At 28.6% G+C, this 72,089-nt stretch overlaps 3 protein-coding genes and 3 long non-coding RNA genes across 7 annotated transcripts; 4 read left to right on the forward strand and 2 right to left on the reverse strand.

Moving 5' to 3' along the window:
* The first annotated feature begins 3,051 nt into the window (after nt 1-3,051).
* Nucleotides 3,052-3,583, forward strand: LOC135145569 (uncharacterized). The gene is made up of 3 exons (XR_010283491.1): nt 3,052-3,142; nt 3,256-3,416; nt 3,482-3,583. It is a non-coding gene; the product is annotated as an uncharacterized LOC135145569 (long non-coding RNA).
* Nucleotides 3,584-6,046: 2,463 nt separating this feature from the next.
* LOC135145571 (uncharacterized) lies at nt 6,047-9,813 on the forward strand. Its single transcript, XM_064077684.1, has 16 exons — nt 6,047-6,164; nt 6,223-6,390; nt 6,446-6,858; nt 6,909-7,068; nt 7,130-7,276; nt 7,328-7,411; nt 7,623-7,743; nt 7,796-7,854; nt 7,913-8,099; nt 8,153-8,220; nt 8,273-8,479; nt 8,537-8,742; nt 8,801-9,027; nt 9,079-9,164; nt 9,216-9,280; nt 9,326-9,813. Exons 2-16 carry the CDS (start codon nt 6,279-6,281, stop codon nt 9,785-9,787), a joined length of 2,604 nt encoding a protein of 867 aa, XP_063933754.1. The 5' UTR covers nt 6,047-6,164; nt 6,223-6,278; the 3' UTR covers nt 9,788-9,813.
* A 6,894-nt stretch (nt 9,814-16,707) lies between these two features.
* Nucleotides 16,708-25,830, reverse strand: LOC135145577 (V-type proton ATPase catalytic subunit A-like). Its single transcript, XM_064077697.1, has 17 exons — nt 25,589-25,830; nt 25,403-25,510; nt 25,246-25,349; nt 25,093-25,186; nt 22,911-23,002; nt 21,409-21,512; nt 20,345-20,507; nt 20,176-20,219; nt 19,970-20,067; nt 19,821-19,914; nt 19,635-19,758; nt 18,417-18,491; nt 18,195-18,267; nt 18,015-18,121; nt 17,668-17,849; nt 17,021-17,126; nt 16,708-16,773 (listed from the first exon to the last, which is right to left on the reverse strand). Exons 1-17 carry the CDS (start codon nt 25,770-25,772, stop codon nt 16,708-16,710), a joined length of 1,818 nt encoding a protein of 605 aa, XP_063933767.1. The 5' UTR covers nt 25,773-25,830.
* A 746-nt stretch (nt 25,831-26,576) lies between these two features.
* On the forward strand, nt 26,577-35,578 carry LOC135145578 (uncharacterized). The gene is made up of 13 exons (XM_064077698.1): nt 26,577-26,615; nt 26,671-26,783; nt 26,858-26,967; nt 27,024-27,173; nt 28,707-28,811; nt 29,985-30,135; nt 30,258-30,393; nt 31,324-31,440; nt 31,542-31,678; nt 31,730-31,852; nt 33,043-33,165; nt 34,271-34,369; nt 35,438-35,578. The coding sequence occupies exons 1-13, from the start codon at nt 26,597-26,599 to the stop codon at nt 35,576-35,578; spliced, it is 1,524 nt and encodes a 507-aa protein (XP_063933768.1). The 5' UTR covers nt 26,577-26,596.
* Nucleotides 35,579-44,103: 8,525 nt separating this feature from the next.
* On the forward strand, nt 44,104-44,709 carry LOC135145567 (uncharacterized). The gene is made up of 5 exons (XR_010283488.1): nt 44,104-44,184; nt 44,238-44,355; nt 44,411-44,466; nt 44,520-44,602; nt 44,655-44,709. It is a non-coding gene; the product is annotated as an uncharacterized LOC135145567 (long non-coding RNA).
* Nucleotides 44,710-51,018: 6,309 nt separating this feature from the next.
* Nucleotides 51,019-51,943, reverse strand: LOC135145568 (uncharacterized). 2 transcript variants are annotated; one of them, XR_010283489.1, is made up of 6 exons: nt 51,871-51,943; nt 51,709-51,780; nt 51,545-51,616; nt 51,367-51,438; nt 51,231-51,302; nt 51,019-51,168 (listed from the first exon to the last, which is right to left on the reverse strand). It is a non-coding gene; the product is annotated as an uncharacterized LOC135145568 (long non-coding RNA). The 2 variants fall into 2 exon arrangements; XR_010283490.1 differs by having other exon boundaries at nt 51,839-51,898.
* Between the last annotated feature and the right edge of the window lie 20,146 nt (nt 51,944-72,089).

The raw sequence follows: 72,089 nt of genomic DNA on the forward strand, positions 1-72,089 counted from the left end.
CGAAGTTACAACTATTTTTAATGAAAAGTTATTGTTGTGTTCATAAAAATAAAAATAGTATGAAGTTATTAATATTTTCTACATAAAGTCATTATTTTAAATAGTATAAAGTTATCACATATATTTATCATATTAAAAAATTATTTATATATATAAAGGAATTATTGGAAACTCACCGTAATCGCTGCCCCGATTGTTCAGAACAGTTTGGCTTCAACGATTTTCATTCCTTTTATTTTTAATAAAAAATAAATAAAAAATGTTTATATTCCATAAAATTACTATAAATTGTATGAAAGCTACTTTAGAAATTTTGTAAAACGTACACAAAAAACTTTTGGATTATTAAAAGTTAATTAGAAAAAAGTTACTGCCTATAACTAAGTTTAATTATAAAACGTTAAAAAAATTCGTAAAAAATGTATTTATTAGAAAAGGTTTCAACTATTTGCAATCTGTAAAAAACTAATTTGTAAGCATACGAAAAAAGCAATTTTTAATCGTGGAAGGATTGAAGGATAATATTATTCTTTGATAACTTTCAAAGCTCACATACTTCGAACTAAACTTGTAGATCTTTTAGAAAAAACTTGTTAAAACAAAAATGCGAGAGTACAATTTTATTTATTCGGTATCAAGTAGTTTATCAAAGAAGTTTCGAATTTGACTCTTAAGAATTGCTCTTATTCGTAGATCCCCTATCGTGACTTGTATCACTATGCGCCCATCATGATGGAGTTTTATATATATATGCCTCCCTTGGAGCGAGGAAGCCCTCATGAATTACTAAAAAAGAGACGGTGGCGAAGTGTTTTAATTAACATGGAAATTTGAAGGCCTTAGCTAAAGTTAATCACAGTAAACTTTTATAATTGGTGCACATATATATCTAACGTGCTCCATCGATGTTAAAGTGTAAGTTCATAGTAGCTTGATTATAGTTTTCTTTTCTCCATCAAAGCTTTGAGTCTGCAAGACTAATAAACACTTTGAAAGTGCAGCGTTTATTTCTTCCATGTGACCTTCGCTACTACGTAGCCCACGGACGGATGCATGTCAGTTCAACGGGATGGCTTCGAAACACTGGGGTACTATGGAGGCATGTAGTGTTCTTATTTAATAAAAACTTTCATACTCTCTGCTGTGTTAATAAACAAAAGATGGAGGATTTCGAGGATAAGGATTTTGCTGTATCAGTTGCTTATGGGTTAAGCGTTTGTTGAAATTGGCCAGCACTGCTAAGAACGATGATTAGAGAGGAGACTTTGCAAAGGTCTCGCAGCGCGCGCATACAGAAAAGTTTGTGCCGGTCGAACTTGTATACTTTTGTAAGGGATTAATTAAGCCCAACTCTCGGGCATCCTTTTTCGGCGTTGCGGTATTCAACGATGCCCCCCTGCCAAATTCTCTCAAGTGTTTACTTATGTAAAAAAAGACGGTTTAAAGATGCTAATTATGCACTTTGTCAAATGAAGGGGTTGCTGTGTCCTTGAAATTGTAATTCTGGCAGGAAAACATGAGCGTCGACGACTTCGAACAAATGCTCGACTGCTGAGCAAGAGGCTGATTAACAATACGGCAGACAGACTGAGGGTACCATCTTCGTTTAACTTGTCAACAGTTATTAGCTAAATCTTGTAGCTTGTCTTATTTAAAGGACTCAAAAACAATAACAACTCCTAAGGGTACTCAATGACTCGCATACTCAAGGTCATGGGTTCGATTCTCACCGCCGCGAGTCTCTTTTTCGGAGTTAGGTAACTGCATCTTGAAATCTGTTATATTAGTCAAGTAATTGTGATTTATAACCTTTGATATACGCGTAACCGTATAATTAAAGCATTTTATTAACAGTAAAAAGCAAAACAACTCTTAAATTGAACTGCTTCGACATATGCTATTCGCACGTTAGCGTTAACATCTAATAATGTTCATAGCTTCCAACCTATGCTCCTTATGTCTTTCTTGGTTATTATAATCCCAGTATTTCTAATGGCTTCTTGTTAAATCGACTGGAAGAGAAGTGTAGATATTTCTTCCCTGTATATCACTTAAATCTGCCAGTAAACCTTACTAAACTATTCTAAAAGCTTATCAGTCCACTTATCACCCTCAGAATCCCGGATAATAGTAAGTTTGCTATTAATGACATGAAAAAGTACTTATCCTACTAACTTATATACTTAATTGATAGCTTTAATAGTTTACAACTGCGTTTGAATAATAAACTATCAGAAATGAAGTGAACAAAACACTAACAACGTTGGTAATTTTTAAGAAAGGTTAAGGATGTCACAACTTTCTCCATGAATTAAATTAAACCGAGTTATACTTTGCAAAACGCTCTCAACAGCACCTTCAAAGATTTCGACTATGGCGATATTGATAGGTAGTACGGAGCTGCAATTACTTATTATCTGTATTCTTGTGGGTAGGAAAATAAAACTTGCAAAATTAAGTGGTATAACCATCTATCTGAGGTAATTAACTCTCTTACTACTCAGCTACCTTTTCTATAGAAAATCTGAAAGCTTCTATGTGTATTTAAAGCTTTGTGTAATGTTTGTAAGCTACTTTTAAAAATTCAAAAATTTAAAATATCAAAACCTTATGAGGCGCCTAAATAAATAAAAAATCTTGTTTTCTATCACTCCGCGGTAAAAAGGAAAATACCGCATTCTACGCTCAGTCCTTATAGGTTGTTTAGCACATAATTTGGTATTTTCCGTCCTCTAAGGGTCGGAGTACAAATGCCCTGAAAACTGCTAAAACCATCACCAGAGGAGGTAAGCCCCAAGACCTGGAACTACCGGCTTGACCTCGTTGGCTATCATCTTTCAGCTTTAGTGCAGGGCTAGTCACTTTTAGGTCTTAGAGGCCTATGTATATATCTTACATCTAAGGCTGTTTTTAATGCCAGGTTTATTTTAATTTTGTTGTAGTTACTACTGCCTATTTCCTCATTCAGCTCTTCTTAGTTTACTTCTCTATAGTACCCTGCGTTTTTCATCTATAAATTGATTGTGACTAGTTTTCACTTAAGCCTTAGAGGCCTATAAACGTTTATAATGCTTTAGTAGGTCCCTCGCTTGAGTATTTCAATGACAATGGTGATACTAGACCGCTAATTCGTCCTTTTAAGGTTGAGAACTAAGTTATATTAATGCTAACTCTTTGTTATTTTTTATTGTTCCACACAGAACTCAAATTTTTCTAAATGGATTTTCACGTTAAATACTTCTTTTTTATAATAAGGGATAAAAAGGTCCATTTAGCTCTTCCGTCAATAAAGGAAAAAGGCATACATGTACGGTTTTTATGTATTTCCTTTAGTGTTAATATCTGTCAGGTGCAGTTCCCTGAGATTAAACTATAGCGCTCGCAAGCGAAATAAAAGTTGAAGTTTGCTCTTTTCGGTAGGGATAATTCTTAAACTTTTTACTTAGACGAATCTTAGCTTTGTAACTATAAATGCAAATAGTTTAAACTCCTAAACCAAGGGGAACTACAAATGTATGTATGCCTTCTACCATCCTTAAAGTTTATAAAGCGCCCCGAACATTCTAAACCCTAGTACATCAAGAATGTTCTCGAATAATAGGAAAAATGTTAATACAATAAATCTCAACCAAAATACTTCTTTTTAGTATATTTTGTCTTCTTCTCTCAGTCGCTTCGTAGTTGGAAACAATTAATTCAAGTTCCTTCATTCGAAAATACTTCGCGTGCATCTTCATAATTAGTTAAAACCCTTTTCAATAAAAGAACTACCTAGGATGGCGCCTTCTACGTAAGTCATGAAAACATTCACGGAGCAAACTTAATTCTTCAATAAGTTCCTTTTTTTCTTCTACTTTCCAATTATTTTATTTTCTCTTTTAAGCTCTTGGTTATAAGTTCTTTTCTCGACTGTGCACATAGTTTTTTATTGTGCAATAACTCCACCTATGTTCTCTAAGCTCTAATAGTTTCCTCTACGCTATTTATCCTCTTAGTTTTTGGAGTTTATGTGTGGGCTTACTATCTTCAAAGAACTCCGCAGGCTTAGGATTTTTACTCTAGACATATTTGACAACTTTTCAAATAAAAAAATTGATAGTTTATTTGGTTCCGCTTGTTTTGCTTTATTTATAGTGTTAATAGAATGTTAATTTCATAAACGAAATACGGGTAAAAAACAAAAGAGTACCAATAGGGAGGGAAATATATCCATTTATTTAGTTGTTTACTTACATACTATGCACACACGTGTAGAAGTATTCTGCTTTTAATACTTTTTTCTTCGCTCAACATGAAATTATAATGTAACTGCTTGTAAACGCTTTATTTAGTTTAGATCAAGGATAATTAAAATGTTTTTTATGCCCCCGCTTCCTTTGTCGTCGAGGCGTTGTTAAGTATGTACGATAGACGTAACTCTAAATTTTTACTGTAAGATATAAAAATGGCGTCACTAGGGAATTAAGGAAACAAAACGAAATGACTTTATTATATCTGCATAAGCTTGCACCAGAATAATGAAATTATTCTTTTGATAGGGAGTAGCTCCTGTTACCAGCAAAATCGCAAGGTTCTTTAAGATAGTAATTACCCATAATTAATTTCTTTCCCAGCAAGAGTGGAGTTAAGACACAATTTAAAAATCAAAGTTGTGCACAAAGAAAAAAACTTAGAAAAGATTTTAGCAAGACGCCCTATTACGGAGGAGACCGCGGTGTCTGACCCTTATTTTTAGGAAGTAAAGCCTTATTAAATAATTGAATATCTGTTCGAGTGCTAACAAATGCAATATTGTTGTTTCTACAATAGTTACCGGTTAAACAATGTCTCTTAGTTCTACTCTATTGGAGTTAATTTTCATATGCCCTTATATCGCTCGGTCTGGGCATAAGATTGGTTGTTATTACATACCCTTTTTTAAGCTTCAACTGCGTTGAATGCAAAGCTAGAGAAAGGTTTAACTTGCCGGGACCAAACATTTTCAAAGGATGGTTTCTGTCATAATACTAATAAAAGTTGTTTTGTTTTTCTCTGTATTTAGGCTGTCAAAGTTGCGAAAAGCAAAATATTAAAAACATCTACAATAACCGTACTTAAAATTTTTTTACTTAGAACCTATGTATGAGGCGTTAAAACGGTTAGTTTAATTGAAGTAAAAGTTATAAGAAATTTTAACGGTTTTATTATCCTTTAAATTAATATCTGGCCTAAAAAAATGACAATGTACTTATAAACTTGCATTGACAATAAGACTCTTACATCTAAAAGTACGTCTAAAGCTCACAAACACCTATATATTATAATAAAAAAAATAAATGTGGTATCATATTACGCGTTTTTATCTTTTTACAATTTTGTTATAAGGCGTGGAAAATCCAGAGCACTGCACCAGCTGAAAACATTATGACTGAGCTCGTCCCATTTTAGTTTCACGAGATTTTTTCTTTGTAGATAAAGTTAATTTTGATGCTCAAATTGGACATTGATTCGTTCCTTGTAATTTGTGTGTAATTGGTTTGAAAAAAAGTGTTTTAGCTTGCTAGGGTTTAAGCTTTCAGACAGCCAATTGCTAGACTAATTAAGGTTATGGTTTTCTGGAATTCGTACTGCCAATAACGTCCCAATTTTTAAAGAAGACTTTATCACTAAATGCTAATAGGAACCGGTAACCCTGCACAAAATTTACCTTAAATACAGAAGTAATCATAGAATTATTAATTCTAATATGATAGTCGTTTAATATCTTCCTGCTTAATCTACGCCTTTCACCTACATTAAATAATATGTACAAAATTTTAAAAATTTAAATAGAAATTATTAAAAAAAACTTTTGTTCTAGTGACTTTAGCTTTAAGGATAACATTATATCACCACATTACTTGCATTTACTACATTTATCAATAAAACTACTGGTCCTTAACGAGCAAGTCAGAAATAAGTATCAGGAGATTAATCTCATCTCCGGGCTGGTGTAAAACTTTTTCTGTCTTAAAGAAGTGCATTGTGTTCAGATTATACCGGCTGTATAATGCGGTTGATAGGAGTTTTTACTCTAACTATTATATATAATAGCTTTAGGGTTACCACTTCTTCTGCAAGCTTTAATGTTATTAACGAAGCGCTTCCCAAGTTTAATTATTCCTATTCTTTTGATAATGGGGAAGGTTAATGTCTTTTAGCTTTTTTTGCTGGTTATAAATCTTTCAGTTTTATTTTTTGTAGATGTAATTCATGACTCGTTCCCTAGGAAAAACAGACTTAGTTACATAGGACTGTCTATGTGGAATTCTAGAGGGATTTCTTTGGAAAGGGCAATACAAGCTATGCTCGGGGATGACAATGCTTTTTACGAGTCGCCCTTATTTACCAAGTTAAAGCATCTTTGCATGGGTAAGATTAATTTCGCTATAATTTTTATATAAATGATGCAATTTTTTAAAAAAAGGATCAATAAATCAGATAAAGGAAGTTATTTACTCCACTTCTGGACATTGGACTAAAGATGGCTTAGACAAGTTCTTTAGGCAATTTGAAACAGAGTTAAAAACCTCCAAATTTATTAGTCTTCAGAAAGAGTGTGTTAACTACTGCTTCTGCATTTCAGACACTGTTGAAAGTCAACAAGCCTGTGTTCAAAGAAAAAATTTCCTCACTTGCGCCTTAACTTTTGCTAAACATAAAATTGATAATTTGGTGTCCTTACACTTAAAAAAACATACCCAGTCTCCTGACGCTTTACTTACCTACTTGAAGAATTGGAGTGATGACGTGGAGTTAAATAGTACCATATATTCCACTATTGTTGACTCTTTGGCGATATATAGATATGGGCCAAATACTCTAACCTTGTCGTCCGAGGTTTAGCTCTTACCTTTACTTGATACCTTAAAGGATTATTTTTCAAAAAGGCGTTAGATCGAGCAGTAGATCTAAATATTCTTAAGGCGTACTCCAGCATACTCAAGAGAAAGCAAGGTGATTTTCAAAACATCTCTGAAGAAGTTATAGAGTTTCTTTCCAAAACTCATAATTGTAGTTATAGTGACCATGGAGAATTTATAACACCAGGTAGGCGATACTAAAACAGTTAAATCTTATATAAGATTGAGTTTATAGCCGTTTTTTCTAGGGTATATCTTGCCTGAACACATTATTAGTTACCAAATTCGAAGAAAAACAGCCCAACCTACTGCAGGAGACTATGGAAATTTGGAGTACAGCTTCGTTAAATTTAGTAATGAAGCGTTTAACAATTCCTTCATTCTTGTGTTTTCTGGTATTATATCGTCTTTAAGTCTGGGAAGGCCCATAACTTTATTTATTTGAGGGCTGGGCGATGAAAGTACAAGGATTTATAAGTTGACCGAACAGAACGAAAGCCAGTTTTATGGCCTTTTTCCCGCTGAGCAAGGTAATTGCAATAGAATCCAGAATCACTTGAAGGCTGCAATAGGAAAAAATAGTGGATGGGTAACACTTGCAAGTAGCGCAGTGGTGTTAACTGCTTTTTTGTTGGTTGGATTTTTGGTTTACAACATTTCACTAGCGAACTGTAAAAGTTCAAGAAAAGTTTTTTTAGGTGAACAAACTTCGCTGCTGCTTTATTTTTACACCACGTCTAGGTGTTCGTGGATGCTCTTCTACTTATAAAACTTTCTCTCCGCCAAAAACGATTGTGGACCACCGAAGTCTTCCTATAGTTGCTTTAATATTCCCGAACTACAAGGATGTTAGAATCGAGAAGTACACCATCTTTTCTTCACTTTTTAAACCATTTTGATTGCGGTCGTACCAGACGTGATTACTACTTGCAACTTCTCCGGAATCTCACTCGTAACCAGCCCAAGTTAATATGTGCGCAATTTTAAGTGGAACTTATGTTATTTGCTATAAAGCATTAATTTATCACTAGCTGAGTTCCATGATTTCGATAAACTTAAGTCTTATGGAATGATTTCTTCCGACGACGGAAGTTTTTATACAGAAATCTTAACGTTGAAAGATTTAAGTAACCCAGAAGGGCTTTTCATTTCTTACGCCACCGCCGCGGAAAGGGCTTACGTCTCTTCTATTAAACCACAAAAGTGGGCGCTCACTGGGTAGTTTCAGTGGGTTGTTTGGTTGGTTTACTCCTCCTTCCATACTTTTAAAGAGCAGCGTGGGCTCTTCTCATGGGCCTTCAGTTGGTTACAGTTTTAGGGGACTACTGCACTCGTAGAGGTCAGCCTACCTGTCTATACGCCCGTATTAAAGCTTCACAGCATGTATAAAGGTCTTTCTCATGACCAAACGGAAGTGCTTAACGGGGCCAGTGTGGTGACCACGGCCAACGCGCTCGTGTCCCTCATTACTACCGTCTTTCCTTTTGCCGTCTTCCAGTTTATAGCGCCTGTTTTCACGGCGTTGATGCCAACCACATGCTACTATGAGGCGGATATCCTCGGTCAAGTTGCTTATTGCATGTGGCCCTCTCATAAGTGTAATATGAATGTCTTTTGCTTTTGCTGGTTTCGTCAGCTGTTCTATTAATGTCCAGGCACGGAAATCAAATGCCCGTCGCAGGGCCCACTTTTTATGGGCTGGCAGATCTTTTTACACCCAATAATAATTCCGTATATGATTGGTCTGTCGGCGCTCTACTTCTTGTGTGACAGCGTGCTTGCCGGCAAGGAGAACTATGTTTATTTGAAAGCCGTATCGGCTGTTGTTATTTCTATAGTGCTCAATGCTCTTAGTAGAGGGGTATGTTTCTGACCTTAAGGGTTTTCCTTTTAACTTTAGGTCTTTTACGTATTTACAGAAAGGGTCGAGTGGGCAAACACATGTGGTGCCGTATCTTTCGGCTGGGTTATGCCTTATGGGGTGTGTGCTCCTTCTTTGGAAGAAAAACATCACCGCCTTCTTGTCTAAGAGTGCGCCGATGCACTCACCGGCTTCCCAAAAGGAGACTATTTTATATTTAATTTTGCTCATAATGGTCACCTACGTCTGGGTTGCCCTACAGAATTATTCAGCCATCTATTGGAGGTTACTTTTCACGAATAGCAAGTATTATTTGTATTATTAACAACAATGAAGAATGAATATGTTTGCATTTCTATCGATTGAAAATACCATGGCCCTGCCCAGCGTTTTCTCATTTTATCTATGCTACAAAAAGTTAGGTGAGTACATATTTATTTTTATAATTAGTATATAACAAAATTCTTAAAAAGTTCGTAGGATCTTTGTATATATTAAAGAAACATGGCCCAAGTTTTGGAAGCCTTTTAATAATGAAGTAATGTATAACAAACTGGCAGGTAGTGAGCTTAATAAATTGCAGGGCAAAAAGATTAGCGAAACGTGCCCTTTAAATGAAGATGGCATCTCCGCAGGAGGAATAGATATTGCGCACCGCCAAAAAATTGTTTCAGAAGATGGCTATTCCTATGAAGCGACTGATATTATGAAAGGAATAGGGTCGGGTGCGTTTGAAGTGCTTGTTTCCTCTATTAAGCTCAGCTTTTTTAATGGTTATGCAAGCCTCTGGTTGTTGCTTGGCAAACTTTTGGCTAACTTGCGTGCGCTGGCATTTTTCTATATGATAGTTAATTTTGAAATGGGGAAAGTTCTTTTATTGGCTACGGCCTTACGCCTACTGGTCAGCAAGTTGATTTTTATGGTCAGCAGCCTAAAGGCCTCATTTAAACACGATTATTTACAAAAAAAAATTTCTCTGGCGGTGGAAGTCACTTCTTTTATTTTATTGACAATTTCTATTTTAATGATCTATGTTACTAGTTAACTTGAAACCTGACAGTTTTTCCTTATTTAATAAAGGACTTTGTATTCATACCATAGTTTGAAATAGCAATTTGAATTATATATGTCTTATGGGTTAAGTTAGTAATGTATAATTTTGAGAGTTTCTCATGTTTATCGACTAGGGTCATTTTACAGCTTGTAAACAACTTCAGGTTTAGTCTACAAGTGGCGGCGAGATATTAAGTTTTTGATAAGTGGGTTTACGTAGGATTCGTTACAGACTTTAATTAAAGTTTATGGCAACATCGATAATAAATTAACACAAAACAATAAAAAAAAGAAGAAAGTAAAGAAAGTTGCTCAATTTAAAAACTTAACAACAAGGAATACTATTCGTCAAGAATCGTAATTGTATTTGTTAGATAATAAATCCCATAGAGCAATTAATTTTACCATCTAACTTTATAGTGATGATTAATCTTTGTTCTAAATTAAGCGCAATACTAATATGCATATCCTCAAACCCCTCATTAGGATTTAGTTTACTGTTTGCCACTTCTCCCAGCTCACGGGCTGTTATTATTGTGGGAACGTTTAGTTTATAATATTTTAACAATATTTAAATACGTTTCATATTGCAGTTAATATAATAGACAAGGAAACTGATGGGCCAAGAACTGATAGCATATTAGAAGTAATAAACTTTATCATGAAATATACGCAAACCACCTACCGATACACTAAACTACAGAAACTATACTTAAAAGATTAATTAAAAACATGAACTAATATTTCAAAAGAAAAACGGTTTTAAACATTTTGGCAAGGCCTATGTAAACCCAATATTTATTATATACAAATATGGTAATTACCGATTCGCACAACTTTAAACGGATCCGAATTAAATATGGTTTATTCAAATAATCATAAATCTAATCTAAACAAATATACATAAATGGTAATGCTCCTTTAACCTTTTATGAAGTATATGTTGCCCATAAGAAAAAAACTCCAGGTTTCCTTTTCTTTCAGTTGACGATGTCAATAAACTTCACTTAGTCCGTAGCTCTGGCGGTGGTTATGTATTTGTGCTCAGTTTGTGGGCTTCAGCCTTGAAAATTAAGTTGGTTTTTTTAATAAAATATATGTAAAGAATGAATAAACAGAATACAAGCCCCATGCCTCGAGTGCGAAGTAGTCAAGTCTGCACCTGACACGAAAGAGAAAGTAAGTTTAAATGAAAATTTGGGGCTTCTTAATATTAACGACATTCTGGAGACATTAAATTTTTGTTATAACTGCACGCATTATAATTGGTGCAATTCATCTGTTTAATGTAATAGATTCGAAAAAAACATTAGGTTAAGCAGCAAGTTAGACCACGATAATTTATACCTAGGTTATTGCTTAAGAGCGTTTTAAATAATGTACTGAATAAGTTTTGATCCTTAATAATTGATAGGTTTTTACCCTCTTTCGGGTATTGTCAACCGAATTTTAATACAAATTATATAGCCTAAACCGACTCCCCATAAGTTAAATGTAAGCCTCATTGTAAACCTCAATGATAATTTGGCACGACATGCGGCAAGAGCTTAAATTCACTTTAATTTGTATAAGTTTGCAAGGCGTCGCTCAGCCGGAAAGTTACAGGATTCTCTAGCCCCTATTGTTTGCAGGCCTTTCAATGATAGAGGATAACTCAAAATTGGAAAGTGTTTTAATGTCGAAATAAGGTGGCAATTTCCTTTTGCCTCTCTTATGGCAGTAAGTTTTAATAACTTTAGTACTATTTTGTTACGTTTAAAATAAAAATTGAGAAAGCTGGAGGTGTTTCTAGCCACTTAAAGTTTGTAATTATGTCTGAAGCTAAACGCTATAAAGAAGTTTCTCACACCTTTCGTATCCTGTAATTAACTACATTTAATAAAATCTTTCTTTTTTTTTTTTTTTTGCAGCTATTCTTTTGTAAAAACATCCGGCGCTCTAAGGTACCAAAAATATTTTTTGAAATTTTTGTGACCAATTTTTTTCCTGAAATACTCACCTCTTTGATTGAAGATTCGTAATACATGTGTTACCGCCTTCTAAGCACGCACAAATTTTGGCAAAGCCTGTAAAATTTTATAATATTTAAATTATAAGGCTATACACCCAGGATTAATTTTTGATTTAACTTAAGTTTCTAATAAATATAAGTTAGAGGAGTGTATTGATTTATTGTACTACGACTCCAGAAAAGAAGATTTTGAAGCTGATGACCTCTTCCAGTTACAAAGGCCTGCGCAAGAGCAACCGCGTGGGGCCTTACTGATACCGCTGTCAGCACTTTAGGCGCGCGCAGTTCTTCCTCTACTCCTGCTTTCTCACGTTGCTTTAAGTAAGGTGAGAGGCTATCTTACGAAACTCTATAAGTTCAGGACCTATTTACCACGTGTGAATGCTTAGAACACCCTTAAACTGCCCCTACCAACCCATCAAACTCCACTTCTAACTTGAATTCGAAGAGAGCTTAAGTCCTAATTTTGGCCAAAAAGATTTGAAAAGATTTGTAACAGTAGCAGCAAGCAATACTCGTCTAAAGGGTCCAGCAGCTGAAGGCCCCGGTGAAGAGCTTCTTTCGCACAAACCATGGCGAGCCAATTTTAATTTTTTCTGGCGCACTTGAACTGCCGGCTCTATAGCAGGGGTGTATAGGCCCCTGGCAGCAGAAGCGTATGTCATTATTGACTATATCGAAGTCCTACACAATTGCCGTTTGTTTCGCGGAGAAGACTTGCTCTTGCCATGTAGCAAAGGGGTAGAGCGCCTTCGCTGCGGTCTTGACCTTTGCCACTACTTAGTCCAAGCGTGCGGCTAACAGGAAAATTTCTTGTCATATGCTTGAGAACACTACGGAATTTTCCCGCCATCAAAGGTTAAGAACGCCCTCCAAGGGGACGCGTTTCTTAGTAATTAAAAGCGCTTTGCTCTTCATCGCACTTATAGAAACTTTCCAATTACGGCCCAGTCAACGAAGGCGTTAGAATAGAGCTGTAGGTGCTTGCATAGCAAGGTGAGAGACTTCGACGATGAGTAAACGGCCGTTTAATCGACGTAGAAAGCGATGCGTGTGTGGATTTGATGGTTAAGTGCACGCGTTGCTCATCATAAAATGCAAACTAAAGGGGCGAAAGAGGGGACCCCGGAGGCTACTGTCCAAGAACACAGAGGCGACTGTGCATATCCCAGGAGCGCACGCTGGCGACGAGGCCATTTAAATATAGGGCTTCAGAAAGTTGTAAGGGTCATGGGAGACGGATAACCTGCGCAGTTTGTGCAGCAGACCTTCAAGCCAAACATGATCAAATGCCTTTTTAACGTCCACGAACACAGCGCCTGTTATCTAATGGTTAAGATAGCTTGTAGTCCATTCAGTAAAGCGAAGGAGCTGCTAGGTCGTTGAGTTACCTTGCCGAAACCCAAACTGAAACTCCGGCAAGGCGCCCCTGGCGTCAACGACCTCTTTAAGACGGCGCAGTAAAACGGTCTCACCCACTTTGCCGGTCGCTGACAGGAGGCCCATGGGTCGGTACTTGCTAGACGCTGATTCCGGTTTAAGTGTCTTTGGCAGCAACACCCACGGTCGCCGTTTTCCATAGGAGTCGGAAAGACGCCAAGGAACCATCGCAGCTTTTACTAGGAGGTACAGATAATACATCCCTGTTAACGGCAATTTCTTTAACGTCTCATTAATGACGCCATCAAGGCCAGGCGCTTTTCGTTGGGGTAGCGCTTCGACAATCGCTTAAACCTCGCCAACATTAATTAGCTCAGGTGGACCGTCGTTAGTGAAGAGGGGTAAGCTCAGCTGAGGGGACGCAGCGTCATTAGCGGTAAAGTGAGCAGCTGGCACGTTTTAGATAGCAAGAATTCTGGCGAAAAGCATAATTTTGTCTCCGTCACTCTCGGCCGCCACCATACTTCCTCCACGAAGGGGTGGTAGTGGTGCCACGACCCCGATTTTTGATCTTTTTAACAAATTTCCAAAAGGAGGAGGGGCGGCTGCTGTTACCTGATTAGGGTGTACGATGCAGTTTGCTCTTCCCTTCATTGTTAAAGTGGGCCAGTAGCTTATTTCTTATGCGCCAGTGCAGTCGATTAAGCAAAGATTTGTCTTTGGCGTTCTGCGAAAACATGGACACTCGGCTAAGAGGTCGACGTGGCTAAGAGGTCGATGTTGGCAGCTAAGTGTAGTTAGTACGTCAGGCTGGCGATCGGGGCGGTACGTCTTTCACTAGTGGTTCGTGGCAGTAGTGTGAGCTATGTTCAGTGCGATTTGGGAAAGGGTAACAGGATCAACTAGCAGGGCGGGCGTAGGCGGTAATCATGGACACGGAGGCAGCGTGGTTTCTAATAACTCAGCATATTTGCCCCAGTCGGTAAAAGTACGGGTGATAGTCTATGTCCTTCCCCTCCCCTAAGTCGAGAATAACTAGGAGGTGATCGGAGTACAGATCGTGGAGTGCTTCAATTGCCGTTGGGAGACGTATTTTTAGTATGGCAATGTCCAGTACGTCCATTGTGTCTGTAGTGGCCAAGTGTGTTGGTTGCTGGGGGTCTAGCACGCCCAGTCCGCGCTCATCAGCACAGGCCTTAAAGCCCTCTTTATTACTATTAATCTTTCTATAAAAACAAAAAATACCAATGTAAAATTTCAAGTTTAACCAATCCCTAAGTCATTCTTATGATTGTTTTAATTATCTCGTATGAGTAAGTTCTAAACATTAAAAGAATAATTGGTTAAAATAATGTAATTATTAAATTTTACTATGATGCAATTATTTGTTCAGTAATTGGAATAGTTTACCTTTAATATATACATGTACAATCCTTTTTATCATGGTTGGCCTAAAAAAACAATAACTGAGACTTCAAAGTTTAATTTTGTTCTTCTTGAGTAATTTTCATCATCACTTTTTGTTTTTTTTTTCATCACTTTTTGTTATGCCATCCACTCGTTCTGTGACGTACTACTCTTATGCACAGCGTAGGGTAAAGCATTTTCAGCGGCCGCCAAATAACCATGTGCTACCGCCAGGACAGCTTATTTTAAGGATCCCCTTAAAAACTATCTATTTTTTTCTATATTAAAGCTGAAGCTATTTATTGTTTCCCAAAAGTTAAAATAAAGTTAGCGCAGTTAACAAATATTTTATCTACTTTTAACTTAAAAACGTTATTTTTAAGCTAATTATAAATATGGAAGTTGACAAAGTTGTTGCAATTACTGCAGACTATTTTTGCATAGGAATTTAAGCCTAATGTAATAATTGAAATATTAATTTTAATATAAAGTTACAGTACTTACAGCTGTATTATAGTCAACTCAGCGTCATAACATCTTTAAGAGAAACAGTTTAGTTTATAAAATTTGAAAACAGAAGATTTCAGACCAACCGCTTTTTATTACAGAGCAGTTTATTAGAATTTATGAGCGAGCTCTAGAGCCCGGTTTGATGGTTTACGTATTTAACCTGATACAGTTTACCGAGTATTGGATGTATTACAATTTAAATACTTTGATTAAGAAACTTTAATAAAGGTTCATTAATTTTAATATCTTTTTGTTAAAAACTTATATGCATATTTCAATAAAAATAATTTTATATATGTTTCAAGAGCTTCAATTCTTTCAATTAGTAGATAGGGGCAGCCGGAATTTTGAACGTTTAAGTTATGAAAAAGACTTTGTGTCAAAAGCACTTACTTCTTCCTAAATACTTTTTTTTTTTGACGACGTATTGAATAATCCAAGAAAATAAAACGCATGAAAGTTGCAGGCAGCCAAAGTAAGGTAGATCGTGGAAAGCAGCCAAAAATTACACTGCGCAACTTTTAATATTTTATTTTTGTAAAAAAAAGGAATTATAGTAATTGTTCTTATAAATTTTTTTTAGCACACACTACTTTTTAAAGGATTCTATTGCTAGTTAAAAAAACATCTAAGTTGCAAGGCAGATCACCCTCTGATAGCAAATATTATTTAACTATTTTATTATTATAAATTCTATAGACAAACCTAACAAAATAAGTTATAATAGTAAAATAAGTTAATAAGAATATGAAGAACACATTTTTATTTAAATGTACACTTTCATATAACTAAAAACGTTTAACCATATATAAAACTTATAGAGCAAAAAGTGTGCGAGAATATAGATCTTAGTATTTTCTATTGCAATCTTATAATCACCTAAAATAGCTCTAATAATTTAGTAATAAGGCTAGACTTTTTTAATATAACCTGTTTTGTTTTACTCCAAAAAAGCTAAGCATAAGGGTTTTTCATATAATTATTAAGTTCGAATTTTTTTTACTAAATTAATTTATTTATTAGGCGAGGCACACTGACTTTTAATTAATGAAAATAAGTTTAAAAAATAAAAGGTGTTTTTCTGAAAATTAAAATTAGACATTTTTAAAATATTAAGGCGCTATATATATTTAGCATTTACAAACGTTCTATAGCGCCTATCGTACTAATAATAAAGCCAAAGAAAAAGTATAAACTGTAGACTTAAATTATAAATTTCTTGTTATTCAAAGTTATTTTTAATTTTTAATTTTCAAGCTATTAATTTAAGCGAAGCAAACTAAATCTTTATCAACTGGAAAATAAATAATTAAGTGTTTAAATTAAAATCTATAAAACTTTAAAATATTTTAAATTCAATAAGGCAGTTTTTTATAAGTAGTTAAACTCGTTTTATAACGATTAATAAACTAGTAATGGAAAAAATCATAAAAATAGAATTGTTGGTTTCTATATATAATGTGCTTCGCTTTCATATAATTATTACTAATAAATCTTTTTCCTCTGTAACTGCTTAAATGAGGTACACAAAATTTTTACTAACGAAATAAATTAAAAATTAAAGATGTTTATTATCAGCAATTTAAAAAATTTTAATATAATTTTTAATCCATTAAAGTGCTAAATGCAGCGGTCATTTCTTCGGCTTGAGCTGCTATAGAAGTCATAATCTAAAATAAATATAATATTTATAACTTTATAATTTTATAAATTTAGTAGTACTATGTACAGACCATCTATTATATACTTTTTATTTATAAAAAATAATTTTTTTTCGCTATTTTTTCATATTTATATTATGTACTGACTTTTCTATTTTTTTTTATGACTATACTTTTTTATTCACTTATTTATAAACTTTTATTATTTTTATTGTTTTCTTTTATTTTTTATATCAATTAAAATAATAATAGAAACATTTTCTTTGCCACTTTGAGGATTCAAAAATTTTAAAGCTGAAAGCGCGTTGATGTGCTCGGCCAGCTGCTCGGCAATAGTAGACCACGTGAATCTGCGCTCGTCTCTACAAGCATAAAAAAAAAAATGTTTTAGGCTATTATTCAGTACTAATTTCATTATAAATTTATAATTATAAAAATTTCTTTAAATAATAAACTATTAAAAAAAATAAATGAAGCATCCAGTAATAAAATTTAAATAAAAAAGTTTCCGATTACGTTTATTAACAGTAAAAATATTAATTTCTTATTTTTTAAATAAAGTAGTACTCAATATAATAAATATATGATATAATATAGTAAAACTTTATTTAAATTAATTGAAAATTTTTAGTGACCAACAAACCGAAGGCTATAAAGCATACAACAATAAGCTTTCCTACTAGTTAATTTCAGACATTTGTCCGCAGTTATTGGTTGTTTTTAAATAAAAAAGTTTATATATACTTTATTTGTTTATATACAAGATTATTTTTTGTTAATAATTAATATATTTTGATAAAACTTTTTATATAAATACTTATATTATCAAGAACAACTTTTTACAATTTTTTCTTAAAACTTTTTTAATTATTAATAAAGAAAAGTATAACAAAAGAATGCTACTTATCCCAGGTGACGGCTCGCTTAGCGAGTTCATAAAATAAGCAGAAATTCTTCATCATGCCGACCGTTTTATAAAATGGGCAGCATTTATCACTTTCAGAGTACCCATTTTGTCTTAAAAAGTCCTCTTTTATAAGAGCTGCAGTTTCTAGCGTCACTCGATCGCTTTCTCCTAGCGACCCCTGAAAAGCGTACGAATAGTACCATCTGGTGACTTTTAAACATCAAAAAGGTACAATGGCTAAGAAATAAACAAAATTGGATATTTTTATACTATTAAATAAAAGAATTGGTCTTAAACGGAACCCGATTAACACGTAAAAATGGCGCTATTAGTAGAGTTGTACCGGCCCGACTATTTGGACAATTTCGGAAAGCTCCTCTTCTTTTTGTAAAATATCTTTTATTATTTTTCTATAACGAAGAAAATCCGGATAATTTTTATCATAATAATCTAAACAATTTATATATTAATAATAGTATTAATAATGATGATAACAATAATTATATTAATAGTATTAAGATACTTTCTAGCGGTTCCACGTAACTGCTGTAGCTTAGCGACCAATTGACTGATGGAAAATGTTTCCTCTGCGCCAACTACCCGCAAGTTTATCGTAAAATTAATAATAAAAATTGGGAATACCAAAACTATTAAAAGAAAGCGGTATATTTTGTATATAAAAAATAAAATTTTTTGAGAGTTAGTTGCTTTATAAACCTAAAAGGTAATAAAACTACCAAATTACCGTTTTGTCGAGGCCCCAAAACACTTGTACGATGCTCAAGGTGGCTGACGTCACCGGATCCGAAAAGTCGCCTCCCTTTTTTATAATAATAATTATATTAAACGATAATAATAATTATTAATGTATAAAAGTTTTTTTATAAAAATATATAATAAAAATTGTTTGTAAAAGTAAATATTCATAATAAAAATAAAAAAAAAGTATAATAAATTTTGGTAAGTGGCCTCGAAAGAAACGCTCAGTTTCAATATTAAAATGTTACTCATGTTTTTTTTCCACAGTGGTAGGCGAGTTCCGAACTGCTTCACTATCACGCACGTTTTTGTGAGAACTTACCCTAAAAAGAAAAGTTTTATTGGATGGCGATGTACCAACACCGCTGGCTGGTCTCCATGTTCATAAGTGTATTATTATTATTATCTGGAAGTTCGTAGGAGTTTATTATGCGTATATCTCTTAACTCACAGAAAAGTCGTTTTTTTTATTGTTTTGACAGCTGGTAGCCCTTTAGAATTTTTTCTAAGTAAAGCTTGTCCTGGTTTATAATATTTCTTATATAAAGTTTATTATAAATATATATATTTCTTATTTTTTTCTTATAAAAGTTGGTTTACTTATTAATCTTCGTATTAAATAAAATCTCCTTAACAATTATTTTTAGTACTCCTTGTATTGATTTTTATTTTTATTTTGAATAAATACTTTTCATAAAAAGTTATCATGTGCGCCAGCATACAGTTAAATTTTTGCTGTAGAAAATGCTCCACCTTTTATCCAGCTTTAAGATATTTTAGTAATTCTGCTATACCACGGGCGAGTTAGTAAATTGTAAAATATAACTGCTCTTCCCGAGAGACAAAAAAGTCTAAAAACCATAAAGTGCACGTGGTATGCCGAGCGCGTGTTAGTGTATCACGTGGTTATTTACATTCTGGCATTCTATCCCTTTTTTATAAGTAAAACTACTACTTTTACAGAACCAGTCGCCCTAAACAGGTGGTTTCAGTCTATACATGTCACGTCATCTGGTGTTAAACAACGCACTAAACCATTAATTGAAAAGTTTATTTATAATATTTATAAACTTATATAAAACATGTTATATTCACTAAAAAGTTAGTAAATGGTCCAACTTTATACTATAATATAAATCATTAATATAAAAAAGAAACTAATAAAATTAATTAAAAAAATTATTTTTTATAAAAGGACGCTTACTGGAGGAGAAACCGCCCCAACAATAGTAACAGATCCGTTTCGCTTAGGACTGCCAATACACGTGACTTTTCCGGCTCTAGAATAAAAATTCGCCAATCGAGAGCCAAGATAAGCTGGATAGCCACTAAAAATAATAGTTCAATAATGATATTTGGGTTATTATGATATTAATAAAAATAAATTGACCTATCTGCGGGCATTTCGGCTAAACGACCAGAAATTTCGCGAAGAGCCTCCGCCCAGCGTGAAGTCGAGTCTGCTAGCATAGTCACGTGTAATCCTAAGTCATATGGAAGGTCTGCTGTGTGCAGCAAATGTAATGAATACAGTTGAACCTTGATCACGAAAGTATTCAGCAAGTGTTATTCCAGTATATATAGAGGCCTCGCGTGCAGCCACAGGCATGTTGGAAGTGTTGGCTATAAGTGTTGTTCTATATAATAGTATTATTAAAATTAATAATAATATTAATTATTAAAATGATAAATATAATAATATTATTAGTAGTAGTAGTAGTAATAATAAAAATAGTAAATAATACCTATTCATAATACTAACTTCCTTGCCGTCAAATTCCACTGATAACTTTATTTAATAATAATAATGAGAATAATAATAATAATAATAATAATAATAATAATAATAATAATAATAATAATAATAATAATAATAATAATAATAATAATAATAATAATAAAAATAATAAAAACCGCTGGAAAGTCCTTAAGAACTTCAGCCATTTCGTTTCCACGCTCGCCGCAACCGACATACACAATAACTTCAGAATTGGAATATTTGGAAAGCGATTGGGATATGACGGTTTTTCCGCAGCCAAACGCACCAGGAATTGCAGTGGTGCCGCCTTGAGCGCAGCTAAAAAAAAATGATTGAGGTAAGAAAGGTTTAAGGTAATAAATATTTTATATATGAAAAAATTAAACATGATATATGTTTAGTAGAAATAGTAAGTAATAATATATTAATAAAGTTTATTAGAAAAATTGTATAATAATCATTAAAGAAATAGTCTGCAATTAAAAGATTTGAGGAAAAACAATCATATAATAATGAAAGTTTGCTATATATTTAAAGAAATAAGAAGTTCATTAAAAGTTTAAGCATGTAAAATTAATAAAAGAAAAAAGTAATGCACGTAATATAGAAAGTAAAGAAAAAGTATAAAAATGAATAGAAATATAAAAATATTATAAAATAATAAATAAAAAAATTAAAAATATAATATTAAATAATTATAAAAACATTACATGAACTAAATTAAAAAAGTCAAATATAACATTAAATATAAAAATATAATTAGAAATAAAATATAAAAAAGTTAAAAAAAAAAACAAGTTTAAATATAATTTAAAATTTTAAATAGAAAAAGTAAAAATATATTTATGATAAAAACAAAAAAAAGCAAGAAGTCTCGTCGGCCTGCACGTGCACCGCTTTTTTAAGAAGGCTTATAAAAAGGTTCCGATTAAACAACCTAACTCGTTATTTGGTGCAAACATGTTTTTTTGCTACAACATAAAGAAGATAAGCATCCGATTGGCTAGTGGACAATAAATTAAAAGTATATAATAAAATATATAAAACTTGAAAACAAAGTATTTATTTTCTTTAAAAATAATATAATATTATTTAATATAAAAACAGAAGATATAATATATTTTTATTTTGCTTAATAAATTTATCTAAAAAAAATATGAGTAAAACCTAGGGTAGCGCTTAGCAATAATAATAATAGTAATAATAATAATAATAGTACGGAAATAAAGCGTCCAAGACGCGCTGGCCAGTGAAAAGCGGAAAATCTGAGCTGAGCTTCTCTAAAACGGGTCTAGGGACACGTGCAGGCCACACGTGATAGAGCTATTAGCAGAAAATAAAAATGAAAAGTTCACAACCCAAACCTAACAAAGTTTACTAACTTTTTTTAATGAAATAGCAAAAAAAAATATGAATAAAAAAATTATTATAGTTTATTACTATTATTAAAAAATAATAATGTAAGATATACGATTCGGAATTTTTAATATCCTTTACTTATAAAGTTTATTAACTTTTTTTTTAAAATAGCAAGAAAATATAAAGTTTCATGCATAATAAAACTATTACACTTAAAAATAACATTATTATTATTTAATAAAAAACGGTTTATTATGTAAAATATATTATATTGATTATAAAAATTTATAAGTAGAAATACATTTGTAAAGATTCAACAAAATAATTTATTTTCTGACTTTATCAGAAGTAAGCTACCAAAAACCTTAGTATAATCTACCAAATAAAATGCACAAGAATATAAATTAAATAAGACCAAAACCTAATGGAAAAGCCTACCAAGGAAAAGTAAAACTTACCAAAACGATATTAAATCCTAGTTTAAAAAAATTGGTACCCTATTACTATTTCAGCATATCAATATTAGTTCAGTCTAACCAGAAAAAGATACACATATTAACTAAATGGAGGATTATAATAAAATAAACTTAGAACAACGATAAATAATTTATGCTGATAAAAAAGGCCCAAATAATATTTTAATGCACAAAATTAAGTAAATCTACTAGAAAAGATACAAGTATTAATAATTTGAAAGGCTTACAAAAGGCCTAGTTTAGTATAATCTGGATAAGCATAATTCAAATTATTCATAAAAGGAAATTTAAAACAGAAATAATTTTTTTTTCTATTATAATTGGTATCCGATTACTATTATAGCGTAGCAAAATTACATAAGTCTGCCAGAATAAGTTACAAGATTAGTAATTTGGAAGATTATAAAATCTAGCGGAGGAAAAGCTAATATTTTTTTCCATAAAAATAAGTGCCTAATTACATTTTAACATAGCAAAATTACAAAAGGCTTCCAGACTAAGATAAAAGCGTGAACCAATATAAAAAGTATAATATGGCCTTATATAGTATAGATTGGAAGGGGACAATTTTATTCTACCAAGAAAGTAAAACTTACTAGAACAAATGTTAATTCTATAATAAAAAAGACCCGATTGCTATCAACGTAGCAAAATTACATAAGCCACTAGATAAAAAAAACAGTTTGGAAGATTAAAAGGTAAAAAGAGAAAAAAGGTCATTTCATATAAACGGGAAGAAAATAATTTAATTTTACCCAAAAAAGTAAAACTTGCTAAACAATAAGTAATTTTATGCAAATAAGACCAAATTTCTATTTCAACATTGCAAATTACACAAGTCTACCAGAATATAATATAAATAATAATAATTGGGTTGTTAAAATGCCTTATGCTCCGTTTGCTTCTCCATATATTCCGTGCGCATCACAACTTTTTCAATATTATACTCGCCAGCAGGCGCGAGATAAGTAACGATCCCTAGTAAAAAAAAGTTTTTTATTATAATAAATATTTAAACTTTCGTAAAAAAATATTTATACCAAAAAATATTCTTTCATTAAAATTTTCATCTCAAAAACTTTTTATAACTTTTTATAAGTATTTTATTATATTTTTATATAATTTTATAAAGTTAATTCAAGCGTTCGTTTTAATAAACTTTAATCATTTTATTCTTTGAACGTTTTTGTTACTTTATAACTTCTTTAATTATTATAATAAACCCACCAAAATTAGTTTAATTCATTTTATCATTCTTGTTAAATTTAAAAATTTCTTTAAAATTTTTTCAATAGAGTTAATACAATTTACTTTTTCCTATACCAATTTTTTAATAATAGTAGTCTTTACTGAATTTTTATTAAAAATACTTAAAGTTCTTAGAGGCTTAAAAAAACTTTTTACTTTAAAAAATATATTTTCTAAGGTTTATGATTTTACTAAAAATTAATTTTTATAAAAAATAAGTATCATATTTTATAACTGTCTTTATATTATTTTTACTCCAAAAAAGACAATATTTCTTTTTAGAAAAAATTTTTAGTAAAAATAATAGTAATAATTCTCCACATTAATATAACAATTTATATATATAAACCATACCCACCAATAGCTTTTTTACAACTATAAAGCACGTAATAATGGCGGATTAAAATCTTTTAATCTTAAATTTAAATTTTTTTAACTTATAAAAATTTCCTTAAAAATTAATAAAAAAGATTTTTCTATACACGAAATTTAAGGAATCTAGTAAAGGCAAAGTTTCAATAAAGAAAAAGTCAAAAAATAGCACGTGCTTAAAATCAGATTTTTAAGTTAAAATATTTGGTAAGGAATATTATATTTATTTATATAGAAATAAAAATTTAACTAAAATTTACTAGAAAAAAATTCCGAAAACTTTTAAAGTGGATTAAAATAATAAAGAAAAAGTTTACTAATTTTTATAAAAACAAAATTAATGGTTAAATGAAATTTCTTAAAACTTTAATTTAAAAAGTGTACATAAAATAATTTAATATAAATTATTATAAAGTAAAAAAAATAAAAATTTTTATAAAGGACAAAAAAAAGATTGCAAAAAGAATTAATTTTACAAGTTATTTAAAAATTTCCAAAAATAATAAATTTTTTAAATTTAGCATTAAAAAAAGGTTTCTTAAAAAAGGTAATATAGTTAATAATATTAAACTAAAAAAATTAAACTTCTTTCTCAAAGTTATAATAAACAAATGACAAAAAAAAAGATTGCAAAAAGAATTAATTAAGTTTAAAAAGTTTTCTAAAAATTTTTTATGTAAGTTATAATAATAAAGTAACAAAAACCAACTTTTAATTGGTTATTAAATAAATCAGAAAAAAAAGTTTTTTTTAAAAAAATCATTTTAAAATGAAATTTAAATTTTGTTAAAATTTTTATATGTATAAAAGTTTTTCTTTTCAACAATAGAAAATATAATGATCAAGAAAAAAAACTAGATCGAAAAAATAATAATTTACACGTATTAAATGTTTAGAAAAAAATAATTAATTTTATAGTTATTTTATATTTTTTTAAATTTTTCTAGTAGAAAGAATTCCTAAAAATATTTAATAAAAAGTTATAAACAAAGCAAGAAATTGCAAGAAGAACTAATATGCAAGTTACATAAATAACTAATAAAATTAATTTATTGATAATTTTTATGTAAACTGTAAACCAATTAATTAATCAAAAGTACATTTAGCAAAATTAAAAAAATTTCAAATAGCGAACTTTAAAAAAAGGCAAAAATAAATTTTTTATAAGATAAATACCATTAAAAAATATATTATAAAGTAAAAATATAATTATTTAAAAAAACTAAAAATTTAATAATTATATTTAAAAAATCGCTGTACTCTATACTAAAGAATTGTTTTTTACTTACGTGCAGTTTTTAATAATTTCAGTTTAAATAACTATTAATATTTCATGCTCTTATTATTATTTAATAAAGTTTATAACTACATCCAACAAGTTTTTTTTTTAATATTTAATAAATGATTTATATACTCTTATAGTAAAAAAAATCCGAAAATTATTATACCTTTAACATTCGGTGCGACTAAAATTTTATGTTGAATTAAAATATTTTCTTCAACATAACCAATAACGTCCCCACCCGTTACTTCGTCGCCAATCTGAATAAATAAAAATGATTACAATTTAATATTTATTAATAATTATGCGAGTGTAGCACTTTAAGATTGGAAGGAGTATAGGAATAAGTTTGTTCTCGATCCAAGGGCAAAAGATCAATTCCACGAGGAACATATATACTTTTGGAAACATTATAGATTTCCTGAAAATATTATACTCGTTTCTTAAATTTAAAAAAAAATTATAATAAAATTCCTTCAAAGGCCTGAGAATTCCGTCAAACATTCGACCAAATATTCCAGGGCCAAGTTCAATAGAAAGAGGTTTACCAGTTTTTATAACAGGTTCTCCAACCATTAAACCAGCTTATGTTTGCATATAAAAAGTTATTAACTTCAATAATATAGGGAAATTTTTTTTTAACTAAATGTATGAAAATTTACAGGTTTCTTCATAAGTTTGTATAGTAGCACTATCTCCCTCCAAACGAATTATTTCACCAATAAGTTTCATATGGCCAACTTTTACCATTTCAAACATTGAGGATCCCGTCATTTTCTCGGCAATAACTACAGGACCAGAAATGGCACAAATAATCCCAAATTCTTCCACCTCACTCTCCAACATCTTTATAAAAACTGTAATATAACTTTATAACTTTTTATAATAGGACAAAAGTGCTTTAAACAAATATTTCTACTGAAGTTGATATGGTTATTTAACTAAATAGCTCCAAAGTAAAAAAATAACCAACTTTTAATAAATGTGTCCAATTAAAAAACACCCTTTTCTCTTTCACAAATAATATTATAGGAATCCAGCCAATATCAATTGTTTTCTTTTCTGCTTTTCACATGAGCTAAATTCCGAATGCAAAGCATCTTTGATTAAAATGTCTTACAAATGGTTATTATAATAGTAAAGGCGTACCTTAAAAGTTTTAAGTTTTCTCACTAAGGCATTAAAAAAAAGGGTAAACTTACTGTTTTTATCAGTAATAAAAAAAAGAAGCATTAGCTTTATAAAAAATAAATATTCTTTAATCGTCTAAAAGCAAGTTAAAAAAAAAATTGATTTTAAAAATGTTTCAAAGCTACAAACAACCGGCGCTGTTAATTACCATTAAAAGTTGGCGGTTTAATAAACAAAAAAACCAGATAATTAACAGTTGAACAGTAACAATATTATTAATATTCCCTTATTACTCAAATTATCATGATTATAACAGTTTTTCATCCATAATACAGATAGTTAGATTTTAATTGAGTAGTTTCTAAGTAATTATTTATATAATATTACAGAATTTTTTAAAAGCTTTTTTTAACTATACTTCTACAGCCCATGTGCCACTTTAGTGTCACGTGCTCTAACCGTTTCTTATATTTTTTTTTGTAGGAAAGATATTAAGCTTATTTTGACTTTATGGTCATGAAACTTTTTAGCTTTTTATTATGACTTCCATAAAAAAAGGTTACTTACATAAAATGATTATCTTATTTTATTAATAATATAATCTATTAATAAGGGAAAGGTGGTCTTTTTTCTTCAAGTAAAGATAAATTTTTATTGAAGTTAAGCGAAGATATTCCCAAGAAGAAGCTTTTTCGTTACACCAGAGGACCTCCTATATCCACTAGAGTACAATTTTTACTTATTACCCTTACTTTAAAAGAGTTATATATTATATTGGAAATAATCTATTTATTATTTAGAACATTAAAGACAAAAAGCTTAAATCTAATCTACAACTTCATGAAAAAGTTCTAAAAAGTGGTGCGATTAGAGCGGCTAAATGGAGCTTTTTGCTACAAGAAGAAATAGGGTTTTTTACTTTATTATTTGTTATATTTTATGTACTTATTGTATTTGTTTATTTAGTTATCTGGAAGCAGAAGATACTGAAAAAACTTATAAATTTTCTCAAAATTGTATACTTGAGCACGTTGATCAGCAGACTAAAGCGAAGTCGTTTGATATAAAACTCAATCAATTTGGTCCTTACCGTTTAAATTATTTAAGAAATGGAAGGTTTCATGTTTTTATTATAAATTTACTATAAATTTGTTAAAATTTTATTTTTTTCTTTATAGTACGGCGCCTAAACTTTGCTTTTTTTTAAATTTTTTTTTTTGGGATTTTATAATTTTGTGTTAAATTAATTTTCTTTTAACTTCAATACTCTCCAGGAATTTTTTTTTAATTATTTCATATTGATTACTGATTATTAAAATCCGACTTTTAAACTATATATATAGTTATTTACTAATAAATTATATATTTTTCATAAAATTTTATTGATTTATATATTTTTAAAAACTGGATAACAAATTTTAAGAATAATTTTTTTTATTAAAAATTTAATTACAAAGAATTTACTATACTATTTTTGTAAAATTTTCGTTTTTATATCTTTTTATATAAAACTTTAGTTTCTTTGACATAAACTATTATATAAATTATATAATTCTAATATCAAATTTTTGTTAAAAGAAATTTAGTTAATTATAAGTTAATTATTAAATATTTTTATATAATTTTTATATTTTTAAATTTCTATAAAGATATTTAATTATATTTAAATTAATTACTATTTTTATATGAATTTTTTGGTCTTTAAATTTCTTCATTCAAATTTAGTGAATTACAAAAAAATAATTATATATATATTTCTATAAATTTTATCTTTTATATAATTTTATTTAAAAAAAGTATGGTAAAAACAATTTAATCATTTTAGTTTCTCTACAGTTTTTGTTTTCTAATTTTATTGCAAAAAAATTCAGTTTGTAATAAATTTATTATTATATTTTTATAGTTTTATATAAAAATTTAGATATTAAAAATATATTTTTTAGAATTTATATTTATATTGTTCTTTATTATAAGTTTAAAAAAGAAGAATTTTAAAATTGGGAAACAATTTACTTTTTAAGTTAATTTTTAATTTTTTTTTTAATTTTTGTGTTTTAAAAAAATAATAATAACTTCTCGTTATATTTTTATAATATTAATAATTTGTAAACACCATAAATTTTTTATATAAAAATTTGTTATTTTTATAAGTTTTCATAAAAAATTTCTTTTAATAGAATAATAATAATTATATCTTTTATAAAAATTTCTCGTTTTTATAATATTTTTAGAGATTATTAGTTATTTTCAAAAGTTTTATTTTTTATATTCAAATTTATAATAAAATTTTTTTTTGTTAATATAAAATATAATAAAAAATTTTTTAGGAAAATTTCTCATTTACATAATAATTTGCAAATATTTTTTCAAAAATTTTTTTAATATTTTTAAGATTAATAATTTTTTGCATTTATAAATTTTTTATTTTTATAAATTGCATTAGAAAATTTATTTTATAAAAAATAATAATTATATTTTTTTAATTAAATTTCTCGTTTTTTATTATTTTTAAAGGTTCTTAACTATTTGTGAATATTTTATTTTTTATATATTAATTTTTTTATTTCTTTATTTTTTTATAAATAATTTTTGGTTATCTTAAAAAATTAATTTTTTTTATAATAATTGTGTTTTATAATTTTTTTAAAGAAATTTAATAATTGGAGGGAGAAAAGGCCACGTGGCTGCATGGGATTGGCAAAGCGGTAAATTATTTTGTGAATTGAATTTAAGGGAAACTGTTAGAGACGTTTGGTATTATTTTCTTTTGCTTTTTATTATAAATATATTATTATAATCTTTTTAATATTACAATATATAATGTAATTTTATTTTTATTATGACATTCTTTACAATTATATTTTTGTTATTAGTTTATACAAACTTTTTTTAAAAATATTTTATTAACAAATTTGTAAAGTACTTAAATTTTTTTTTAGCATATCAAGGATTTAAAGTAAATAATAGAATTAATATAATATATTAAATAATAAATAATTAATAAATTTTTTTTTTAAAATATATAAAATAAATATTAATTTATTTAATTTTTCCATAATTTTATACAATTTTTTTTACTGAACTTCTTTTTTAGTTAATTTTAATTTTTTATACTTTTTGAAATTGAATATTAATTTTTTTTTACTCTTTAATGTTTTTGGTTAAATTTTTTCAAGTTTATATTATAATAATGAAATTTTTATTATTTTTAAAAGATTTATAAAATTTATATTTTTAAATTCTGAATTAGTATCATAATTCTTCTACTTTTACAAAAAAGTTTTTTTTATAGCAATAAATTAATTACTATTAAAGAAGTTCAATTGTTTTCATGAAAACTGTTATTAATTTTTTTTGGAGTTTATTTTTAAAATTATTTTACTTTTAAAAAAAATTTATTTACTATTAAAAAGTTCATTTGTTTTTATGAAAGTTATTATTTTTTAATTCTGAATTTAATTATAAAAAATCTTTTACTATTATATATAATCATTTTCAATACCAATAAATTCATTACCATAAAAATGTTCATTTGTTTATGAAAATTTTTATTTTAAAACTTTTAAATTTATTATGAATTTTACTTTACTTGATAGGAAATTCATTTATTTTAGTGAAAATTATTACTTTAAAATTTTGAATTTATAAAATTTTTTTTACATATCTCATTTCTGTTTACATTATTGATTTTATATTTATTTATTCAAAATATTTCTATCAATTCTTATATAATAAATTTTATATAACTTTATAAATAAAACTTCTATTTATTAATATATAATTAAATTGTTAATATATAATTATTTAATTTTTTTTTAATATTTCTTTTTGTGCGAATATATATTTTTTTTTTCACAAAAATTTATATTTTCACCAATTAATATACGATAAATCTTTAATTATACTTTTTTTTAATGAATATAAAAGTTGGCTGCATAACGAAACTTTATTTGCTGTTGCTCAAAAGAAGTTTGCATATATTTATGATTCGACTGGAACAGAAATACATATTTTAAGGAAGCACATCGAGCCCCAGCGATTGGCTTTCCTTCCGTACCATTTTCTGTTGGTCTCAGTGGTAATAGATTTACTTATTATTAGTTTTTTCAATATTACTATTATTAATAATAATAGTAAATTTTCATTGATAATTTGTAATTTATTATTATTTTTATTCATGGAAGTTATCAATATTTTTAGGGAAGTACAGGGTTTTTAAAGTACCAGGACGTTTCCACTGGGAGTTTAGTGTGCGAGCATCGAACGTCACTAGGAAAATGCAAAGTTTTGGCTCAAAATCCTTATAATGCTGTCATGTGTTTAGGCCACCATAAAGGTGATTGGCGCTTTTATTAATGTGTCTATTATGATTGGCTAGTTTCCTTTCTTTTGTGCTATAAATGTTATATAGAAGGACGTTGGGTATTATTATTATTTTATAAGAAGCTGTAGTTTTTTATTTTCATTTTCATTGGTGAAACTTCACGGAATGACAATATTATTGGTTGTATTTTATAATATTTTTTATAATCGTCTACTTGAAAAAGATTTCTCTTTAAAAGATTAAGATTGATGATTATACTTTTATATAAGTTAAATACAATCTACACATATTTTTATTATATTTATATAATTTTGATTGGTAATTTTTATTATTATATAGTTTGATAGAATTATAATGTGTTATTTACATGTAAAAACTTAAACAGAGAACGTTTACACTACAAAGAAGTTTTGAAAAGTTGTATTATTAACTTATTGTAAATGTAATATTCAAAAAACTATAAAACTCATAAAAGTTTATTTAAGTAACTTTTATATGTTAATAATAGAAATGTGTAATCTTCTACTCTTTTTTATTTTTTTTTATTTACTGATAAACACAATGTTTATTATTATATTTTTATCTATTTGTTAATATTTTTACCTATTATATTTTAAAATAAATATTGGTTATGATTATTATCATTCGTTATTTTTATATTATATATTTTTACTTTATAATAAATTTTACAATTTTTATTACGTTATTATTCGTTTTTTTTTCTTTATTTATATTGTTTAACTTTCTTTTTTTATTTTATATTATACCCAATCTTTATATATTGTTATACTTTATTATTTTTTTTATTTTTAATTACGTTTAAAAAATATTATTATTAATAAAATTCTTAGAAACTCAATTATAATATATTTATTACTATCATATTACGTAATGAAATTTTTAGAAAACTTTTTTTTTATTGTTATCATTATTATTAATCAGGTTTGGTCACCATGTGGACTCCCAACATCACCACACCAATTGTTAAAATGCTTTGCCACAAGGGACCTGTTACTTCATTGGCTGTTGACCAGCGCGGACTGCACTTAGTCACTTCCGGTATTATTTTTATTTTAATTATATTATGTATTAAATGTTCTGTTAATTTTAGTTTTATCATATATTATTTTGAAAAATTTAAATAATTATAATGTTATAAGGTCTCGACGGACAAATGAAAATTTGGGACATTCGTAATTACAAACTTTTATATGAATATTTTACCCCAACACCCGCCTCGTGCTTATCGCTGTCCCAAACTAATTTATTGGGGGTTAGTTATGGCCCTCACGTGCAGGTCTATTGCTATTTATTATTATTATTATTATTATTATTACTATTATTATAGATTTGGAAAGGCGCGTTTCTTAGCAAACAGCAATCGCCGTACATGTGCGAATTATTTTCCGGAAGTTGTATTGAAAATATTCAGTTTGCTCCTTTCGAAGATGTTATGGGCGTAGCGCATCAAGTAGTTTATTATTATTACCATTACTTTGTAGTAATTATTATCATTATAATTATTATTTTAACATAACTGTGTAGTATATTCCTTTTTATAAGCATCATAGGTCAGTCTTTGCTGGACCACGTGCTTTTTAATGGTGTCCAATGAAGGAGATGCCTTTGATAATAGGGGCCACTCGAGGGCTATTGTTGCTCTCGTTTATATTTTATTGGTAGGCTTAGCTTACTTTTTTTTAGTGAGACTCCCCACAAAGGGATATTAAAATCATTAAAAATTACGCTAAAAAATATTGGAGCAATAAGAATATGTTTAGTTATTATCCTCATTCTCTAGTTAAAATGCACGTGGCCACACAGTTACCCAGTGTTTCTTTTCCTGTACGATCTTTCGTTTTCTTATTAGTTGTTTTTTACGCTACTTTTTAAGGATTGACTGTTTGCCTTATTAGGAACAATTGTGTTGTACTTTATTAGTCTAAAAAATATTACTTTAATGGTTTGCTTATTTTTTATTGGTTAAAAAAATTTGTCACCCCCAACGCTAATTTTTTCATAGTTCTGGTATCCTCTTTTTTATAAGTGCTATCAGTGATGCGCTGCTTGCTTTTTATTTTATAAGAATTATTATTATATTATATATTTATTTTATTTTATTTTTATTATATATATTTAATATTTTTCTCATTTCTCTACAATTTTTTTATTTATTTTAAAAATATTTTGAAAAAAAGTTTATTAGTTATTCTGGAGTAAATGTTTTTTACCGGTTAACTTTTTATATATAACTTTTCTGTACATATGTATTGTGTAGTATAGGAAAGTCTGCTTGAGTTTTTGTTTTTTTTTTGTTTTTTTACGTTGGTTAAAAACTTTTAGACGATTTATAAGGAATCAGGCACGCGTGTAGCAAAAGAGGTATTTTCATAATAAGTTTGTCCGTCCGTCTTCTAAATTTATGCTAGCAAAATTTTTTCTTGCTATTGACTGCACTGATATATTTTTGACCAGTGAGCATTGTTTAACTTTTTTTTTGAACGAAGTATTTTTAAAAGAGTGAAGAGTTATACATGCGTTGTTATATAAGCATTCTGATTGATCACGACCTTAACACTTTTTTATGATATTCTTGTTAAGCGTGCAACGTGATTTTCTACCAATTAGTAGCTTTTATTTATGTGCCCATTCTTTTCAAAGCGAGGCGTTTCAAGCATGATTGTTCCTGGTAGTGGCGAACCTAATTTCGACGCTTTTGAAGTTAATCCGTATCAAACTAAAAAACAAAGACAGGAAGGGGAAGTAAAAATGCTTCTAGAAAAGGTATTACTCGGTTTCTTTTTGGCTAACGCATTATCATTCTATCCGTTTACTGGTTGCTTTTATCAATTTTCTATTGGTTCTTATTTTTTAATAAAAATTATTACATTTTTAACAGAATAATATTGATTGGTTGCATCAAATATTTAAAGAATTTTATTATTAAAAATAATTTTTTTTTAAAAATTAATTGACTAATTTTTTTAATGATTTTTTAATGAAAGGATCTTTTTTATTGTGATATTCTCACTGGCTCTCTATTTAAATAGTTGAAAATTTTTTATGACACTTTAAAGCTTTCAAAACTTTATTTTATATTTATAGAAAGCTTTTACATACTAATAATTATAATATTAAAAAATAGGAGTATTTATTAACTTTTTTTTACTTATAAGTATTATAAAGTTGTAAAGTTTTTATAAATAATATTAATATTATATTATTAAAATTAATAATATTATTTATTTTATAAAGTTTTTATTATTATTTATTGATTAATAACAATAAAAACTTTATATATTCAATAGAAATATATGAAAACATTTTTAAACTTTTATTCTGAATATAATAATAACTTGATATATTTATTCGAAATTTATTATAAAGGAAGTTATTTAAAAACATTACATGTTTTTGAAAAAATAAACTTTTTTATTTTTTTTCACTTAATAATAATAATCTTATTATATTAAAAAAAACTCAAACTTCACATACATTCTACTGAATAATAATAACTTTATACTTATATCTTTTTTATTTTTTTTTTGATAATATAAATATATTTTTTCAAGATTCCTGTAGAACTGAACTCATTTTACTTATTAAACCAACAATAACTTTTATTTCTATTTAAAACTTTTACTTTTTATATTTTTGCTGATTACTATGAATAACTTTATACTTTAATTTAATATTCACTTTATAAATATTTATATAACATGTTTCATAGATTTTTGCCAGACTGATTATTATTAACTTTTATTACTTATTAACAATAATAATCTATCATTTTTATAAAAAAACTTTTTTTTTTACTAAATAATAATAACTTTCTACTTTTATCTATTATTTCTTATATATATTAATAGAAAATATATATTTTTTTAAGATTCCTGCAGAACTTATTACTTTAGACCCGCACAGCATTACCCGCTTGAGAAAATCTACAGAAGAAGTTTTACTTGAAAGTAAAAAAAAAGAATTTGAGGTGTTTTTCTTGCTTCTTAATAATTTTTTTACGATAAAAGTTTTTTTTATATATTATTATTACTACTTATTATTTTATATAAAGTTCAGTTATTCTATTAATATTTTTTTTTATTTTACTTTTTTTATAGAAAAGTAAAGTTTCTTTATTAATATATATTATTTTAATAATTTATTATTATTATTTTGTACTTTTTTATTATAATTTTTATATAAAGTTTTATTATTAGAAATATTGATTCCATTTGTTTCAAATTTTGTTATATTATATTTATTATTATTTACTTATATATTCTATTTTATTATATATAAAAGTAAAGTTTTTGTTTAAAAAAAATTTAATATAATAAGTAAACTATTTATTATTGTTAAATATTTTGTTATTATTTTTATTATATATTAGTATTATTTTAATATAATTTACTTTTTTCATATATAAAAGTGATGTTTTTATATTAAAAATATATTACAAAGTTTATTATATTTTATATTTATCATTATTATTTTTTAATGTTATTATCCATATTTTTGTTTATATATTTTATTTTTTATTATATATAAAAAAAAGACATCAGTATAAGTATATTTTTGTGTTAGAGTATTTTTTATTTTTGTCATAACGTATCTTCATTATTTATATGTTTTTTATTGTTTTTAAAAAAGCAACGTTTTGTTTATATTTATTATTATTTTTATATATTTTTATTATATATTATAAATAAAAGTATTATTTCTGTATAAAAAGTATTTATTATTGTTTTTATTTTTGTGTATTTTATTATACATCTTATATGAAAGTATAATTTCTGTATAAAAAGTGAATCTATATTATTATTAATAAAGTATAGTTCTGTATTAGTTGATATTATAATTCTTATTTATTTTTTGTTATAATTAATTATTATTTTTATTATTATTTATTATATAAAAGTATAGTTTTAGTATTAAATAATATAATTATAAGTAAAACTTTTATTTTTTGTTAATAATTATATTTTGTTGGCCGCATATTTTTATAATTATTTTTATTTTTATTTATTTTTGTTATCTTTTTTATTATTTTTTTCAGGCAAATAATAAAACTCTCAAGTTTAAGCAAAAGTCAAAGAAACGAGGAAAAAACACTTCAATGAAGCGTTATTTAAGAAAGCAGAAAAATGTTTTAGATGAAAAGAAAGTAATAAAAGTTTATGTGGAAATAATAATATGAAATTTTATAATAATAATAATAAATAAAATAAAAAATAACAACATCTATTAATAATAAAATAAATAATAATAATTAATGAAATATTGCTATCAATAGTTTTAGAAGTTTTAATAATAATAAATAAAATAAGTAATAATAAAAGTGGGGGAAGTCATAAATAAAAGTACTAATAATAAGTAATAAAAAGAAATAGTAATAACGTATATATAATATAATTATATTTTTAATATTTTATATTTCATATTAAATAAAAGTTAAAATTAATATATTTATATTATTAAATTATTCTAATAAACAAAATTGTTCATCATTATAATATAAATAAAAGTTATTTATAAATTCTTTATCTATAGAATAATAATTATAACGACTTTTATAATATAATAATAGTAATAATAACGTTTATAGGATTTAATTTTTATAGTTATAGCAATATTTATTTATATTATATTGTACATAAAAATTTATTTTATATTTTAAATTAAATTTACTATTAGCATTATTATTAATAAAAATATTATAATAAACTAAATTCTTTATATTATATAAAAAAATTTATTAATGAAATATATTTATTTATAGAATAATTATTTGAATACTTTCGTGCTTAATAATTGTAATAGTAATATATTTAAAATAATATTTATATATCATTATGTTTTTCATAATAAACAAAAGTTAATAAGTTATATTCATAAAATATTTATCTAAATAACTTCTATTGTATAATAATAATAATAGTAATAACGTTTATATAATATAATTCTTATATCTATAATAATTATTATTAAATTTTTTAAAATTATTATTAAAAATAGAATTTATAGTATCAATAATTTTTAATAGAATGTTTAGAAAATAAATAATAATAAATATTAACAACTTTTACTGATTTTTGTTATCTTCCGGATTATTATGAATGTTTAGAGCAATTATTATAAACTAATTCGTGAAGATGAACTATTAAATTTCTTTTTAACTATAAACTGTTTTAATTTATAATTAATTTTTTTAACTAAGAAAATTCATTAATAATTTCTTTTAAATATAGTAATTTATTTTGTTGATAAACTTTTAGTTTTTTTTATTTTCCTTTAATTTCTGAATTTTTTCTCTAATTTGGATTTAATCAATTTTTTTATATATCAGAGTTATATTAATTTATATTTTTTATTTATAATATTAATATTTAGCCTATAAGTATAATCTCATTTTACTTTTAATTAATATTATTAATTAATTTGTCTTCTACTTTATAATTTGTTTTTTTTTTGTTCTTTTTAAATTTCTTTTTTATACTTTTTCAATACTTTTTATATATTATTTTGTATTTTTTTTTTAAATATTTACTTTTTATATAAATTTGTTATTTTTAGGTTCTCTATCGGCAGAAATTAGAAGAAATAAAGAATAAGAAATTAAATTCAAAAAATCAGAATTCTAAAGATTCGGACATTCTGGATAGATTTAAACCGTCCCACTACTGAAATTATATTTATTGTTATTGCTTTATATTAATATATATTAATATATTTTTACTTAATTACTTTAAATTTAGTTATTATTTTAGTTACGTTATAAAAATTATTCTGCATTTTTTTCTGGTTGAGAAATTTTTTTACTTCTAAGTAATATACTTGTTTTGAGTTGTTAAGCAAAACAATATATTTTAACTTTTTTGTAAATTAATTTTTTATAGTAGAAATGGAAGTCATTTTAAATTCACTTTACTTAATTTTTATTTTTATATACATTTTTTGGTTTTATATTTATCTCAGTTGAGGGTAGAGTTTACAAGCATCTTTTTAATTTTTAGAATTTTCACTCAATATTTTTGATTTCGATGGCACCCGCCTTATTATTTTTTGATTTGAAAAAATTTCTTTTTTTATTATTCTTAAACTATTCGGCACAACTGAGTTGGTGGCATTATTTGTAGCCATAACTTAATTATTGGAATAAGTTATGTTTCTTTTTCAACTGTGTATGCTAGTAGTAAACAGTTTAATTTAATTAATTATTAAAGTGAAAATGATTAAAAAACTTATATTAATTCAGAAGTTGGAAGAAAATTTAAGCGGAGGATAAATAAATTGGACTAACAAGTTTAAATTGCTAATAAATTGCTTTAAAAAATAAAACGGATTTTTATTTTTTAATTAAGTTTGACAGTTCACAATATTAAAAGGATTGCTTTTTTATATACAGTTAAAGCTACCTCTAACAGTTCTATTTTTTATTTTTTTGCATTTTTGGGCTTTTGTCAAATAAGTGCCTCTATAGCGGCATTACGTTGAGTTTTAAGTTGAATAGTGTTAGAAGTAAAAGATTCCGTCTACGTTAGCAGTAAATATATGAACTTTATATCATAGCGTTCACTCTTTAACCAAATTATGTGAATTGTTAAAGAGATTAGTAAGAGATGCCCCATAACACTTTTTTATTTAGTAGATGTTCGTTAGTTTACTTTCCATTGATCTTCCCAGGAAGCTATAGTTTATTTTTAAAAAAGTTATAAAGAAATATATAAATAATATAAAAGCTTTATTTGCTAATACTAATTTGCTTGGGTTAGCGTTTGTTGTTTTATGTATGCCAGGACTTGCTCAATATTATTTAGCTTGTTTAAAATTTATTTTAGATAGAACAAACAAACAGGCTAACATAAAGTTTTTTTTTTTCTTTTCCTGCACTTATATTAATAGTCTTATGAAGCAGAACGTGTTTACCAAAGTTGAGTCTTCTTCCCGAAGGGAAATTTTAGTAGCGCTAACGAACTTCTCAATCTCATGAATTAATTATCAACTTATCCTTAATTAACTTTATAAACGAAGTGAGACCTTTTTGCCTTTTTAATGAAAGTTAATATCTGTACTAGTCAACACAGTTTCAATTAACCACCCGAAGAAAGACTGAAAAACAAGAGAAAAGAGGCAAATTTGCTAAGTATCCATAGCTTGACACCTTTTTTATTTGTTTTAAATTTGTTGAAATTAAGTTTTCAAATAATTTTGAGGTGGATTACTCCCACGAACCTAATAGGCAGCGTCACTCTTATAATTATTTTAATGATGTAATGTTGGAAACAATTAATTAATTTATTATTTATTATATGACTTTATAAAAATAGACCTGTAATGGACCTTAAAAAAGGGTGACTCTATTGCTATGGTCTCAGGACTTAAAGTTCTCGTCCTTTTTTAGCAGACTGGAGCATCTCAATTCACATAATTTCCGTTATTAGTAATATACCTTGAACTAGTACTTTAAACTTGAGAATTTAGAGGAAACAAATATCTACCCTCTGAAGGCAGTATTTTAAAAGAAAAATTTAAGAAATATACTAAAAAATATACAAATGCATTTTAAAGATTTAAAGCTAAAGGCAATATGATTAATCTTTAACAGTCTATTGTAATACTACTAAAATTTTAAACGTAAGAAAGTGGACGGTACATTTTTAAAAAAGTCAAAACAATTTTCCTCAAAAAGGGAGCTCAAAAGAATAATAATTAAGTATGCTAAAATGAGTGTAGGTGTTAACTTTCATGCTTTGGACTAATCAAAAAATACCACTTAATTAAATAAAAATAAACCTTCATAGTTTATTAAATATTTTAAAAACTACATAATAAATAAGGATTACTGATAGTTGCATGTGAACTACAAAGTATTTATATTATGGAATGTGTTACCGTGGCTCTTAAAATTTTTTTAAAATTTAGTTAAATTTTTAAATAACAATAAATTATTATATTAATTAGCTTAAAGCTTTACAAAATTAAGCTTTAAATCAACAACTTTTATTATAAAGTTGTAAAAGGCGTAATTGAGAAGAATTACTTATGAAAATAAATCTTTAAGAGTTTCGCATTCGTTAGCTTCTTCAATTTTATCGTAAAGCTGCCACAAATTTGCATTAAAGAAGGCTTAATTATTAACAAGTTTTATAAATATAACTTACCCCTTTAAAGTTACCTTTATAAAAAACTTGAGGTAATACACGGCTTTGACTTTTTTTGTGCATTTCCCTTAAAAGAACCAAAAATGAGAAATTTTTAAATAAAAATAATAGAAATTAGCAGCATATGAACTATTATGAAAGCAAAGGAGAATTACTCTTTAATAGTTTCGTTTTCTTTGAGACTAACATCTATTAATTTATAAGGAATTCTCTTGGCGTCTAACATAAGTTTTATCTTATCTGTATTTTTATAAACCTGTAGAGAACTTAACTAAAAAAATTACAACTAAACAATTTTATTTGGGGAAGGTTACCACTGGAGAAGCAGCTACAGAAGAAGTCAATATATACACCTCATCACCAGCTAATGAATCCATTTTAGTAAAAAAGTTATAAACGTACAAAGGTGAAACTGTTAGTTTTTAATTGCAACAGCAACCACACGGGCTTCCTTGCTTCCTTGTTTGGGAGGTAGTTTAATATTTAGCGTGAGGCCTTTAATAATTTAACTTAGCTAACTTCGAATGAGGATATTTGGTGCCAAAAGTATAATGGCAATATAAATTATGTTTATAATTTAAGTATAAATATTATTTAAACATAAACTAAAAGTAGAATTAGTTTTAATCTTTATATCATTTAGGTTTTAACAAAATGTTTAAAAAGTGACCCCTCTCCTAAAAAAACCATCTTTTTAAAGTGAGCCTTTGCAACTTTTTTAATGCAGTGTTGTAGGCTTAAAGGGCAACAATGGTTATTCGAGTAACTAACGATAAGCGTCTTTTAGATAGTTCCAAGCTTAAAATATTGTTATTGAAAGAAAGTCGCGTTTGTCAAGGTAACTTTAGTTATAATTAGTTTATATGAAGGCGATTCAAGGCAGTTACCTTATCTAACTTTTCAATAATAGTAAGTGTATTTAATAACTTTAAAAAAAATTTTTTTTTTTTCAAGTTGGTAAAAGCCGTAGGGCCACGAGTATCTGTACTTTACCGGCTTAAAAAATGGGGGTAGGTGGGAAAAAAATTTATGCAGTTCACTTTACAATAGGAGGAATTAGGGTGAGCAGTATGAATAGTCCAAGAGGTCAAGGAAGAAAAAATTTGTTAAAGACCTCATCGGTTTTATAAAGTTATCGGAATCTTCTAAATTTTAAGCTTGGCTCCTCTTGTTTCGTTTACAAAAGCCATTTAAACCCTTTTTAAACCATCATTTACTTGGTTAAATGCAAGCTTGTCATTTGACAACTTGGTTCTTGTGTACCTCCTCTCTAGTCGCCTTTTTCTGTATTATTACTTTATAATTAATAAATGATGTAAAACAAGCAAAGATTTTGTATTCGGTTAAGAGACTGTAAGAATCAACTAGTACCGATTATAAGAGCGTTGTTCTACCCCGGAGACTAATGTTAAAAATCAACAAAAAAAAGTAGCTTGTCCTTTGCCTTTTTCCTGATACTGTACCAATCTGTTACTTTATTTTCTATCCTTTGCAAATCTTAGGCTGTCTTCAAGCATGGAAATTACTGGTTTGAGATCAAGAGAGAGTACAAACAACGTTTAATAGAAATAAAAGAACAGCTATTCTTTTTTAAAGTAATAACATGAGCGTAATTTAAGGCATGATGGGCCGAGAATCGGAAGGGATCTATCTCAACCATTTTACCACCTTCTGTGAATTATTGAAAGGACACATCATTTGTGTTGGTTCGGCCTTATTAGTCAACAATTACTGCATTGAAGCTAAGAATATTGGATCGATACCCCTTTCTCCTTTAGGTATTATAAAAGCTTAACTTTTATATTATTACTAAGTCACAACTCAACTCATGCTGGACCAAGTCGTAATGGTTCTTATACTGGAATGGAAGAGTAGTCTGTGCTTCTTTCTAAATAATGCTACTCCGAATATGTCTAGCGTTAGGTCCATCTATTCGCAATAAGAAAAATTTAGCTGCATTAACTTTTTGAAAAGTTTTAATACCAGAACTATTAGGATATTTGATCGTTACCGCTAGTTCATAGAGTTCCTACATTTCGGTAAAAAGACCGTCAGCGTAGTAAAAATCAATTTAATATTGAAAGCATCTTATTTCTTAACTTTTATCAGTTAACTTAAATAAAATTACTCCCCTTTAGGAGAACAACTCTTTTTGGCATGCTGTTTATTAAAAAGACGCATGTTAACCTTAATAGAAATCCATTGAAGTTATATAAAAAAGAGCGAGCAAAAAATAGAAAGCAAAAAAACTATCGTATTACAGATTTAGACCAATTTTGTATTTCTTGAAAGTTTTTAGTTATTAGTTCAACTCTTTTTGTTTACTGCTAGATATAGGGATTGTGATTATAGTGAATAAATTATCCGTTAAATAATTATGTTATCGTTCTAATATGTTTATGTGCTCTTATTATTTTAGCGAAAATACCTATTATTTAAAAAGTGATTTACTTTTGATACTTGTTTAAAATAAAGTTTAACTCTAAGAAAAACGTTTCAAGCTCAGTCATCAATTATTTAACTTGAATACGCGTAAAATGTTAGATGCCACCTTTATAATAAAACTTTGACAACCATTTTTAGTTATTAAGTTCGCTGCAAACAAATTTATTAAAGTCAGTAAGTTGAATAAATAATAACCCACTGAAAATTTTGTGTGTTAAGTAAAATTATAAAATAAAATTTATACAGGCGCTAGGATTTCGATAGAATTTAAGAGTGCTTTTTCAACAAAATTAGTAGAGAGTAAAAGCGTGTATAGTTTAAATTGTTAAAAGTCATGTTGTAAATGTGCAAAATGATTTACTAAAAGCACGCTAATTAATCAAATTCTGGTTCGTTTTTATATACTTTACGATGGGATAACGTTAATTTCCTACATTTTAAATCAACTAATGAATATTTAGTTAGTTAGTTTACATTCTTTTAGTCGTCAATATATATTTTCTTACATGGTTTTGTAAATTATCAACTACTTCTGTAAGGTATTATGGAACATAAAACTACTGCTAAGGGATCAAAACTACGTAATTTCAAATAGAGATGAGATGAGAAGTCAAATGGTAAGGTTAATTCAAACCTTACGCGACAGATTTTACTTCTAAAAGATCAACTGCTTTAATTATAATTAGCTGTGCTTTATATGTTAAAAAAGTTTAGTAAAACACAATAATCCAAAAGAGCTGAGGAGTTTTTTTTATTGTTTATATTAACTGTTGATCTTTTTTAAAAATATATATTGCACTCTTACCTTCATTGGCTAGGTCAGGTAGAGCACCAGTTTATAATTAATGATGTACGTAAAGTAGCAGCCATTAAATAAGACTACTCAACGTAGCTTAGTAATAACAGCATTGCCGCGTACAATTAATGTCGCGAGTTCAAGTTTTAGTCGGTGTAACTCTCATTTACTGGTTCTCCATGACCACATCTTTCTTAAAACAACTTTAAATAGCTTTAATAGTCTTGTAGATAAAAATTTATAAGAATCTCCCTTAGTTCACCAAATTATATCTCTTTACTTAAAGAATGTGTCCTTATATCACATACTTGGATATTATTTTTCTTCTATAAAACCATTTTGCAAGTTACTCCCTAACGAGTTATATTTAGTTAAATACTTGTGCAGTTTTCTGGGCTTAACCGTAATCAGGGGTTGAGTTTATTGACAATGTCGAAACCGACGTGCTTCTCTCTATTTAAAATCTGAAGTTTTGTAAATCTTTAACGCTACCTCCACACATTTCTGATGTCTCACATTTAATTAAACAAACAAGATCAGCGAAAAATTACTGAAGTTTAGAAAGTTTTGTAACAAATATAAGACCAACCTAGTACTCAAGTTGTTTTATACAAACTTCTAAAATACATGTCTTAGATCCTAAGGTTTACTATGATTACCATTCGGCAGGTTGACAGAGAATTTTATTCTCTACATAATGAAGTTATATGTAAGTAAATTAAATAACTTCAAATAAATATTATTATTAACTAGTGAAGTTAAAAACTGACCAACAATAAGAATTTAAAAACCAGAAAACACAAACTTTAAAGCAGGTCAGTCAGTCGTATTCGGAGTTTTTGTGGGCTTTTAATGGTAAGCTTAGTCTGTTTCGGGTTTCGACCTATCAAACTAATAATAAACTAGGAATATTGCTAGATAACAATACAAATGTACACTAAAAATTAGCGTTTAGACATCGCTCTAACCTTGCGCTAATGAACTGACTTTCATAGCGCAAGGTTGCGTTGTCTCCATAGTTATTTACTTTGACGTATAACCCTTAAACTTGGTGAGTTGGCTTCGAGATGGAACTGCCTTTTGGTGGCTGGTTGTATGGATTAATATTAATAAGTTAACGTTTGTTTTACATGCCTTTTTGTATAAGGAATACGGACCTAGTTAACTTAAATGATTGGAGTGGTGGTGCTCTCTCATTTCGTCAAAGAATATTACTTTTTTTTTTGCTTTTGCTTTCTTCCGTTCTTTTATTTTCTTTGGTATACTCCAGTAGCTTGACTATTTTTAGAATTATGGTCATACTTAATCCAAACAGGAAATTTTTTTATTTCCCATCTTATGGCTAAGGCCACATAAACTTGTTCTGCTTCATTGTTTTGGAAGCTTAAGTGGAATAGCCTGGTAACAGTGGTTTTTTAATTATATAATTGTATAAAAAGCACCTATTATTTTAGTTTAGCATTGATAAGAGGCCCTCAAGAATATTTTTTAAGCCTTCTTCACTATGAAAAACTCCCATTTTCCGCTCTATACTTAGGAACAATGTTTGGTGCACTTTACTTTGCTCTTCACGTACTATTTTTTATTGTTGCACCGTTACTTCATTACTTTTAACTACTTTTATAAGAAGAAAATTTTTTTGGCCCTGGTGTGCACGGGTTTCCAGATAAGCAGTTTAATATAGTATTACATTCGTTGTTAGTTTTATCTTCTTTTTTAAATCCCTTTTTCTTTAGTTTTCTGGTAGCTTACATACCTGGAGGAATTAAGGGTCTTTGGCAAATGTTTCGCTTGTTATTGAAATCTTCTTCTTCAATAGGTATTTTAATTTTTTTTGGAACTTGAATTTAGTAATATTTATTATAAAACAGGGCAAACCATCCTAAATATTTAACACAACTCGGATCCTTTAGTTAAAAGATGCTTATTATATATTTATATTAGTTAATTCTTTTTTGATATTTAAAGAAAATTTTTCATAAATTATTTAAAACTTACACCTTTATAATTTCGAATGGGCTCGGAAGGATATACTTACTATTGCAGCAGTTTAAATAATTACTTAAAATTATGAATAATTGAAACAAAGTCAACAACTGAGTGTGTCGTGCTTCCAGATTTACTTATAAATTTCAAGCTTATATTATTTAAACAATACAGCTATTGAGGCTTTCAAGATCCTGAAGTTAATTTTTAAACAAAAATGACTTTTCTAATTCATATAAAACTTTATATACTAAAAAAAGTGCTCTTTACACTTCATAACTTTTACCCTTACCCAAAAAATACTTAAAATTTTTAATAATTTTATTAATTTTATTAATGAGGTTCCACTTTAAAAAAGTAACAACTCATAAACTTATAGTCGTAAAGATCGTTTAAAATAAAAACTTGAAAATAAAAATTTATTATTTTTTTTTATAATAATTATATAAAATATCTTGTAGCATACCCTCACCTAATTTAATTAATTTTACCACTACCGTAATAAAAGATAAAATGTAAATTTTTTAAAAAAATAGTTAATTTGACTGGTTTTTCTTCTCTCTATCAAGGGTTTTACATTTTAAGAAGGTAAAATCGTCCTGGATCACACTTAACTATAACTAGTTTGTACTTAAAAAGGCTAAGATAAAAATATTTTTTAAGTAGTAAAACTCTAAGTTAAAAAATTTTTCTTAATCCGATAATAAAAAACCTTGGTTTAATTGTTTCAAAAAATGACTGGAAGATCAAATAGGTCATTTATAACAAAATTATTTAATTAACTTTCAAAAAAAAATTTTTTTTATTCAATTATCACAACTGCCGTAGTATTGCGAGTTAAAATATTAAAAAAAAAATTAGTATAATTTACAACTTAAAAAAAAAGGTAAAGTAGGAAAGCACGGCGTAAGTACTAATTATATTAGTAAGCAAGAACATTTAGAGAGAAAAATATTGTAAGCACATTGTCTTTTTTTTGGTACAGAACTTGTCGTCCTTTTTAATTTTTAGTAATGGTATTTTCTGGAGCTCGTAAGGTTAAAAACATCGAAGTTACGAGCTCTTAACATGGTGATAACGTAAAAATTAGATTTAAGCTTGTACTAGGGCAAATCAAGTAAATAAATTCATATAACCTTAACCCTTACCCCTTCTATTAAAAAAAAAAATTTACCTCCTTAGCGTCGGCGTACACTTTTTTGGTGAGGTGGAGATCTAGCAACAAGCAAAAGTCTTTTGCTAATCGAAAGGTGTGCTAAGTAAGCCATTCATAGGTTTTTAAGCATTGCGTAAAAAACTGGTAGACAGGGAAGCAAGTTGGAGTTCTTGACATAAAAACCTCATAATAAGCAACCAAGACGACCTGTCAAACGGGTAAGAGCTTATTTTACCTCACTTGACAAGTATAGGCTATTGCCAGTAAGTCGTGGGGCCAAAGCAGCAGATGCTCCGATTCTGGAGAGCGTAAGTTCCCTGATGATAATAAGGGCCCCAAAGGTGAACTTATAGGAGTTGAATATATAATAAGGAGAAATAAACAAAAAGTAAATTATTTAACTTTGAGCAAAAATAGTTAACAGAGCTAAGATCCTAGAGTAAGAGGAGCTAATGCGCAACTATATCAAAGCTATGCACAGGCGGAAAAAGTACCTAAGAAAAGGTCGGGATAGAAACAGAACATAAAAATTGGATGTATAAGCAGAAGTAACTTTAAGAGGAAACATGCGATAGGCTTTTTATATAAAGGTGACCTAGTCAACCCTATCACCTTTAGGTTGGAAGTCTTAGTTATCTTTTTAAGCGATGAAATGCAAAACAAAATTTATCATGCATTGGTCGCATTCAATATAACATTTAATGATAATGGGGAGAGGGGCGCATGCTAGATTCATAGCAGAGACGCCGTGTTAAATAATAGGCCGACTACACAACACTTTCAAACTTGGCTTCTTGCGTAAAGTTAGGCACAAAGTAAAGAATACAAAGTTTAAGATCTGTCCTGACTTAGATGTCTACTACTGCTGCGACAGAATACTATAACTATAGTTTTTCATGAGTGGCGAAGTGGGCGCCCCGTTATAAAGATAAAAAAATATAAAAGCTTCATCTCGCACACCATTTGAACTTAGCACAAACTGACGGAGAAAGGAAAAAAATCATAATTTAAGTCATAAGAAAAGGTGCAAGAAGTATAGCTCAAAGCTTAATGTACAACGTGGAAGCAACACTAGTTTTCAGAAAGTACACACAAAGGAGGAGCGATTGCTAAAGTGATTTTTCAGGGTAAACTCCAAAAAAGGATATGGAAAGAGAATATATAGGTTAACTAAGGTTGACTACAAAGTTTCAAAGCGTGTTTCTCCGCTGGTTCTAAGTGATTCGAGTCAGTCATTTTTTTGCCTGGAAGGGATATACCTTCCGGAGCATCCGTGCTCAATTTTTTCTTGAACAGGGTAATACAGATTAAGCAGATTTAAGCATTTTAAGGATTTAACCGTAATATGCCTATACTTAAAAAAAGAAAGGATGTAGTTTATTACTGCTGACCTGGGTAATATTTATGTTCATGTTAAACAACTGTTTAGTTGCAGGTTATATACAAAATAGATAGAAAGAGTTAAACAAGCCGATAGTGAGTACAAAAACCAAAAAGTTTTAAATGAAGCTGCAAAAAGGACCTTATTTTAAAATTTCTATGAAATTATAAAGGAAAAAAAAGAACTAGCACAATGTAAAATGTCCAAAAAGCACTTTAAAATCAAAAAAAGAGAATAAATGAATTAAATAAGGAGAAACTATTATAACCAATATATACCTAGTAAAGCTGTTGATTATATTATTAAAGAGTAAAAATTAATAAACTAATTAATTAGCTTAGAGGTGTCATTTGGAGTTTTACTGTATTAATGTTCCCATTTACACTAAGCATGCATGGCTTAGGACTACTAGCAGGATCAACCAATCGACCATGGCGAAGCCTAAAAAAATGTTAAAGGATAAGGAAAAAAAGGGAAAAAAAGAAAACAAGAGAAAACTTAAAATGCATATTTTAACTAAATTAAACAACTCTAATGGTGTATTACTGATAAATACATCAATTAAAAGTTAGATTTGAGGATTACGTGTAAAATATAATTTAAAAACCGATCCATCATTTATAAATATGTTTATGCGCGCGTGGGCGCAAGCAGCTTATATACCATAAAATAAGATACTCCTTAAAAGATTGAAATCTTTTGTGTGTAGTACGAAATAATTTAATTAAGATTTCTACACCTAATTCCTTTTTTTATAAATAATATAGGCGCTATATTTAAATCGTAAAACTACGCGAAGTGGGGGTTTAGATCTACGCAACCAAAAGCTATTACTAACGACTTAACATTGACTACTGCATTAGATGCGAGGGAGTGAAGATTATTGGAGGAAAAGTTTTTTTAATGTAGTAAGAACGCGTCGCCATAGTATCTCAAGGCTCTATATACTCGGTTAAGTTTTTTTTGCACAAGTAAAGAGCTAATAGTAACCTGAACAGAAATTTTCATTTAGCCAAAAACCACCTATAAAAAGAAAGCTTGTTTTTATTCAAATTACATAAATATTTGTGAGGGTTAAATCGTAGGTGGCATGCATACTACCGTATTTGTGTTCTCTTAGTCGAAGGTAGTTAGTTTAAAAAAAAAGGCTTAACCTTCCAGAATGTTAAAAACAATTAAATAAATTATTGCAGTAAATTCAAATGCATTAATCAACTTATATAATATTTACTATGGTTTCCTCTTGCCAGACAGTAAGTCAACACCCCTTGGAAGTCTTGCTTTACTGCGAGGGCTGATAACCGCTTTTTCACATTATTTAACTCATGCGGGCTCACAAATTACACCGACATACCTTTAAACACTAAATGAGACGCTCTTTAATTAATTATATGTATATTTCTCTTTCTGACCCAATTCAACATAGCATACTTTCTTTAAAGCCTGTACCTAACATGAGCTTACAAAGACTTTGAGTTGACCAATGCTAAACTACTGCTTCCTCCACAGCTATCCCTTCAAACTCTATAACTTCCGTAAAAGTTCCCCCTTTCGGAGTTCTCACTCCCTTTATTGCACAAGTGTCTAGGATGATGAATGGTCCACTTGCCCTGCGGACCTTTTTATTAAAACATTCCAAAATTTTTACTAGAGCTCAGGATTTTATCGCAGAGTCCTTCTATGATAATGGATGATATGTCGTTATTAAACTTTCTTACTAATTTTTACGGTTATATGTTTTGTAGGCCACTCTTATCAGGTACAGCTTTAACAATCATCCTCCAACTCGATTTTGCCAAAATTTAATGAAATTGTAGAAACTAATTTTTTTTTATGTTTTTTACTAATCCAGCGACGCTACTTATAGGCAAGAGACAGGTCTCTGCACAACCATGCGAGAGAGGGGAAAAAAATGTTAAATGTTAAACCGCGCCACTATCACTATATAGTCACTTGCTAATTACACACCTGCAAAGTAGCTAATATATTAAGGCCTCCAGGGATTCTTATACAATTTCAATCGTTTTGTTGCCATTCAAATTTTACTTGGCGTTGATGCCAATTATTTTGTTTACAGTAGTTTAAAGTTACCACATATTGCATTGCAAGTTACAATTTATTAGAAGGCTTGTTATTAAGTAAGGAAACCAAACGTTAATCCCTCTAAGAATTCATGCTATGCTCACGTTAAGGAAAAAGAAAGAAGGGATTTAGTTATTTAATTTCTACTTTTAAGCCTTTTCTTCTTAGTAAACAACCCAAATACCTCAGAGTTAGATAATTAATATTTGAATAGAAAGGGAAAATCCCTTAATAACAATATTAAATAAAAGCTATTATTGTATCAGTAATGAGTTACACTTCAGTCGACCTTGGCATCCAACATAGATACAGTGCAATTACTACGGACTTTTTCATTTACCAAAAATCAAAGCTGAAAATTGCCCAGAGAATATAGAGACAATCGTGGCGGACTACTAGCTAAATTACAAATTTTATGTTTCTCTCAGCGGATGTAATCTTCTACTCTAAATGGTTTTTATGTTAATAAATTCTAACTGTTATTATAAGAACAGTGGATAGTACAATATTTGGATAATATTACTAATATGGCATTAATAAAAATTTTAATATATTAACAGTATTTATAATAGTACTAGTAACTTATATTTATTTGATGTGCACTTTACGTAGCCAGTAATGGAGTTTACTTATCCATGCCCTACCTTTTAAGTAGCCTTACTAAAGCTGTTTATCGTTTTGGTGATGTACTTTCTTTCTAGACATTGACTTTTAAGGAAGAAGGAACACCTTCTTAATCTCTCACTCAAAAAATATAGATTTAGAAGTTTAATTATACACACATAAATGACCTTAGTATAGTAATGAGATATAACAATCAATAAAATTACTTTTTTTTTAACTATTAGCTTGTCTCCTATCGAAAACTAACCTCTTTTCTGGTTAGAAATCTTCTTTATATACCCCTTTAAGTTTTTCTTTTTTTTTTTTTTAAAAATTTTAAACTACTAAAAATTGTATATTCAAGGAATTTGTTATAGCTTCCTAGGCAAGATAGCAGTGTAACTAAATAACCCATTAATTACACAAAGAGTTGATAAAATTGTTTTCGTGAACTAGTAAAATAAAAAAGTAATAATAATGCATTGAAAACTACATGTTCATAAAAGTAGATTTGTTTTTTTAAATAAACCATAAAAACTCAACAATGTAAAAATAAAAGAAATTAGGTAAACCATTCAATGGTCGCTTGAACTTAATTTTTAAAATACCTTTAGATAATCAATAAGTTACCACAATATAATTTTTTTTTTTTAATAAAAATTGGAAGTTATTACGATGTCTTTTAATTACACAATGTAATAGGTAATTTGTAGTCGTATTCTTAAAAACTTAATGGTTCTAATAAAGCAAAATAGCTATGCTAGATAATTTAAATAACCGACAAAAAGGAAACCTAAGTAGAAACAATAATATACTGTTAATTTAAACCTGAAGTTCTCGTGTACTTAAAATTATGAAAATAATATAATATATTTATAAAAATATTAAAAACTGTAGAGTGACATATTAAGGTTGCTCCCCTTACTTAGAGCACTAGTAACCATTACTTGTTCTCAAACAATCAAAAAGTTTAACGTAGTAATTTTATAATCGTTTATTTATCCCAAATCTTCATATAATCCTATCGCTGGGACCTAGGGCAGAACAAGAGACAACTGAGAAATCGACAACCCTTCCGTCCATTGTACACTCGGTTGTAAGTGTTTTAAATCTTTTAAAAGTTTCATAGTTATGTAAAATTGAACAACAGGAGAGCTCTTTGGACAATGTAATTTTCCTATTTATAAAAGGTCATTTTAAACTATATGGCTTACATTACTAGCAATCACATAAAAATACAGTGTTTGTAAAGCCAATAAATTGTAGAAAGTCCCTCCTGCTATATACCGGAAGTCGTTATTTTCCAGTAATCTAAAAATAACAATTGCTTTTATTTAAAAAACTATAACAAAGAATCCAAATATCTTATTAATACAAGTTTTTCAATGATTTTAAAGTCCGGAAAGTGGTTGTTTCAATATAAAATAAATAATTGTTGGAGAGGTCTCTATGTTATACAAGAAATATTGTTTTTGAAACAACTTTGTTTACTTTACGATGGATAATTATTAATGATCAGTACATTAAAATATCAATAATTTTACAATTCGTACAAAGTCTCCAGTTTAGTAAGATTTTTAAATAACTCTGGTGCTATTGCGGTCAGAGAGTTATTAGCAAGATTCCTAAGAGGAATAAAAAATTTACTTAGAACTTTATGTTTACCTCTAATGGCTAATATTGGTCTTCTATTTAGCAACATAAAAGTATTGTTTACAATGTCTCTAGGTTTGTAAGTTTTTCAAAAGTTTTTTCCATCAACTGACGGAACTTGTTGCCTTTCAAGTATCTTTGACGGATAAAATATATAGTCAGAACTTAGATATACATTAGTTAAGTATTAATACAAGTGATTTAAATTTGAAAGTTGGTGAAAAACCTCTGAAGGTATACATGATAAAAAGTTTTCAGAGAGATCCCTAAAAAATAATTTGAAATGCTTATAATTTCTGCAAGTATTAAAAAGACTATAAATTAAAAACATATTTATCATTTATTGTAAATCTCAGCCTAAAGATTACCCTTCCCCCCACCCCGACATAAATTATATATCAATACAATTGGAGAAAACACCCTCGCTGAATTTTACAGGTTTTAAATATACTACAGCAAATTAGTTCTCCTATTTGTGGTTTTTGAACCAAAAGAGCTTATAAAAACTAATTTATCTGGCCTGCCCGTTTACTTTATAGAAGGTTGAGGATTAATCTTGATACCAGCTCAAGTAGTGTGAGGGTACCAAAAGTGGTAGGCTAGGTAGCCTTGAAACTACTAAATAACTATAGCTGAAGGTACGGCTATAGTTCTTAGACACCGTCGGCCTTCCATATATGTGAAACTTTCCTCTAATTCAAAATCAACACTATTAACATGTGAAAGGAAAGAAACAAATCAACAAATATTTTAATAGTGTAGCTCAAGTATGTTTAGTTTGCCAACCCCTATTTACTTAAATTTTTAACAAGAAACCTTAAAATTACACATTTGTTTAGTCTTTTTAGTGCAGATATATCGAAGGTTTATTTCATGTATCCTACATAAAAGTAAGTTTAGGAATGCAAAATTCGACGACTTTTTATTACCACTAAATAAACATTAAATGAAAACACAGAGCTAATTAACAAATTACAACTTTTATATATAATAGTTCTTACATATATTTTAACGCTGTTAAAGAATTAAAATGTTTTGAGTTGATGTCAGAGATATAGTTTTCCTCCAGGGATCTATAGTTTTTAATATGTTTATCTTATTATTATTTTTGATAAATAATTACAAATATTTTAAATTTGTAAGTTTTGAAAAAATTATTGGGTCCATTGTGGAAATTTTGTTGAATCGCAAATCCCTAAATATCATAATAATAGAATAACGTTTAAATAATAATATTTTTTATATATTCTTTACAGCTGTTGCAATGCCGTTATATCTGTTAATGCTTCCGGTGCGATAGAATTAATTAAGTTATGGGTGATTGACCTATTATACGGCACTTATTATATAATGCAAAATTCCCAACGACAGGCTTACTAAAGAATATTTTTTTAGCTATATTATCTACAATGTTATAGTATTATTAATTATGGACTTATAAATATAAGTACTAACAAATAACGAAGTTGTTGAAGGTTATTAAATACGTTATCATTGAGTGCAGTTAGTATGTTGTGGTTGAGATGGCTTTCAAAAATTAAGAGGTAATTAAGATGGAAATCTCCATGAGCTGACTTAAACTTACAGTTCCGTTATCCCAGAGGCCATCTCAAAAGTTCTTGGCATTAAAAAAGATATTTTATTTTCTGAGAAATCCCTTAATGGTGATTCACGAGGAGAATTGCAAAATTAGAAAAGTGTAACAATAAAATTTTGTATGCAGTTAGAAAACCAATTTAGGTCATTAATATAAAATTAGTATTTAAAACATAACGAATAAATAAAAGCAAGATAGAAAAATAACCAACATAAATTTAACTGAGGCTAACTCCTCGGTGAAAGACTTACTAATTGAAGTGATTTTATTATCATTTAACTTTCTATTATATCAAATAATAATTGGTGTATATTATAGAGTAAAAATTATTAACCTTACAGATAGTGCAAACGATTTAATTGTTTAAAAGTTTCTGGAAAGAAATTACTTAATTCGTTTTTACTTAGATCCCTTTAATTACGAAGTTACATTATTTTAATTTTTATTTAAGTAGTAAAGTATATTTCTTTTTTAAACTAGTGACTGACAATTTTAGTAAGCTATGAAGCCCATTAAAAGTTTCGGGAGCAAGAATTCTTATATTATTATTCTGCAAATTTCTTATGTATACATATAATAGTTATATAAAGTATAATGTAGGTTCACAATATTTAATATTACAGGTAGGTTAAATCGTTCATAGTATTAAAGAGAGGCGAATCGATTACCGTAATTTGATTATCACTTAGGTCTCTGGAAAGATTTATAATTATTATTAATGGTATCACACTGCTTACTACAACTATTATTTTGTGATCTAATATATAAATTACATAGTGTGCTACTATGGATATGAAATTTTTTTTTATATAATAAATTTTTTTTGTAGCATTGTTCTATAAAAACATTAAAAAAGTGCTAATCTAAAAATAAATCCCGTGTACGCAAACTTAAGCTACAAAGGACATATCGAAGAATATATAAAATCTTACAAATCCGACAAGTGGGTGAAATTTTTAAAAGCTTTCGGTGGTATATAGGTAATGCCTCTACTTGTTAAATTTCTAGTATGTAAAATAAAAGTTTGAATAGCTTATACTGTTATAACTATAATTAATATTGACCAAGTAAGTTATACAATGAGGCTTATTTTTCCTCTTTAAGATAAGTATACTTGTAACCATATAACTAACAAAGTCTACTCTTTACCCCAATAAACAACTGAGCTTCTTGCCAAGTGTTTTTACTTTCTTTAGATGCGAAAATCACAGAAAGTAACTTACAAGCTCAAACACATATCTTGCATTTGCAATTTGATGAACATCAACTCGTTGATAGATTGAAATATGTATTTCTTTGCCAAAAAGTTAAAAATAAAAAAAAACGTGAAGAAACACATCTTCTTGAAAACTAAGTTCAATTCTTAATTCTAACTAAAAAAAAAAATATTATATAGTGTTAAAATTTTAACATCCTATCCCTTAAATACCCGTTACTACCCACTTCAAGAAAAGGAGATTAAAATAAGTTATTTTAGTTGACGAAAAACTTAACTTTAGCTATAAAAATTAATACACCTTCACTAACAAACTGGTAAAGACAACTAAAAATAGGTATATACTAGAATTTGATTGAAGATGTGGCTAAATTTTTCTAAAAGTTAATAATATTAATAGTAATTAAATTAAATAATTTGAAAGACTTGTGAATGTAAAGAATGCTTTATCTTCTATTCGTAAATTACAATAAAAGAGTTGTGATTATATTTTTTTACTGATAAAGTTTAATTATATCAGATTTGATTAAAAAAATTAAAAAATTAAGAGACCTCCCAGTATCTCAAATAATATGTTAATTAACAGTTTATATTTTTAAGTTGCTTTTATAACGCTCCTTGTAGTAAATGTTTAATTATTGGTGAAATTATATGATATATCCTCAAATTTGACTTTTATGATTCCTTGTTATTATAGTTTTTTGTTATTTTTGTGAAAAATCAAGTGTATGAACACTTTTTATATTAATTATATGGCGTCAGAAGTAAACTCGAATAAAAGAGGAAAGTTGTACAGTTTAATTTAAGTGGTTAATTTAATTTTTTTTTAATGGTAGCAATCATTTTACTGTATTATCAATTTTAATTTTTTTAATAAATAAAAATGAAAGGGGACCAATGGATTTATACAAGTAGAAGCTTTGACTAAAATCTTTTTAATCAAGGAAGTTATTTTATTGGTCGGTTTCGGGTGATAACACACCAGTACATTGGGCATTACTTCCTCAACTAACAAAAGACAATTGAAACAACATAAATTTTATAAAAAGTGTGATTACTCTTAGGGTTACATTGTACCAAGTACAAGTCCTGGTTTTAATGAGTGACACTATTATCACACCCATAGCTATGACAATGCTAATATAATTTTTTTTTGTTACCATATTTTTTGTTTAGTAAAAATTTTGTAAAGCCTTTTAATACAAACCTGTTTTAATTATTCTTAAAATCGAGATCATATTATTTAAGTCTTAGGAACTGCATCGGAGGTGTTTTAGATGCCAGGCAGATAACGTGAGTTCCACTGCCCCTACTTAATTAACAAGCAAAAATTCAAGCTTCTATGCAAGGAAAAAAATGCCCTAAAGTGTCATACAAATTTTATTAACATTTAAAAAAACTAGCTAATATTATACCCTGCTTATTAAAACTTGACTAAAATTTATTTCCTTTTAAATTTTAACCCAATGTCACCGAATTTGATTAATAAATCACTTACTTTCACCCAGTTTATAAGACGATTATCTGTTAAAAACACATGAGCGTCATTGAGAACAACCTGTAACTAATTTCTTATCAATTTTCGTAACTGCTAGCCTAATCAAAGATTATTTAATATTCGATTGGGTAAAACGTAAATTTTTACGTAATTGGATTGTTTCTAACTTTGTTAACTGGTGCAAAAAAAAATAAAAGTTTAAAGTTTGCTAAAGCCAGGCAACAATCAATATTATTTTTGAATTATAATGGAGGTGTCCAGCAAGGATGCACCTGAAATTATCATATGTAGTTAATCATTTATGTATAATATGAATGAACTGCACCTCAGTCTCTTTTGTCTTTGCCTATAAGGTATGACAGCAGAATAGTTAAAGCTACTTACTACCTCTCTTAATATAATTTTATTGTAATAAGCGCTACAGACAGCTAAAAGATTACGCGAGCGGGTCTCAACTAGCAGAAATAAGTCTTCCACCCGTAAAGCTAAAACACTTATTTGTGCACCCACGTTAGGACGCCGTCGGATGGCAGCGGATGAAGGAACTAAGATTGAGGTTCTTATACCCCACAATACTAACGAAGGGTTAATTAACTGCTGTCAAATTACATGATGTAAGCAAAATATCTTTTCACAAACGATGAACTAAAATCCTTTTAGAAAAAAAGATTTCTTTTTCAATTTTTCCCTTGCTTATAAGTTTCAAAATTTAAGCTAAAAAGCTAAGGCGTTCCCATGGGCTTTAGACTAAGGAACGTTTAACTGTATTTGCTAAAATACGAGATTATAAAAGGAAAATTCTACTTTAGTAAAACTTTTATTTTTTAATTTTATGTCTATGGTACACATCAGCATAATTAACGATGAGTTAGTTTCCATGAAGTTAATGAGATAAACAAAGAAATAGATCTGCTCCAGTGTGAAACCTAGCGGGCTCCAGTTGATCAGCTCAACTCTTAAATACTACCAACTGAAAATTATCGAGCTAGCTAAAAAAGGCGTAAGGTTTATCGTAAGGTACCATGGATTCAAGTAACTTTGCTAACATGACTGGGTGGCATTTGCACTGGTTATTCCACCTTAGCTCACATCTGAACTAGGGAACGCGTCTACTCTGGTAAGGGTTAACAACTTTTTATATATTAGTACTATTATATATTATATAAAATTATTTTTTCTTTATTTTTAAAATCTTTATTTATTGTGAAAGAATATTTTTTAATTCGTAGTTTTACTATTATTATTTATTATTTTTTTCTATAATACTAAAAAACTTAATGTTTTATCATTATCATAATTATTTTTATTATTAGTTTTTACGAAGTTTCTAAAGAATTGCAAGCTGAAGGGTTTTTGAAGTGCAAATGATATTTTTCTCTTACTGAACGCCTTCAACTCATCCAGTTCATTATTATTATATAATTGTTATTTTTTTATATAATTTATTATATACTTAATATTACTCTTATTATTACATAATAATTTATTGTAAGTTTTAAGTAAAAATATATTTTTTAATAAGTTTATTTTAATTATTTATATTCATATATATCATTATTTCCATTATACAATAATTATTATTAAAATCTTAAACTTTATACTTTTAATAACAATAATTAAAGCGTTAATTTTTTTTATTTTTATATTTATTATTATAGAGAAATTTTATTATATATTTTTTTATTTTTTTTATTATATATTATGATAATTATTTATTAAGTTATCATAACTTTTTTAATTTATATTTAATAATTGTTATAATAAGTAAAGTATTAAAATTCAAACGGTAGTAAACTAGTAATTACTGGCACTTCACAATATTATTACTGGAGTTATTTCAAACTTGAATTTTCGTGTAAGGCTTTGCGAAGAAAGGAAAGTCACAAGGCAAGTTGAATTGTTTATAAAAATTATATTTAATATTTCAATAATATAAAACAATTATTTTTTTAAGTTTTAAAATTAATTTTAGAAAGTAAATTTATTTTTTTATATATTATATATTTTTTATTGTTCACTTTCAAAATTTTATTTTGTAGGTAAAAAAGTTAATATGGATTCTATATATATATATTTTTTTTATACTTTTTTTTTCTTTTTTTTTTTTTTTTAATTTCTATTTAAATTAAAAAAATAATATAATTGTAAAAAAATAAACTCGCTATTTATTTTAAGTCTGAAAAAAAATTATTTTATCTTGTAAAGATATTTTTTTTTTGTAAAATTAGTGAAAAAGTAAATTTTTTTTCTTAATAATTTTTTATGTATTTTTTTTATAATATTTTTTTTCAATCATTATTTTTTGTTATAATATTTTATTTTTTTTATTTTTTTCGAACAAATTTAAATGAAATGATTTTAAAAGGAAATTCTTTTGAACATTGTTTTATTATTATTTTTTTTTATTTCTATTTTTGTTGTCTCAAAAAAAATTGAAAATTTTTATATTTCGTAAATATAAATTTTGATGAAAATTAATCACAGCTAATTTTTTATACTATATATTATATAAAAAAAATTTAAATTTATATAAAAATCTTATTTTACTATTAAAGTCTTAAATTAAATTTTTTTTCATTAATATTTATTTATTTTTGTTTACGATTTTCTTTTTTTTTTTTTTTTTTAGAAATTCAAATATATTGTTTTTATTATTATTTAGTATTTTTTGGTATAATTAATATGCGAAGTTTATGGAGTGTACTAGTTGTATACCAGAGCTTCAATTCGGCTTCCCGAAGGGGTCTCTACTACCCAGCAGCTTCTGCGTTTCTCCGAACACGTTACAAAAGGGTTTAACAGAAATAAGTCGACATGTGCATTATTTTAGATGTCGAAAATGCATTCGACAGGGTTATGGCACGCAGGGCTTTTAATGAAACTATCTATTCTTAAAGTTTCAGGTTATCTTCTTTCGCTTCTCCAAACTTATCTGCACCGAAGGGCAATTATGTCACTGTGGGAAAAGCCAGATCAACTTAAACCCTTTAACGGGCAAAATTCTGGAGTTTAAAATAGATTTGTTTTACGTTCATTGATAACAAAGTTTACTACTTTTTTATATTTTGTTGATTTCTGCCTAATCCGTTAGAACATGGTACTTAAACTTACCAGAGATTGTTGCAACCGACTCTGTTGTTTAGGTGCAATTTCCATAGACCTACTCTTACCAACCGAACCTAGACGACAAGTGGTAAATATAGTAACCCATACCTATAAGGCGGTTAAATGAACTGGCTAAGGGAGCCCTACGAGGCTCGCTGCTACTCCCCATCTTATTTGCTTTATACATGCGGGACCTACCCCAGACCTAAGAATACCTCCACTTTTTTGTCACAGTTTGAGGACAATACCGCTGTTTATGCCTGTTCTAACTCTCCTTTTCTAGTCTTAAGAGACGTGCAAACGTATGTTTCCACACGTGAGATATGATAAGTGGCGAATACAATTAACCCCTTAAGAGCAAAGCTATATCTGTATCGAAGAGGAGACATAAAACGACAGAATCCACTATAACGCATTGCTACCAAGCCGTCCACTGGCATACGGAAGCCAAGTATTTCGGCGTTTGAACGGACAAGCAAATTCTCGTGGCTCTATCACGGTGTACCTCACAATAATGCGTAGTTAACAATTAAAGAGCTTTATCCCTCTGGTGTAAAAAGAGTTTTTTCTCAATAAGCAACAAACTTAAGCTTTATTTGCAAGTTATTCGGCCAACTTTGACTTATGCAGCCTTGGCGTGGTCATATGGCAGTCAACTAAACATAAAGCTACTCCAAGCGGTTTAAAATCTACTGTTGCGAATAATCACAGGCGCCTCATGGTTGTTGGGTGCTTACATCGTGACTTGAAGTTTGAAGCGCTTCCTCAATATTTTCCTCTCATAGTCGTGGACAGCTATGATTAATTTTTAGCTCATCCTTACGATTTATTTGTTCGAGACAACCTATGACACTCGTTATAGGGGACCACCACACCTTCTCATCGCCCTAAGGCCTCCCAGCACAAAGAGGACCTCTTTTCTAATATGTAAATCAGATTAAGCAGTATTTTAGGGCTCTTCTAATCTTGGCCTGACTGTAGTATTTCAACTTTATAATAGTATTAATTTAAATTATTTATACGTTTTTAAATAGTGAATATATATGAAAAGTATGAGGATATAAATATATATACCTTTACAATAATAGGAGGTAAATACCAATATTATGTATATGTAAAATATTAATATGCACAGGAGAGTTAGCTAGCAAAATTCAGATAAAAGTTTAATTTACTTTTATTTTATTTACTAAAAGTTTTGTTTTTATTTTTATTTTAATTATTATTTAACACCTCTAAATTTTTTTATTTAATTAAATTTAAATTTTATATTAATAAATCGTTTATTTTTTTTTCCTGCCAATTTTTAGTGACAATATTTTTTATAGACATTAGGAAGCCATCACTCAAACATACTTTGGCTTTACTTTTGAAGTTGAAATTTATATTTAGTCTATAGGAATTTACATTATAAAATTAACAAAAGATTTTCTTTTCTTTTCATAGTGAATTATTTTTATGTCGGTGTATTTTAATATGATAAATAAAATTTTACACTGAGTTTAATTATTTTATTTTTAAATGAAATTATAAATATTTAGCCTTTCCTTTAAAAAAGTTTAAGTAAACTTTTTTTTTTTTTAGTTGGAACAATTCTTTTTGGTGGATATTAGAAATAAAAGCAATTAAGTTTCATTAGAAAAAACTTTCAAAATAGCAATTTACTCTAAAATTTAATAGTTCAAATAGTTTCTTTTATAGTTGTCTTGTTTATATAATTTAACTTTATACAAAATTTATTTTTATTATCTAAATATAACCAAAATAACTAAATTTTTTAAATTTTTCAAAGTTTTCATTTTACTATAAAAAATTCCTTTAATTATATTTTAAGTTTATACGAAATTTCCTTGCAAGACCAACCTAGTGGCACAAAACTGTTTATAACTTATAATTACTAATATTTAATTTCTAATATTTTATAAGAAGCTTTCTAATTTTTAAAAAATTTACGAGAAAATTTTCTCTGTTCGAAATTTTCAGTGGTAACGCTCTTCTTTTTACTACAAATTTGTGTCATTCTTGTTCAATTCTGCTACCACAATAGTATCAGCTACTTTATAAAACTAAGATAAATTGCGCGTCGTTTAGAGTTTGAAATTCACTATCATTATAATCACATAGCCTATACTCTCTTAGAAAGTTAAGCTGTTTAAATAATTCATAAAGAGAGAGTCCAATAAGACTTGCTTTCAGTAGCGAAGACGAGAATGAGATTGAAAATCAAGGTGAATACGAACACAGTTAAAAGAAGAGAATGTACAACTTATTTTTCTTTCTAGATTAAAGCCAATATACAGGTTAAAAAATACGAGACCCTACCCGCCACAGTACTAAAGTTATATATCTAGCACGTAACTAATTATGTAACTGTTGCCACCAACCCCTTAAAATTTCGTGGGTATTGCTCAGCTTGTTTGACAATTAGTGAGGCATATACTACACAGACTGGTATGAGGTATCTGAAAGCTTCCCCCCTCCTGCAACAATCGTGTCGAACAATTTATAAAGCATTGCGACAACGTGAAGGTTTACTATCAGATGGAATAGTCAGTAACTTAAGTGGTCTTTCAAAGAGCTTGTGACACTAAGATGCTAGATGATCACATTGCATACAATAAGATTTGATTTCACAGAAAAAAATATTAGCACTCATTGGGTATTTTAATTTTATCAGAACGATTAATAACAACTCATCAAGTTTTGCGGTTTGAAACAATTGTTCGAAGTAGAAGGACGTCAACTTAGCTAATACTTCGTTTATTCGACTACAAAAGAGCCAGAAAAACTTTTGACAAAGTTGTGGTTATAAGAAGGAAGTAGATTTGTTTAAAAACATTCATAAATCGTTGTCACTTTCCAAGGGACACCTTTGAGAAAGACAAGTCGGGAAAGTAGGGCGTTCTTATAAAAACTCTTTCGAACTGTAAGTCCAGATACAATTTAGCAATGGAAGTTTACTCTGGATTAGTTGAAAGAAGTACCTCAACTTCTAGAAGGACACTGGTATAGTAAAAAGGTTAAAAGAGCTTTTACTAGGCAGAGACTGAAATGTAACAACTGAGCGTTGTTACGCTTCCGTTAACTGACTAAAGACTTGAATACTTACTATAAATTGAAATCGGTCAAGATGCAAGTTAATAGTAAACATATTATCGAAGAATTATCAACTGTTAAAAACTGCGAACTATATATAAATTTGCTTGCAATTTCCAAACTGAGGCAGGCCAACATTCATTGACTTTGGTTTCTGTAGTAAAAACGAAACCAAAAAGTGCTTTTGTTTATAGTAAACCTGTTGTATATAGTGATTATATTAATTATTTCATGCTCACTTTGCTCTGTGATTCTGGTAAAATTTAATTAAAATTTCCTTATATTAGCATCTGCTATGTTCCCCACAGATCTTTGGTTGTGAGTCTCATTGTGTTTGTTAACTTTCTTCTTTTCGGCTTTGTAGAATTACGTATTTCGCAATCTTTATTATTAGATAATCGTAAGTTAGGTATTTTGTTTTTAAGTTCTGCAAATTGCAGAAACTATATGTATACGGTATCTAGGGGAAGTACACTGGTATATTTCGTATCGTCCAGGTTCGGATAAAACCTTAAGTGAGTATTTTGTACCAAACAAAGCCAATATTTCTCGTCGCTCTAATTATATATCCGATACTTATTGTGATTGTTACTGTCTCATTATTCAGAGTGGTTGTGTAACTGCTACTCGTTTAGTTTCACGACAGGGATGAGGTGCTGCCTTGTTATAGATTGCCTATCTATTATCCATTGTATTTAATTTTTCAGACTTTCTTGGGAAGACTCCTCCTTCTGTTATATTTATTATACTACACTGATTTAATTTCACTTAAAACGATGATACGCGTGTCAATTCGTTGTTAATTGTTGATTTACTTGTTTTTCTGGGGTAAATTTTTTGTATTAACTATTTAGTGCCCAGGTTTTCCTTGGTTTCTTTAGGTCATTGTTTTGTAGTATGCTTTCATATGTGCTGTTATAGTGGGCCTCTATTCTTTTGCATTTGCAGACCCGTTCAAGATGTCTTAGTTTACGGCGGTAGATGCACTATGAGTGTCGTGATAACTGTTAATTTCATGGCATCTGTGGCACTTGCACGCTGTTACTGTGTGTCCTATTTTCATACAATATGCTTCTTGTGATGTTTTATGTCTGCAGTTTGGAGTTCTTGACTACTCCGGCGCCTGTAGCATTTAGTTCAAGGGTGTTCTTCCTCGTTACATGTGGTTGTTAATGCATTCCAGCGTTCGCTTGTTTTAAGGAGATTGGTAGCCGTCGAAGAGCGTTTATATTGTGTAGTAGAGCATTTAGCACCTATTTCTTAGTGATTTTTCTCGCTTATTAGTATTATTGTTCAAGGGAGCTTGTGTCAATTTTGTGCTCTTCACTAGTTCTATATATTTAGGCACCCATTTTGAGTAAGTCAGTGAATTTTGGTAAATGAAGGGCCAACTCATATAGTGCATTGTACCTGCCTCATTATAATCAGGTAGTCTAGTCTGTTAGCGTACTCTTAAATACTTTCGTCCTTATTTATAAAGGTGAGACATAATTCTTTTAGCTACTTATTTCCAAAACTACTGCGCTTAGTGCATTAGGATTAAAGTATAGCGCTTGTTAGCAAAATAGGTTGAGAATAGATAAGTGTTTTATTAACTTAGTCTGCGCATGCGCTAGAGCTTGAAAATGTTTAATTGACAGGAGTTTCAATAGAATAAATATAAGATTAATAGCTGTCCACAAGTAGTTTAAATTCCAAAATAGAAAGTAACCAAACTCCATAAGTATGTATCCTGCCTACAGTCTCTTAATAGTTGGTTGCAATTAGACAGAATCTTCTACTGGATATATTGGCGAACACATCTCCTACACTTGGCACTAATTGTGATTGTGATATTAATTCTAAGCACGTGGTCTTAATTGACTAAATTACCAATTTGGTTTCGTAATGTCAAGTGTTTCGAAATTTTCCGCAACTCCAAGAGAGGACGCCCCACGGTTCGGTGGTGCTATTAATCCATTATAAAGGTACAGTACTATTTAAGTAGCTCGCTCTTAGTTATGGTGGAACCTCGCCTATGGGATAATATTCAAAGTAAAATATTCTGTTCTTCGTACAGAGGTAACAAGTTTTTTGTCAACTAGCAAACTCTAAGTTAACAGGCGTCCACTAATGGGGAGGGGGGCTTACCGGTAGCTAAATTATTTATTTTTTAGTTAAGTAAAATTTGATGGGTTAAATGCTCAGTTAGTTGGAGACTCGGGCTTATAAAGTGATAAAATTGTGTGAAAAAAATGGCTAAAAAATATGGTTTACTAACTGGTTGCTTCTCTCAGTTATAAGTTAATTTCTTGAATTTTACAAGAAAATTGGCAGTACGTTGTAGGCTGAAGATCCCAGCCCTTGAGTTTCTATGTTTTTCTAGGTAAAAAAAAATTTGGGTTGTGTAGGTTTCACAGGTTGATGATTTCGAGAAGTATATTATAATAAATATATATATATTTACAAGAAAACAGAGTAGCCATAAAAAGCTGTGGTGATTTAATTGACAATCTTTAAATCTCCCGAAAGCCTTACCGCTTCAAACTAAGAGCGAGTAAGTATAAAAAAAAATTTTGACGTGTGTCAACTCGCTTATAATTTGCAGAACCCTCGAGTGAGTTACCCTCATATTAAATAGTTTTGGCAAAAGTTGGCTTTTCTCGACCAATAACCTCGCTTGCTGTTGCCATCTAAATTTGGCAGTTTCCTCTTGTATCTTTGTTTAAGTTTGTGCCTTCGCATCAACTTAAATTTTTTATTTTAATATTAGCTATCAAATTTTATTATAGAATGGAGTTTTTTCTATCGTTTTACAATAGCACCCCTGTGAAGGAAGGCAAGCAATAATTTGCTTACGAGCGTATTAACTTAAACCAAATAACGGAACTTTGAAACCTGCATTACTATATAAAATTAACATCCTTAATATTCTTAGCTTGCTTAATATATATTTAACAGTTGTGATAATTTATAAAATAAGTATCAAGATTTTAAGCTGACAGTCCAGTCGGCCGCCAAGATCTCAACCTACACGGTTATGAGGTAACCAAACTTTATTTCATGACCGTAAAATAGCCAAGATCTTTGTGGCGTCAGCCCTGACCCAGAGTGACATGCCTGAAAAAAAGTAAAGAAAAAAGACACGTGCAAGCAGAGGTACGGTGAAAGAACGAAGAGCGAGTGTTCCTGTTCCCTTATACATGCTTTTCGCGAGCTTAATTATTTAATAAATCCTAAAAGGCGTCTTACTAAAATAATTTTAGCTCGGATATGAAATTAGAGAACTTTAAAACCTTAGCTACAAAGCAGAATTTTAAAATGCAAGCTTGTAAACAACATTCTTCGAGTTTTCAATTCAATGGTTTTTTCCATGTCTTTCAATAGTGTTTAGGATAAATGTTTAGTAATTTTAAATAGTGGAAACCGTCATTAATTTCCACAACTTTTTTCTATCACACCTCGTTATATGCACGAGCACCTTGGATAAAAAAATAGTTATTAATGAAGTTATACAAATAATTTTACTTTAAGACTAGTTTTAAAGTAGAATTTTGGTGTAGTTCCTTAGTGACAACCCTATTAACTTCAAAAAATTGTATCCATATAAAAGGTACCAAGAACCACTTAAGGCGAAGACTTGATTATTATGAATGCTGTTCCTTTGAAAAGATAAACCGACCCCAATTGGTAACTTGTTCACTCTCCGGAAAGGATTTAGAAAAATACGCCAGTCAGGGAAGGAGAGGAAATGCCGAGCTATTAAGTAGGCGGTTATCAAAGTCTTTTTAGGGTACAAATTAATTAAACAAATTAAATATTAATGTAATTTGGAGAAACAGTTTACTTGTACTTGGGTGAAATTAATTTATACATTTGATGAGGATAATAAATACAATTGGAAAACCGAACAATAATAATGCCCCATGTATTACGTTTAAACTCAGACTTTGTATGAATATATTTATTTTATAAATATATATACATCTTTTATTTTAATTACATTCTAATACAAATTAGTATTAGTATCATATAGTAACGTTAAAATATATATTAGCCTTTTTAACTTAAGTTTCTTTAATGGTTTGTCCCTCAGGATAAGCGAGTGAATTACTGTGTAGCCTTCAATAAGTAATATTTACTTATGGCCACTGAAGTTAAATTTATACCACTTGTGAAGGTCATCGCGCTAAGTATAAAAAACACTGGCTCTACCTGCTTTTTCTAATGACAGTTCGTAAAGCGCTTTGATCGCCATCAAGACACGAATATCTTTTTACATGGGGACATGCAGTACGTTATACCGCCTGTCTTTGCTAAGTGCATTGGGCGCTAAGGCCGAGGATGCACAGTCTGCACTTATCAGCTTAGATCTTAACTAAAGAATGTGGTCCTATGGGTTATCGACATAGCTGTTCCAAAAAGAATGCTTGCAGTTGATATTATCGCACAGAAGAACTGGAAAATCATTCGCAAAGGAAGCGTCCTTTTGGAGGGGCCGGGTCTTAGCTTTCAAGGGAATTGGAGGCTGCGATCACAGGCACGGGCCCCAGGTCTGCAAAGCTCGAGAGGATTTTCTGTCTCGGCACTCTGCAAAGATGGCAGAAATATAGGATAATGTCAATGCTTTCTTTGGTTACGACAGCTATCTTCATGTGCATCGGTCTTGGTGATATCCAACAGAGTGGAACAGGTTAAATGTGACGTTAAGGGGAGCGTGCGTGTCGTTGAAAACGCACACATTAATTCATCCACGTTGCAGGATCTTCTGCAACTCGTATTTCTTGCTCTAAGCACCATTCGCATTTCAGAAGAGTAGAATGTGGCTTTCCAACTTTAGGTGGGAGGGGGGGAATTTGGAAAACCAATAGAAATTGATTCAATTCTTTCACTAAGCATGATGAACAGATTTATTGTTAAAATTAGTCGCCTGTGAGTGTTGTTACTGTTGTTAATCAGTTATCTTGCTAGGAGCGAGACGAGTTGCTTAAGAGCTACCGATATTTTGGGTAATTCTACTCAGAAGAAGGGGGTAAAGGTCGCTTCGTGCGTTTTCCGTCCACAATGCCCCCCATATACATCTTTGCCACACGCAGAGGGGGGGATTTAACGTGCCTAAGTTTCCCTGCGCGGTTGGGGGACCGATTCTACAAAATACAAAGCTTAAGGATATGAACTCTGGTGCTTGATAGGTAATATGTGATGGCGCGGTATTCGTCTGCGATTTGACGGAGCTTTGTCGCATGATCCGAAGCCTTAGAATTTCGGCGCCATTGGCTTACAGTAGTTTTACAAAATAATGACAATTATGATTTTCCAAAAATCAACAGGGAAATCTTATAATACGCCTTGGAGAAGGTGCGGCTGCAGAAGGCAGGTCGGAGTTGGCGGCGATATTACAAGTAAAGGTGAGAGTACTTATCCTCTTTAAAAGGTATATTTTGAGTCTTTGTTTATATTATAGTTGCTGTCATATTTTAAATGCATCAGTTATAATTGTTTATAGTCATTATTACTGTTTCTGACAGTATAATTACTATGGAATTACTCCTACTGCTATTATTGTTAGTATAGTGTTACTGATATCATTGTTATAATTACATATATTTATTATCATTATTGTTGTTAATTTTTGTGCCTTTTTTCACTTAAATACTTCCTTAGGGTCCATTAAGCAAATTATTCTTCTCTACCCTCTTGTTCCTATATTTCAATAGGTGTCTGAAGAGCAGACTAAGGAAAAATTTTCTAATGCAGTTTCTTTCGTCTTTTCATATTATTTATAACAGGATAATTACCGAGGTACTATAGATTTAATTTCACAGCTCTGAGCTCTTTTAAAATCCTTCAATAACGACCAGGAGATTAGAATGTACCTTCGTAGGTCAGTTTCCAAGCAAGAAGTTTTCATAAAGTCCGTGTATAATATATGAAAGTTATCAAGAAAAGAAAATTTGCAAGCTTTGAGGAATTATATATTTATAGTGTAAAAGGTTTTAGTAAAACCTTTTAACAAAAAACTAAAGGTGCCCAGGTCACGATCAAACCTTAACATATACATGTACTTGTATTGCCTTTGGTTTTCCAATTATTCTATACTTGTTATTTTTTACTATATTCTAGTCTTTAATATAGTTGATGGAGTTCATAATAATCTTCGTGCTCTTATCCTTGTGTTATATTTACTAGATGTTACAGTAATACATAGCTGTCTGCCTCCACGTTTCCTGTCATACTAAAGGTACTTTTTAAAATGTGCTCCTGCCACGCGATAAGTCAAGTGACATAGCTTACGTTACTTTTCTATCCCAATTTCTTGATATTTTCTTGAGATGTAACTACCTAAGTTCAACGTAACTTAATGAATCAAGACCAAGACGGGGAGGCCTGAGCGTCTCTCCCAGTAGTTTTCTTAGCGGTTTCCCATCACACTAGACAAAATGGCGGGAGTTCGAGCTCTATATTTTCATCTTTTTCAGTACTTTGGGACAGTCATAGTAGTGAAAAAACCCCTTCAGGTGGTCAGATTAAGCAGGATGTTAGGCACTCTATTTTTTTTAGGATCTAGCTGTAGTATGTCAGGTTATAATAAAAATTAAAAATTTATAGAACACAACTTATAAAATGAAGAGAACTGCTTTATGAGACTATGGAAACAGAGAAAATTCCTAATGAACATAATTTTGAAAAAATCAGTTTAATATTTTCGTTTAAAAAGCGCAGGCAACGGCTAAAAACTAAGTGCTAGAAATACATTAAGAAATAAAAACAAAGAGGGTAATTATAAAAAGTATTCATAAAATATTTAAATATAAAAAATGTAAACAAAAAGGTAAAATTAAAAAGAAAAAAACGCATAGTCGGGGTTTATTATATTAGGAATTGATGTTTACATCTTCTATATTCTAAGTAAAAAGGTTCATTTCAAATTTTTTAACTGTTATGACTAGTGGTATAGTGGCTTGAGTGTCTTGTGGAAAGGAAAGCCAGGTTGTCGGGGTATTACCAGGGCTATACGTGTTTTGATCAGTAGAACTTTGAGGCTTCTTGTATTGTATTTATTTTTATCAAAAATATATTAATCTTTAATTTTCCCCTTATGAGAGCACTTTTAAAAAAAAATTTAGGTAATCATGACTTGAGCAGCAAAGAAAATTTTCCTCAAACTTAATCTCTTATACATATTAAATTAAATGTTTGAGAAAGGGCAGAAAATAATAAAAAATAACTATTTTGCTTACATAGTTTCGGTTATTGAGCCCCCAATTAGGATCTTATTATTAGTCATAAAATGAAAGAAATTTTTTAATAATTATAGAAAGCTCTATATTTCATTAATAATTTACTTTACATGCAAATAAATCAACAAACGTACAACTGTAAAGAACTCTTTATTTATATAATTACTAATGGTTTTCTAGTATATATTTTCCCCTACTATGTAAAGCAAAAACTTGTATAGAAAGGCTGCCTTCCTCGTTTCATTTGTAACTATAAACATGACATCGTAACATTAATAAAACAAGTAGTAACTTGTATTATATTTAACGGTAGAGAATTTGTATTTCAGGTAATCAATCCTCCTCTGTCGAGCTAGTAATGTTGTTATCTTTAATATTTTACAAAACTCAAGTTAATAGCTATGATTAATAGTAAAATGAATTTCTTATATCATAAATTCAATCACTTAATCTACTGAGTTTTACTTAAACTTACAAAAATTTTAAATTTTCAAGGAACGAGAAATTTGCTTTTCGGATGGCAGTAAGTTGATTTTCATATAAATCTCTTCCAGTACAAAACAAAGCAATTATTATTAAAATTAAAAATTAAATTAAGTTAAGAGGTTTTAAAAAATTCTCAAAATGCTTAGTTTGGCAAAGAAATTATCCTCTATTAATGATATGACATTATTCCCAAGAAACCTAAATTGAAAAGGGTAATAATCAATGAGAATATCGCTAAAGCCTCTAAGGCAAAGAGAAGATGTATTTATATACTATTACACTTCAATAATGCTAAAACTAAACTTTTATTTGTTTTAATATGATTTCTTACGGTTTTGATAGTTGTAGACTTACAAATTGATGAAACTCTGGGGTCATTTGAAGTATTCTTTTTCGAAGATAGTAAGTTGTTTTTCATCCAAATATCTTAATAAATAATTATTGCGAATTCGATAATGTTAATATTAGTATAACTTTATTAATACGCATAAACTTACAAACTTGCAATTTTGTTAAGCTCTCTAACTTTTAGCTACAGTTAAAAAACACCAGTACTAATGTTAAGGCTGAAAGCAGCTTGGAAAAAATTAAACTACCCTTATTATCAGATAATAGCTTACAATCTTATGACATCTGCGGAAATGTTCCTGCTTGGAAAAGTTATTAAATCGCACGATGTAAGGTCACTTTTTAATTTCCATTATAGTTAAAAAACTTATTTGTGAAATGACTTTTGTATTAGCATAAATAAATCAAATATTTAATGATCGATAGCGTATTAACTTAAAACCTCATGCGTTTTATTAAAAAGAGCTTTAAAAACAAAAAAATGAGACAGGAAAGATATTACAAACTATTTGAGGCATAAGCAAGCAAAATCAATAACCTTAGTCGTTTAAAATATATTCTTAATTTGAGCGCAAGCTACAAATTACAAAGTATATAATGTATACTTATAATAGCTTTGTTTTTAAACAAAATTTTTGACAACGTGAAGGGGCAATCTTTGGTAAAAATTGTAAAGAATACTGGAATCATCCAAGACAAGGTGGTTGTGAAGAATATGTAATAAGGCAGTACAATTGAAATCTGCTTAAAGAAGTATTACCCACTCCATAGTTATTTTCAAGGTAATTAGAAAGTTGTGGTTAGTCATATTAATTACATTCGCCAAGTCAAAGTGAAGTTGAAGTTGAGTTTCGCCCTAATATGCTTGCCTGGCAAAAGTAGGCCCTAACCTGTGAAGGACGACGCCGTATTCGAAAGTAATTTAAAAACTTCACAAATCCAATTCACACCAATTAATTATATTTAAAGGTTTAAAATTTTAAAATTTACCAGTCAACATAACACGGAGGTCTTAGTAATTAGTTAAACTTGGAATTTTTGCTAAAAACTTTATAAATTTACATTAAATTAGTTAAAAATTAAATTTAGAGTTTTTTTAATCTATTTAATATATTGACTTATAGATCTGTTTATTTTTCAACGTATATATAGAAAGATTATAGTAATAAGGGGGTTACATATTATTTCCTCCTTCATTTTCTTTCCTTTTTTGTTCTTCTTTTACTTTTTTGGCTTACCTTCTTATTACGTTTTAAGCACGAATTTGCTCCTTTTAAACTTTTCTATATATTATCTATTTTATTTTTTATATATATAGTTCGATAATATTAAGTCTCTCAATTTTTCTCTTTTGCTACTCTTTCAAGACATTTCAAATAGTTCTTTATTTGTTAACTGTATTCATCTTTACTCACCTACTAAATAATTTCATTTTTTTCCAATCTTTTTGCGCTATTATTCATTTAACTCATTCTCCTACTTCTTTAATATACTGATAAATGAAAATCATCTAGAAGGTCCTACTACCTGGAATGCTCAAATGCTCTGGGGGCCTTAACAACTTGGGCATGGATACTTGATATCAAAATAGTCTTGACCTGCCATTGCATAAATAATTCTCTATAAATTAAAAATTGGGGATAAAAAATAAGCTCACATGAAAACATCGAAAGAAAAATAGGCAATATCAATATTACACAGCCTAAAAAAGTCATAGTTTATTTATTTCACTACAGCCCGCGCTATTCAACGCAAGAAGTTGCCCGCCCTACAACTACGCAATAGAAAAATCTCTCGATCTTTTTCAATAACCTATAAAGACTACACCTGTTACTTTTCTATTGTTAAAAGTTTGTGTAGCTTCTTCCTTAAGCCTAAG

The sequence above is a fragment of the Zophobas morio genome, unplaced genomic scaffold (genome assembly GCF_036711695.1).
Source record: "Zophobas morio isolate AGI-343-1 ecotype UQ-CSIRO unplaced genomic scaffold, CSIRO_AGI_Zmor_V1 ptg000159l, whole genome shotgun sequence".
NCBI classification, from domain to species: Eukaryota; Metazoa; Arthropoda; class Insecta; order Coleoptera; family Tenebrionidae; genus Zophobas; species Zophobas morio.

Excerpts from the sequence above, each read along its gene's own strand:
- LOC135145571 (XM_064077684.1), top strand. The coding sequence starts at position 6,279 with ATGTGGAATTCTAGAGGGATTTCTTTGGAAAGGGCAATACAAGCTATG. Across the intron at positions 7,412-7,622 it reads CCTTTTTCCCGCTGAGCAAG|GTGTTCGTGGATGCTCTTCT; the intron begins GTAATTGCAATA and ends CACCACGTCTAG. Across the intron at positions 7,855-7,912 it reads TAACCAGCCCAAGTTAATAT|CTGAGTTCCATGATTTCGAT; the intron begins GTGCGCAATTTT and ends ATTTATCACTAG.
- LOC135145577 (XM_064077697.1), bottom strand. The coding sequence starts at position 25,772 with ATGTTGGAGAGTGAGGTGGAAGAATTTGGGATTATTTGTGCCATTTCT. Across the intron at positions 19,915-19,969 it reads TGAATACTTTCGTGATCAAG|GATTACACGTGACTATGCTA; the intron begins GTTCAACTGTAT and ends CATATGACTTAG. Across the intron at positions 18,492-19,634 it reads TTGGGGCGGTTTCTCCTCCA|GGAGGCGACTTTTCGGATCC; the intron begins GTAAGCGTCCTT and ends ATTATAAAAAAG.
- LOC135145578 (XM_064077698.1), top strand. Across the intron at positions 26,968-27,023 it reads TTGCTACAAGAAGAAATAGG|TTATCTGGAAGCAGAAGATA; the intron begins GTTTTTTACTTT and ends TTGTTTATTTAG. Across the intron at positions 31,679-31,729 it reads GTTATGGCCCTCACGTGCAG|ATTTGGAAAGGCGCGTTTCT; the intron begins GTCTATTGCTAT and ends CTATTATTATAG.